Here is a 60948-nt window from a genome sequence, read left to right as displayed (position 1 = left end):
TTAAAATTCTGGGGAGAGGACTAGTTACTGGTATACTCTTAAACTTTCAAATAAGGATTTTGGTTTTGTTCATCTGTAATTTTTTAATATATGTACAAACTTCAAATTCTCATTGTGTAATTTTAACACCTTCCGTTGAAGGTGTAATAATGCCTGTAGCATTTAGTGTTGCTTCAGGGTAAACGAGTGACTCTGGGCTATGGAAATGAATTATTTTTGTGACAGTATCCAAATTTATAAATCTTTTCCTAACAATCTTTGTTGAGATTTTGCATTTAAGAGGGGCAGTGTGATTGAATGTAATAGCAAACTATAATTGTGAGTCTAAAATTATTTCATAATACTTTTATATCTCATTAAAGTGTCCATATTCTCCTATTTTTCATGCCCCTACATACACCTACATATACACATTATATGGTTGTTAAATAAGCCTTTAGGTCTCAGTATTGATGTTCATATTTGTCTTTAAATGCCTACATATGAAGAAATTACTTAGTGTTAAATGCTTGCTTGAATCACAAATATGAGTAAATAAGTTGTTTTCTTCTATATACCTCTTTTAGGTTTTTTCTGGATTTACTCTCCAGTGATTGCATGCTGCAGTACTGCAGTTATGGCGGCTTTCCAGCCTTTCAGGAGTAATCACGTAAAAAGTAAAGCATCTGTCCGAAAAGTAAGTCCATTGGATTAGGTTCCTTTCAGTGGAACTTTAAAATAATGTGGGTTTTGTTGTTGTTTTGTTTTTAGAGTTTTTGTTAGTATTCAGGCTATAACTACAAATGTGAATGTGTACAAAAGTAGTGATATGAAGTCACGATTGCGATGATTTTAGTTCCTAAAACCTTGCACATTTCCTCCCCATTTCTTCACAGATCTTTTCCATCTGCTTTTTTTTTTTCAGTAAGCTATCTTACACACCTTTACCATTACCTTAATGGTATATAAGAAATACTAAATACTCATTTATTCAGCATAATGAATTTGCTTATTATATGTCAGGACTACTAGTGAGAAAATGACAAATTGCTTTTCTTGTGTGTATGGTGCTGTGGATTGAACCCAAGGTGGAGCACGTGGTAGGTAAATTGCTATACCACTGAGCTCACACCCTCTTCCTGCCTTTTAACTTCCTTTGATAAAATGTCTCAGTGCATTAACTAGGCTGGCTTTGAAGTAGCTTTGAATCCCGGACAGGCCTTGAGCTCGTCCTTGCTCCTACATTATCCTCCCAAGTAGCCAGGATTACAAGCCTGTACTAACAGCCTGGGTCATTCGTTCTTCAGTCTCTTCATGTTATTGCTGACCTTGCCTGTGAAGACCATCTTTGAGTTTCATGAAGGTGTTTTCTTTGTTTTTCTATTCTGTTTTGATAACTCTTCTCTTTTGACAATGCGCATAAAGGGAGAAGATAAGCCAGGTGTGGTTGGAGCACACCTTTACTCCCAGCACTCAGGGAGGCAGAGGCAGGTGGGTCTCAGTGAGTTTGAGGCCAGCCTGGTTTACAAAGTGAGTCCAGGTCAGCCAAGGACTACGAGAGAAACCCTGTCTCAAAAAACCAAAAACAACAACAACAACACAAAACCAAAAGAGAGAGATCATTCATCTAAGGTGGATGAGGATGGGTAAAGGCCTTTTAATTAGCAGTTGTCAGCTTTATGACCTTTATGACCTTTATGACTTGTATAATAGTCAATTCCTATGGTGGCAAGTACATTATTTACCCTTACCCATTTATTGTTTTTTTGAATTCCTCTGGACTCACAGGTTTTTGTAATTCTTACAGAGTTTTATTTGTAGTTATTTCTGCCTAGAAACACAATTTGGTCTAAAGTATCATGAGTTTATATTGGTAGTTCAATTTCATATTCATATATTTTCCTTCTCAAGGAATTAGAGTGAAAGCTTCTGTTAATAAAGACAAAACTATAAATATTGGGTGTGTTAAAGTCTGCTGAATAGTTGGGGAAAAAACTCAGATCAATGAGCAGCTCATATTTTCTACTTGGGTTCACCTTCCTATACCCATTCTCTTCTCTGCTTACACCTCCATGGTCCCAAAGTACGATGTGTAAAATGCCCATTGGTCCTTGTTTTATATGCTGGTGTGATTACTGCTTCTAAGAAAACCATTTGTCTGTAACTTCACCTGACATGTAGTCTGATAAATCCCGCCCCTCCCCCCAAATTGTCTCAAGTACAACCTTGAAACTTTATTCCTTATCTAGAGTCTACTCAAAGTTTTTTGCATACTACATTGAGTATTTTGATTATCTCATTTTAGGCCGTTCCAGTGGTCTAGATTCTATTCTTACAACATATCTTTGGAAAAATTGAGCTAGTTATACTGTAGAACATCCGAAGTTGGTTTTCACTATAGTTCTGTTCATCAGGAACACCTCAAAGGTTTTGTTTTCTTCATTGCAGTTTGTCAGGTCAGGAGAAGCGTATTGTCTGTGTCTTGAGGAAGTGGTCAGGGTTGTAACCATCTGCTGTCTCCAATATAAATGCAAAGTACTTTGATTAAGTACTTACTAAGGACTATGTGATGATAGGTTGAGAAATGTGAGTAGACTGTCTTCCAATAGCTTTTTTAACCCAGTAGATTAGGATACATTGGTAATTTTTTTCAAATCAGTAATTATGTTGAGAGTTACAAAGAGAATTTTCTAATGGAATCAGTTTGTTCATATTTGCCAACTGTAATAATAAGAAAAGAAGAGAATCGTATGATTGAATTTAGGGGTTACAGTACATTACCATTTCTGTTTTTTTGATGCCCTGATTATTCTAGATTTAGCCAGTGGAGATTCATGGATAATATAATGACTTCTGTGTTCTTTTGAAATTGCCAATTAGTCTTTGAGCACTCCCTGTGTGCTGGCAGTTAGATGGTACAGCCTCTTTTGTATGGTTCTCTGTCCAGGATCGGGAACCAGACAGTTTTCTGAGGAGCCCTGGTTCTTTTAATTGATGATTGGTATTTAGAAACCCAAATCTGCACATGGGATCTTCTCATTGCTACTTGGGGGTTATTGCTTTTAAGACTCTTCTGTGGAAGAAGTAATATTAGAAATTTAACATTTTATACTTTTTTGCATTTTTAAATATTTTACGTTATGGATTTGCATTAAGTGATTTTTTTTATAGTTAGCAACTTTTTGTTGACGTCATGTAAAATGTGAGGAGATAAATTGAATGGAATATAGTGTCCATGATTTTGTTCAGTGGGTAGAAAAGATAGACATATGAGCACTGTAATCATAATATGCTATAATATAGATCAAATGACCTTTATCCTCAAACGGTACAGGAGAAAATTAGACTAAAGGGTGTAGAAAATCTTCAGTCTTGGTGTGGCTAGGGTTTCTGTAGGGTAGAGTTGTGGAGTTGGGCATCCCCATAGGCTAGAAGAACAGGTCACATAGTAGAAGAGGAATAGGGAGTCAGTGTGAAGTTAGTGCTACCTTTCTGTCTGACTGTAATGCTCACTATTTTCTCAGTCTACTTTGCATTTATGACAACTTCCTTTCCCAGACTTGGAATCTGGTACCTTATTTTCATTATAAAGCTGCTTTTTAGTTACTGTCTTTTCTCTTTGTCTCTTAAAGGAAGAATGATTGATGCTAATGCGCCTTTTTCTAGCTCCTACACCATCTCACTCATTATATGAATTGTTTCTGTTCTGCTAGTTTGTTAATTTTAGTGTAAGGCAGTGGTTCTCTACCTGTGGGTCATGACCCCTTTCGTGGGGGGGGGTCACATATCCAATACCCTGCATATCATAGATTTATATTACAATTCATAACAGTAGCAAAATCACAGTTACAAAGTGCCAATGAAATAATCTTCTGGTTGGGGCCACCACAACGTGAGGAACTATATTAAAGGGTCATGGCATTAGGAAGGTTGAGAACCACTGGTATGAAAAGTAAGTGTAAATAAATCTGGAGCGTAAGGTCTGTATTGTTATCTAGTAACTTGACTTTTCTTCTCAGCTGAATAGAGCTAAGCAAATAGTGTAAAAATATTAGTTGGAGAATGAGTAACTGGAAAACTCAAATGTCTGCAAGCTCTCTTGTCCTAGAATTAAATTGTTTTATGTATTTATTCCTCAGAGCTTCAGTGAAGATGTGTTCCAGTCTGTAAAGTCTTTACTGCAGAGTGAGAAGGAGCTATGCAGTGTATCAGGAGGAGAGTGCTTAAACCAGGATGAACATGCCCACTTAACTGAGGTTTGGCATACGACTTTCTGAACTCTTTTGCAAATAAGCACAGTATATTTTCATGTACCTTTTTAGGACTGCCTGGTCTATTTAAAAAGCTGTACATAATACTAATACAGGTACTTGGAGACAGTTGGTTTTCTTTCAGGGTGTGACCTGGTAGGTTGACTGTACTCCGAGGCAGATCTCATACCCAATAGTATTTGGGTAACACAAATTGGGCATGAGTCTTTTTTTTTTTTTTTAAATAGAAAACACAAAGTTGGGTGGGTAAGAGGTTGGGAGTGAATCTGAGATAAGTTGGGGAAGGTGAATATGATCAAAATACATTGTGTAAAATTCTTTTTTTTTAATTTTTAAAATTTATTATTTATTTATTTACTTACTTACTTTACATTCCTGCTCTTCCTCCCTCTCCCTCATCCCCACTCCCATAGTCCTCAGAAAAGGGGAGCCTCCGTTCCCACCCACTCCAGCTCAAGTCACATCTGGACTGTACCTGTCCTCTTCTCCTGGGGCTTGGCATGGCAGTCCCACCAGGGGGCAGTGATCAAAAAACTGGCATCAGAGTCCATGTCAGAGATAGGCCCCATTCCCCTTACTAGAGGAGCCACATGAAGCCTGAGCTGCCCATTGGCTACATCTGTGTAGGGGGCCTAGGTCCAGTCCATGCATGGTCCTTGGTTGGTGCTTCAGACTCACAGGCCCTTCTGGGCCCTGGTTGGTTGGCTCTGGTGGTCTTGTGGAGCTCCTGTCACCTCCAGGTACTTTTCTCCTTCCTCCCACTTTTCTGTAAGACTTCTGTGCATCACGCAGTGTTTGGCTCTGAGTCTCAGCATCTGTGTCAAACCGCTGCTGCTAGAATGGGCAGCCTTGTCTTGTCCCTGATTTTAGTGGAATTGCTTTGGATTTCTCTCCATTTAGTTTGATGTTGACTATGGACTTGCCGTATATAGCCTTTATTAGGTTTTGGTATAAGCCTAGACCCTGATCTCTGCAAGACTTTCATCATAAAGAGTTGTTGGATTTTGTCATCTAATGAGATGATCATGTGATTTTTTTTCTTTCAAGTTTGTTTATATAGTGAATTACATGGATGGATTTTCATATGTTGAGCCATCTCTGCATCCCTGTGATGAAGCCTCCTTGATCATGGTGAATGATGTTTTTGATGTGTTCTTGGATTCAGCTTGTGAATATTTTATTGAGTATCTGAATCAATGTACATGAGTGAAATTGGTTTGAAATTCTCTTTCTTTGTTGAATGTTTCTGTGGTGTAGGTATCAGGGTGACTGTAGCTCCACAGAATGAGTTTGGCAAAGTTTCTTCTGTTTCTATTTCATGGAATAGTTTGAGGAATATTGGTATTAGCTCTTCTTTGAAAGTCTGATAGAACTCTGCACTAAAACCATTTGTCCCAGGGTTTTTTGGGGGGAGGCTTTTGATGACTGCTATTTCCTTAGGGGATATAGGAATATTTAAACTATTTACCTGATCTTGATTCAGCTTTGGTAAGTGAGCGTTTTCAAGAAAATCATCCATTTCCTTTAGATTTTCCAATTTTGTGGAATACAGGGTGTTGAAGACCTAATTTTTTTTTTTTTGGATTTCTTCAGTGTCTGGTTTTATGTCCTACTTTTCATTTCTGATTTTGTTAATTTGGATACCCTCCCTCTGCCTTTTAATTAGTTTGGCTAAGGGTTTGTCTATCTTGTTGATTTACTCAAAGAACCAGCTCTGGGTTTTGTTGAGTCTCTGTTTCTAATTTGTTGATTTCAGCCCTGAGTTCCTGTCATCTACTCCTCTTTGGTATGCTTGCTTCTTTTTGTTCTAGAGCTTTCAGGTGTGCTGTTAAGTTGCTAGTATTGGATCTCTCCATTTTCTTTATGAAGCGCTTAGTGCTATGAACTTTCCTCTTAGCACTGCTTTCATTGTGTCCCATAGATTTGGATATGTTGTGCCTTAATTTTCATTGAATTCTAGAGAGCCTTTATTTTCTTTCTTTATTTCATCACTGACCCAGTGATCATTGAATAGAGAGTTGTTCAGTTTCCATGAGTTTGTAGGCTTTCTGTTGTTTCTGTTGTTGCTGAGTTCCAGCTTTAATCCATTTTGGTCTGATGAGATACAAGGGGTTATTTCAATCATCTTGTATCTGTTGAGGCTTGTCCTGTGACCGAGTATATGGTCGATTTAGGAGAAGGTTCTTTGAGAAGAAGGTATATTCTTTTGTGTTTGGGTGAAATGTTCTGTAGATATCTGTTAGGTCCATTTGGTTCATGAGGTTTGTTAGTTTCATTATTTCTCTGTTTAGTTTCTGTCTCAGTGATCTGTCCATTGGTAAGAGCAGGTTTGAAGTCTCCCACTATTAATGTGTGGGGTTTGATGTGTGATTTAAGCTTTAGTAATGTTTCTTTGATGAATATGGGTGCCTTTGCATTTGGGGCATAGATGTTCAGGATTGAAACATCATCTTGGTGGATTTTTCCTTTGATGAGTATGATGTGTCCTTCCTCATCTCTTTTGATTAATTTTGGTTGAAAGTCTGTTTTATTAGATACTAGAATGGCTACTCCAGCTTGTTTCTTGGGTCTGTTTGCTTGGAGAACCCTTTTCCAGCCCTTTATCCTGAGGTAATGTCTATCTTTATTGCTGAAGTGTGCTTCTTTTTCGTAGCAGAATGATGGGTCCTGTTTTTGCATCCATTCTGTTAGCCTGTGTCTTTTTATTGGGGAGTTGAGGCCATTGATGTTGAGCAATATTCATGATCATTCGTTGTTAGTGCCTGTTATTTTGATGGTGGTGGTAGTAGAATATTATGTGTGTAAGTTTCCTTTCCTTTGGCTTTGAGGATGTGGGATTTATTTCCTTTGTATTCTTGGGTGTAGTTAGCCTCCTTGGGTTGGAGTTTTCTTTCTAGTATCTTCTGTTGGCTGATTTGTAGATAGGTAGTGTTTAAACTCAGTTTTGTCATGGAATATCTTGTTTTCTCCATCTATGATGATTGAAAGTTTTGCAGGGTATAGTAGTCTGGGCTGACATCTGTGGTGTCTTAAGGCCTGGATATCTGCCCAGGCCTTTCTGGTTTTCATAGTCTCTGTTGAGAAGTCAGGTGTAATTCTGATAGGTTTGCCTTTATATGTGACTTATCCTTTTTCTCTTGCAGCTTTCAATATTCTTCCTTTGTTCTGTACATTTAATGTTTAGATTTTTATGTGATGGGAGGATTTCCTTTTCCAGTCCAATCTATTTGGTGTTCTGTAAGCTTCTTGTATGTTTATAGGCATCTCTTTCTTTAGGTTGGGAAAGTTTTCTCTTATGATTTTGTTGAAAAATTTTCTGGGCCTTGGAGCTGGGAGTCTTTTTCTATTCCTGTTATTATTAGGTTTGGTCATTTCATAGTGTTCCAGTTTTCTTGGATGCTTTGTGCCAGGAACTTTTTAGATTTAACATTTTCTTTGACTGATGTGATTTCTTCAGTCATATCTTCTACACCTGAGAGTCTCTCTTCCATCTCTTACGTTTTGTTGGTGTTGCTGGTGTCTGTGGTTCCTGTTCTCTGCCCTGGTTTCCATCTCCAGGACTGCCTCACGTTGTATTTTCTTTATTGCTTCTGTTTCGATTTTTAGGTCTTGACCAGTTTTAGTCTTTTCTTTCTCCCATTTGCTTGTATTTTCCTGCATTTCTTTATGAGATTTATTTAAGTCTTTTATCTGTTTGAATGTATTTTCCTGTATTTTTTAAGGGGTTTATTTCCCTCCTTTAAGGCCTCTATCATTTTCATAACCTCAGATTTATGCTCGTTTTCTTGCGCGTCAGGTGTGACAGTATCTTCAGGACTTGCTGTGGTAGGATAGCTGGTTTCTGGTGTTGTCATATTGACCCGACCTCTAGCCATCTGGTTGTCTTTGGTGTTAGCAGGCCTGGTGGTCCCACTGCTGACTCACTGCTGTCTGTGTCCTAGGTGGGTCAGGTAGATAGAATCAGTAGTGGAGAGGAATCTAAGCTGGATGTTGCTTGGGCCACACACAGGTCTCCTCAGGGTGGAGGATGATGGGGGTTGGGTTCTGAGTACAGCTCACCTCTGTTGGCTCTCTGCTATCTGCTAGATTTCCTGGCTCTCTGCTGTCTCTGTCCCAGGTGGGTAAGGCAGATAGAGTCAGCAACAGAGAGGGCTCTAAGCTGGATGTTGATTGGGTCACACAAAGGCCTCCTTGGGATGGAGCTGAAATTCTTAAATAATTAATAATATGTTATTTAAAAAGTATCTATTTTAAATAGTAGTAGTATCATTGGCCAACTTTTAATATCAGCCTGTTTATAAGTGCACAGTTGTTACTGGCCTCTCAGTGGGCAGGTAGGAACTTAGTTAGTGGCTGCTACTTTAATATTCAGTTTCTTTTATCCTGAAACATTAAAAAAATGCACTTGTTTTATGTAGTCATTTTTAAGTCCTTTTCTTAACTGTCTCAGTGCTTTGATTTAAAGTATAAAGTGGTAAGTTTATCTTTGGAGTTAAGATACATACATATACACACACATATATAATATGTCACCTATTTCTCTGCAACAGCCTTTGTTTCTCATCTTCATTTGAATTTATTGTTATTAAAAGGAATGATATTTTTAAAGCATCTGTATTCCATTATTACATTTATTTTACAAGTTAAGGATATGATATTGGGGGCTGAGAGTGTACTTTTAAGGTAAAGCCTAGCATGTGCAAAGCCCCAGGTTTAGTACCCCAGCTCAAAAATTGTGACACTAGATTTTCACAGCTTAAAATTGGTGTACATACTTAGCATTGTCATTTTTGAAGCGAGGTTTCTAGTGAACCTTGATTTCTTACTAAGAAGTGGGAGGCTCTGGTCTTTGAGGAACTCGCTCCCTGAAGTCATTCCCTAGAACAAGGAGTGTGCCTTTAGGTGAGGAGTGCTCTGCCAGCCGAGTCTTCCCACTTCTGGACCAGTTAATTGTTATGGAACTTGATTCACATTCTCTGCCTCCCTCTTTGACTTTATGTCAGTTGCTGTGTGTGATAAGTCTCCTGCTCCCATCCTCAGTTTTGTAGCCTGTATCCCCAGTTGTGCACATGCCATTCCTCCAACCTGTTCCTGGGAGATCAAGGTCAACATATTTTCTCTTTTGTGTTTAGCAAGGAAACTTAATAGAAGAGATTTCTGTCCCATTTTATGGTGTGCATATCTGAGTTTTGGGCTTTTTTCTTCCCAGTGTACTTGTTCATTTTAAGCCAAGTATATGAGCATATATATCATACCTGCAGCTTGGCAATGACTGACTTAAAAAGCTTTGTTGTTTTATGTTTTCTTTCAGGCGTATATTATATCCCCTATACTCTAAGGTCCCCACCTTCCACTTTTACACCTCTTCTCTCCTGTTACCCCCTGTTCCTCTAGACCATTTTATTTCTCCTTTTAGTTAATACACAAATACATGCTTTTATGTGATTATATAAAATCTAGGGACTTAAATATCTGTTTGAAAAAAGGAAAGCAGTTAGTCCCTGTGTTTTAGGGAGTTCTGGAAGCTGTATTGCCTGGAAATGTTATGAGGAGACAGGCTTCTACTGGTTAGCAATTTACTAGATGCCTAAAGGTTACCTAACACTCCACTGAATTAGTAGCCATAATTAATTAGAGTAAAGTGCCAGGGTAATTTTAGATTCTGGCTAGCCTCTGAGTCATCAGAAAGGAATCAAAGTGTTTTCAATGTAGTTTTTATATTTTAACCATCCCATTTCTCTGCAGTACTTTAATTGTTGTTATTTAAATATGTTGTATATCTAGACACAGCCCTTATGTGGTAAATACTTTACTTGTTTTTTTCTGAAAGGAAAGAGGCTAGTATGATGATAAAGACATAAATATTTCCTCATGCCATTAGAGAATCCATTGATATATGATTTACATATATATGTATATATACATATATGCGCACATATATATTTCTATATATAGGGAGTAGTATCTCTGTAAGAGTGATGAAGGGAATATTGATAGAATCACAGCTAGTTAGGAAGGAGCCTGGGATCTGCAGGGAAAGTTTCTCTGAGAAGGTGCTGGAACTTGCAGAATGAAGCGGAGCCAGGCCTAGAAGTGTCTGAGGAAAAGAGATTCATTTCAAGGTGACATGGGTGCAGGAGCCTTAAGCAGTCGTGTACAGGGCATGTGCTAGAACTAGAAAGGTGTCCCGAGGGTTTGAATGAAAAGGAGGCTGAAGGCTTCCGCTGATACTCTTGAGAGTGTGAGCAAGTGACCTGGCAATGGACAGATAGTGATAGTGGATGTCAGAGGGCATGACAGTGAGAGTGGGATGAGTAGAGATGCTTAGCTATGCTTCAAGAGTGAAGTTGGGTGAGTTAGCTAGAGGGGATGGGGTAGATGAGGTTCAAGAGCTACAGTGTGGTGGAAACCTTGGCCATTGGCAACACTGCCTGCCCAGTGCACGCAGCACCATGCCTAACTGTGCGTTGTCAACACTCTGAGATAGGACTTTTAAAGAAGTGAGTTAATGGAGATTTTTTTTTCTTTTCTTTTCTTTCCTACCCTCCCCCCTGCCTCCCTTGATTCAGGTCACATTTCTGGGCTTTAATGAAGAAGCAGATGCTGCTCATGTACAGGTGTGGTCAATTTATTGAATTGTCAGACTGTGGGGGACTATTTAAACATTTTGAATACTGAAAAATTTACTTTAGTACTCAAAATTTACACTAATCTTAAGGTATCTTTTAACTTTAAAAAATGCCATTTGAAGCCAGCCATGATGGTACCTGCCTTTATCTCCAGGACGCAGAGGCAAAAGCAGGCTGATCTTTGAGTTCAAGGCCAGCATGCTGCCCGGCTGCTCTGGATAGTGTGTTCCCAGGCCAGCCAGGGCTACATAGTGAGCTCCGGCTCCCGTTCCCCCTAAAACAAGGATGACATTTGAGATCAACTTTTTGAGTGTGATTTGTACATTTTCACTTTCACCATTTTTACTAGGGATTCTTTTGTTGTTATTTCTGAGACAATGTCTTATGTCATTGTTGTGAACTTGAACTTGTAGAAATCCTGCTGCCTCAGTTTCCCAAGTGCTGGGATAACAACTGTATGCTACCATAACTGGCTTGTGTTCATTCTTGCTGGAGAAAACAGGTTTTCGTTTATCTGAAAGCTTTAAACCGCAGGCCATTTTCTTGATTTTGTTCATTCTATTGCATGTAACATTTGTGTATTTTGATGGTTTTCATAATTTCACTTTAATAGTAATGTTCTTGTATCTTAGTGAAGTAGAATTATATATAAAAATCAAATGTATAAAAGTCTCAGTTTTTACACATTTATAAATTTGTGCACAAGTTTATAACCCATTTCATTTAGCTGTTTATAGAAGGATGGTATTTGAGGTTAGGGTCAATGAAGGAAAGCCGAGCAATTGCTGAATTTTTTCCTTGTGGTGGTGGGTCTGCGTTAGCTCTCTCTGCAGAGTATGTCTGCAGACTCTGTATTCCATCTTGATTTTTTTAGTTAGAAGGAAAGAGCTTGGACAAAAGGAGCAGAGAAGGCATGCTCTCCAGAGCAATATACAGGCGTCTAACTGGACTGCAGGGCTAATGCAGGAGGGTCTCCATGAGTTAGAGTTCCAGAACAGCCTGAGCCACAGAGTAAGACTGTCTCGAAAACAAAGCCACAGCGCTGGTCCTCAGGAGCTGCAGACACGACCATGTTTACAGACCTCTCCTCTCTCTGGGCAAAGACTTGAGTGACTCTTGACCTGGAAAAAAAATAGTTACTTAAAAAAAAAAAAAAAAAAAAAAAAAAGCACAAAAAAAGAAAAGTTTCTCTTAACCTTTATAAAATCTTTAGAGGCTTACTGCAATACCTTCAGAAAAGGTGGACTTATATTTTAGAGTTAAAACTTGAGCTCTGAAGAAGGGTGTTCAATAGCTAAGAATTCTATAGGAAAAACTTCAGATTCCAACTAGGGGGAATCTGGGTGACAACTGCTAAAAAAAAATTAAATGCTAATTGTCATAGATGTTTGAGGTGCCCTGGTAAAATTGATTAGGTAGCTCAGTAGCAAATTGCTTGAAAGGCTATAAAACTATACTAAGTAACCCGAGTTTGCTTTATTTGTGAGCAAAAAAAACCCTTGACTATCTGTAGATAGACTGTGTATGTGAGCTGTTATGAAGCAGACAGTTTATTGACCAGTACACTTAGTTTGGATGTGGGCAACAGTGTGGACACCTTGACAGTGTTACTCTGTAGTGTTACTTATTACTGTCATTGTTACTTAAAATTAGGATCTGGCTGCAATTTCACTGGAACTTCCAGACCTTCTGAATTCGCTCCATTTCTGCAGTCTCAGTGAAAATGAAATCATTTGTATGAAGGATATCAGTAAAGCATCAGATGTAAGCGATAGTCCTCTAAAGCAGGTAACCTGTGGATCATTTCAAATCATGTTTCTCAGGCCAGGCTTTTACTGTATTTGCTCAGTAATAGTAAACTTTTAAGTGATTGAAGCTTTTCTTGTTTGAATTCAGTCTTAAGGAAATGCTATTGATGAAAAATCTAACTCATAAAGCATTGCCAGCCTTGAAACAGAATAAATTTGATACTGCCTTATAAAGTAAATTCCCGCCTGTGAACTTCTGTCAGTGGCTTGCAAGCACATTACTAATTTTTTCAGTGAGATGGTCTTGTTCAGACTTTTTTTATCCAGCCAGAGGGACGGCTCCTGCTTCATAGCCACTTCACATTGGTATGTGCTGGAAGCAGCATGTCCTAGAAATGGACTTCCAGTTCACTTTCTGCTTAAAGATTTTCCATGTAAAGTGTTGTTTTCTTAAGACAGTCTTTAGTTCATTACTAAGTATTTTTGTTTTTTGTTTGTTTGTTTATTTTACTAAATATTTTTGATAATGTACCAAAGAAAACTGCTGCTCAGTTTAGGAAGTTAAACATTTACAATTTTATGAGTAGGCTTCTAATTTGGAGACTTGTTCCAGCTGTAAATACTGCTTTGTTCGTTGTGAGGTGTAGTGATTAGAACTGTGCCTTGCTTCCCAGATCATATTGTTCACTCATACAGACTTTCGTTATTTGCCAGGACATTGAGAGTGATTTTTGCTGTTATGCTTGCTTTCTTCTTTTCAAAAACAAATCACTTATCAATGTTTGCATTTAAAAATACAGTATGTGTAAGGAAAACTAATGGCTTGGTTCTTAATCAGAGCTGTTAGCATGATTGTAAGTTTTATACTAAGAAATAGAAGTTAAAAGATAAGGTCAGTTCTTTTGTTGTAGAAGGGAAGGTAACATGCTGGGGGTTGGGAGCTAGAGGAAAATAAAATAGATTCTGGTTGCTTCCCTCAAGTGTTCACAGTGTAATGGGTGAGATTGGTAAATGATTAAATCAGACACGTTACAAACATGTACAGTAATGTAGAAAAAATAATAGCCCAAGAGACTAGATTGATAGTAGGTTCTATAACATTTAAGGAGAATTTGAGGACATGAGAGGAAAAAGATTGGCAAGAAAAAATTAAATTGAGATTTAAATAAAAATATATTTTAGACAACTTCAGGAAATTAAATACTTAAAGGTCATTAAACATTACAGAATGAAAGAACCTTTTGGGATGCATGCATTTCTTGTTGTTGCCCCTCCCCAGGCTTCGCTTCCAGATAATGTTTTATATTTAAATTTAAAACTGATTTTTATCATCTTTTCATCTTTCCCAAGAGTCATCATTCTGGAATGCTTTGTGTCATGAGAGTGTCACCTACATTACCAGGACTCAGAATTGATTTTATCTTTAGTCTCCTAAGTAAATATGCTGCTGGCATAAGACATACCCTGGACACGCACGTGAATCAGAAGCACCACCTTGAGACCACTGATGAAGATGATGATGATGACACAAACCAGTCTGTGTCTTCCATAGAGGATGACTTTGTCACTGCTTTTGAGCAGTTAGAGGAGGAAGAGAGCACAAAGCTATATAATGATGGTGTGTCCCTTTTATTAGACTTCTTTTTCCTAGAAGTAGATTGAAGGTGAAAGTTTGGTTTTTGAAGTTTTAAAGCAGACTTAACAGTTGAAATGTATTTTAAAATTTGATCCAGTTTAAACATTTTAGTAGTTTTTCTTATTAGGAATTAATTTTCTTGTCTATTTAAAGTCATTGTTAGCTATTTAAAATTTTTTCCTATTTATCTTTCTAGATAGTATTGTTCAAGCCTTGCTTATGTTATAACCTAGTATTTAGAACATTGCTGTGTTCAAATGTCCAAACAGTTAGTTGGCAGTCACTACTGATCTTTCTAACATAAATGACAAGGCGCTGTGCTTTCCATAGGTCATGGAGGACACAGGGTAAAATGGGATTATTTTATGAAAAGGTGCATTTGTTCCCAAGTGTTACTGGGGATGAAATTTCTGTTAAATATCGTAGTGTAGGAAACATTTATGATGTAAATATTTTGTGTTTAATGTCAGTGTTTTAAAGCAGTTTTTCTAGAATAATGTAAGACATTTATTCTTTTCCTGTAGAAATAAATATTGCTGCACTAAGGAGCCGGTGTGATGCTGCCTCTCAGACTACTTTGGGTCATCATTTAGAAACCCATGATTTTAAAGTGTTGGTTAGTTACGGAGCACAGAAGTCATTGGCTAAGCCTTCATCTTCAGTAAATGTTCTGGGACGCAAAGAAGCATCTTCTGTGAAAACATCAGTCACAACATCAGTTTCAGAACCCTGGACCCAACGGAGTCTCTATAGGTCACCCAGTGCTTCAGATAAGGGCAGAGGCACACAGGAGACATCCTTCCCTTCTCCTGTCCACTCTTCTGAGTCTGAGTGCTCAAGCCCAAGTCCTGTGATTTTTTTGGATGAAGAGGGATATCAAAAAAGTTTAAAAGCGAAACTTGACCTGCCTGAAATCCCTGTGACAAAAGATGATGTAGAGGATTCAGACTCTGAAGTGAGTGAGTTTTTTGATAGCTTTGATCAGTTTGACGAACTAGAACAAACTCTGGAGACTAATGGTCCGTTTATGAAAGACCCTATCTTAGGGAAGTCATTGCAGAAGACAGGGCACAAACATGAAAAATCTTGTATGAATCCTCAGAAGTTCAAGTTTGAGCGTCCAGCTCTTCCAGCTAATGTTAGAAAGCCAACTCCACGCAAACCCGAGTCTCCATATGGCCACCTATGTGATGCTCCAGATTCCCCTCGTCCAGTGATGGCGTCAGAAGACAGTGCTTTGTTTAGCCCAATTCGAGCCTCTGCTTTCAGTCCTCCTGGGAGCTGTACTCCTGCTGAGTGTTTTTGCCAAACAGATATTGGTGGAGATAGGATTCAGGATCCTATGCATTGTACTTATGAGGATTATGCAAGTAATCTTTCCTGTGAAGTACTAGGCTCAGCTCTTCATGTGCAACGTGCAAATGCTGCATCAGATATTAATAGTATTAAAAGGGGAGAAAGTAATACTGTAGCTTTTAAGCTTGGAGACACTGACCAAAGAAGTAAATGCAAAAAATCTTCAATGATTACAGAGAGCGTGCAGAAGTTTGCAGCAGATCTTGTGGGGAAAAGTTTTGGTAGTGCATTTAAGGACTTACAGAAAGGAGTTTCTTCATGTACTAATGCGTTGTGCCACTTAGCTGTCAAATTGACGTCGTCTGTAGTTCAGATGGCATTTAATGAACTTAGAAAGCAGTGTGCATTTTCACTGAAAGAACGAGCCATTGGTAGCCTGGCTAGTCTTTTGGTGAGTGAAGCCGTATCAAATGCCTTGAACGATTTACAGTGTGTGAAAAAGCAGATGTTTACAAACACGGCTGCTAGGTTTGCAGCGGACCTTGCAGAAGAGCTTGTTTTTGAAGGTATCATGGACGTGTGTCAGTTTCCATGCCCTCCAGCCCCTGCGTCGCCACAGTGTCACTCATTTGACTTTGAAGACAAAGCCGTGAAATCATACGCCAAAGATTTGTCTGAATCTGTAATACAAGAAGCATTCATAGAGCTGTCACAGACTGATGTGACCTTCACAACAAAGGCAGCAGCTACGGTTTCTGTGGGTGATGTCAAGTATGTGAGCACAGAAAGTGTAGTGCCGCCTACACAGACCTTCACATTTTCATCATCCGTTAGTGGTCAAGCAATTATGCTGACAAAACCAGTGCAGGAGCCTAAGAAGGAATACACAGTGCAGCAGGCTTTGTTTTGTACTTCAGGAGTTGTCACCTCAATACCAGTGCCCTTGGCAGGTAGTGCCCTTCTTCCATATCATGCTGCATCTGCTTGGCATCAGCCCCAGTCTCATTCGTCATCTGAGCATAGTAAAGCAGATGGTGGTGCCGCCCAAGAGCACATCAGCACAGAAAGCCCTGAAGAGGAAGTAGATTGTCTCAGAAGTACCTGTCTACCTTCAGAGCTCAGTCCATGTGACCAGAATGACTTCAGACCAACTAACGGCGATACTGACATGCAGAGGCCTTCAAAACTCACCAGCAGCCCTGGGATTATTAGCAACTTTTCTGCAGCAATGGTACATACATTAGTAAATGAAACCTTAGAGTCCATGACATCCTTCAAAGGCACAAAAACTGTTGATATAAATGCAGATTATTTAACCAAAATGATAAAGGGAAAAGCCTGTCCTCTTACCCTTTGTGACCAAGCAGCACTACAGCAGAGCAAAGCTAGCAGTAAGGACATGTTTGCTGAGCAGTTATCAAAGTCTATTATTAAACATTCCCTGGATAAAAGCAAGTCAATGTTTCCAAATATAGATAAGAAGCCAGCTAGTAAGGAACATATGCCTGTTCTTGGAGAAGAATCACAGTTGACCTTGGAGGAATCTCCCAAATTCCCTGACTTTCCAGATCACTCACCTCACTGTTCACTCTTGGCTGGAAAGTATTGTGCTCTGGAATATAAAGATTCTGTGGGTTTGGGGTTTTCTTTAGAGACACTGCCACCTTGTCCAGTGATGACAAGTCAGAAATCTAACTTGAAGGATAAACCAGTGAAAAGGCATAATTTGAATAATACTGTACTTGAATCCTTGTCTTTTGGACAGGAAAGCTTTTTCCGTCACTCACATCCTTTGTCATCTGCAGAACTTACCTATGTTGATGGTTTGCATGTGGAAGATAAACAGAAAATCAGAGACAGAAATGTAATACCTGATACTCCTCCATCAACTCCTTTAGTACCATCCCAGACTAGTTCTGAATGGGATATCAAAAAGTTAACCAAAAAGCTCAAGGGAGAGTTAGCCAAAGAGTTTGCACCTGCGACACCACCTTCCACACCTCACAACTCTGTTGGTAGTTTGTCTGAGAATGGGCACAATGCTATAGAGAAGGAAGAGTTCATGCTGAAACTCATGCGATCTCTTTCAGAGGAAGTTGAAAGCAGTGAAGGTGAAGAGCACCCGGAAGTGGATGTGAAGTCAGAGTACTCAGGGAGGAAAGTTCAGTTTGCAGAAGCATTAGCTACACACATCATTTCTCTTGCAACTGAAGTGGCAGCCTCCCATTTAGATCATGAAATCACTCAAGAATTCAAGGGTCATAACCCTCACTTAAATGTGCAGCGTCAAAGAATACTGCCTGCTTCTTTAGATCATTTGGGTGAAAACATACAGACATGCAGTTTTGCAAGTGATATGGCAGCTGAAGTCATTGCAGAAGCTGAGCAAATCACAAAAGCCGGAAGTTATATGCTTTTCAGGCATGAGAGGAACGTTTGTCATGTTGAAGGTGATCGAGGTAAAGCAGAAGAGAAGTTGGATGTGGAGGGTGTTGCACACCCAAGAGAAGTGGATCCATGTGTTCTTTCATTACCAAGTTGTGTGCCAGCTCTGACATACAAGTATCCCAGCTGTGAAAGTGTGACTGATGAATATGCAGGTCATGTTATCCAAGTACTAAAGCAGCAAGGTGGCGATGGTGACCTAATCATGGATCAGTATGCCAGTAGACTGGCCTATCGGTCTGTCAAGTCAGGAGTGCAAGAAGCAGCTAAGACAGTAAAAATGAAGTGCAGTTCAAAAATGTTCCCTGTGCACAACTCTCATGTGAAAATAAACAAAGAACTGTTGATGTTCTCAAATAAAGAGCATCACCAAGAAGTAGATAAAAGACAAAGAAGAAGAAATGGTGGCCATCTTTTTAAACACCAAATGTGTGAAAGGACACAGGGTCCTTGTAGAAATGAACTCTCTGAACTGTACAGTTTTTCAGCCTCTCTTGCTAGCAGCATAACCAGAGATGTTAAGAAACAGTTGACAGCACCTACAGTTGACTTGCCAAAATCCTCAGCAGATTGTTGTCTTTTTGAAAAATCTGGTTGTGCTGACAAGAATGAGAGTATTACTGAACCAGAATTTTCAAAGTCTTGTCAACTTCTTCAAAATCATGGATATTGCCAGAATACAGGCAGCTTAAGGGGACATAATTGTGGAGAGAATGCTCAAGCCATTGAACAGTATGCTCGAAAAGTAGTGGGGGACACTTTAGAGCTAAGTTTAGGACCCACAGTTTTCCAAGTTTCAGAGGCTGCAACATCAGCAGAAAGGATTAGTTATGCAGAAAAACTGTCACCACCTATAAATGAAGCTTGCAGATACTGTGATCTTAAGGAACTTCATGGTTGCACCAGAAGTCCTGCTCAGCCCCTTTCAAAGCAGGGCCCATGTGCTAGTGGTAAGCCAGGTTCATATTCAAAACTTAGTAGCATCTATCAGAAATCGAAAATTTTTCATCTCGATGTCCCTCAAATTCATGTTAATCTTGATAAGAGGGCAGTGCTTGCAGAGAAGATCGTTGCTGAAGCTATTGAAAAAGCAGAGAGAGAATTGAGCAATACCAGCTTAGCAGCTGATAGTGGAATTGGCCCAGATGGCCTTAGCTTTGCTGAAAGCCTTACCACAGAAATCATGACAACAGCTATGACAAATGCTCGGCATGCTGTTAGCAGGTAGGTTTCAGATTTTCTGTGGGGTCTTGTGGTAAAGTGAAAAGTTGACTTTGTCCTGTATGTCTTAGGTTCATAAAAAAGTCTGTTTTCATCCTAACTTAACAGAAAGATTCTCTGTTGCATTTGTGTACTGCTTATTGTCCTGTGCATGGTTTTCATGTGAAATTTCATGGTTTTCATGTCCCTTTTGAGGGACATTATCTTTCATTTACAGGTGAATTCTATTAAAGAATTGAGACTGGTATATTTACTACTTGGAGATTAAAGTCTCTCCAATGGTTAAAACAGCCTTCTCCATGTTACTTTGGACTTTAAAAAAATTCTTTCTCCCCTATCAGAACAGTTTCATAAGAGGAAACTAGATGGAAGTTCCTAAGCCTTCATTTTCAGGACTTAGCAAACAATTTTGCCATTCATTCTTCAGAGTATTTGTTTTCTTCCTTAGACCTGGCCAGTGATGTACTGAGAGGCCGTCCTCATTTTTACCCAGGCGGGCATTGGCAGACTCTCTCTTTGGTGCTTGTGTTCCCATGTCTCCTTAGCAGTCGTTCAGAGTCCACTCAGCTGTATATAGTTCTGTTTCACACTTTGTAAAGTTAAAGTGATTTGAGGTTGAAGAATGACTGATTCAAATAGATTATTCACTAAGCTGTTGAGTGAATTGTTTCACTAATGTTCCTTTTTTCATAAATGTTTGATTAATGGAAGTAATCATAATAGAATATATAGTAGAATGTCACAAACCCATAATGCTCACCAGGGTGCCATCTGAATGTTAAATAGAAAAGCATATGATAGTGGAATTTTACAACAATAGTGTTTCTAGACTTCATTTTCAATCTATGAGCCCAGTTGCCTAGCAGTTATTACAGACTCTCCTTTTAACTTCCTCCTATGAGTCATTTTCTTAAAAAAAAAAAAAAGTGGTAGGTAACAGGAAAAAGTGTTAAATAAAATAAAGTTGTGGTGTAAGATGGCTGTGTTTGTAATGCCCGACTTAACTGAGTTGTTACATCTTAAATACAAAGTGTGAAGTGCCTAAAGAGTGGGGTGGGCAGTTCAGGCCTTATTTTAGCTTTTAGGGACATAAAAGAAACTGAAACAGGCAAAAAAAAAAAAAAAAAAAAAAAAAAAACAGCTAAATGAGCTGACGAAGGACAACAGTGGGCATGATAATGTGGACAGGCAAAAGCCCATGAGGCCTCAACCGTACACAGAGAACTACAGGCGACCAAAGAATGCTGAGAGTGGGAGATAAAGACTTCCCTGGCTAAGAGTGTACCAATTGGTTATGCAGTACCAGCGGTCAGTCAAGAGACATACATAGACTAAACAGGTCCTGTTTTTGTACTTAGGAATATATATGTCTGTACATACACGTACACACACATACCACAACAATTAAAGAAAAAAGCGGTCATGAATTTGAGAGAGAGCACGAAGGGCATATATGGGAGGAGTTGGAAGGAGAAAGGGGAAGGAGAAATGATGTAATTATATTTTAAAAAATAAATGTTGTGTGTTATTAGCAGACGTGAACAGGAGCTGTTGGGGCTGGCTTGCGGGTTTGAATGGGTAGGAGAGAAAGAGTGCTAATAGAATAACATCACAACCAAGAGCCGAAAGTGAAGATAGAACAAGTGGAGTCTGGGGTACTGCGTTCCAGGTAGAGGGGCGGGATTGCATGTGTGTGCTGCTGTACAGTGATTTGAGGGAAAGTAGGTGAGAAAGTAGACACTGGGAGGGACCAGCTTATACATACACGATTGCTTTGAAGCCAGTGGAAAGTTTTGATCTGAAAACTTACGGTTTTTTCTCTTCATGCTTCAAGTATCACTGTTTAGAACTGTGTTGAATAGCTACAGCTGGAGATACTAGTATAGTTCCTCTAAATGAACTTTTTTTTTTTACCATATCATAAAAATATGAATGTCCCTTTGTTTTTTGCTTTTTTTTTGTTTGTTTGCTTGTTGTATTTTGTTTGTTTTGTTTTTGATTTTTCGAGACAAGGTTTCTCTGCGTAGCCTTGGCTGTCCTACACTTGCTTTGTAGACCAGGCCGGTCTCAAACTCACATTGACCTGGGATTAAAGGCATGTGCCACCACATCTGGCTTAAAATTTTTTAATGTAGCCTTGGCTGGCCTAGAGCTATGTAGACCAGGCAGGCCTTGAACTCACAGAGACTCCTTGTCTCTGTTTCCCAAGTGCAGGGACATCGCTCTCTCTGAGAAAGATTATAATTCATGTTCTGAAGGGATTTGTCTAGTGTGAATATAGGATTGGTTGACAAAATTAGAATTTCTAAGAGCCAGCAGGAGGCTAAATGAAGGTACTATTTTTACAGGGAAGATGCACTTAGAACTTGTAGGGAGGTGCACTTCTGCTCAGTGTCCTGTTGAAAGTGCGAACAGCGTTACACAGATTGTAGATCAACGATGTGCGAGGATGTCTCTCGAGTGGCAGGTCTGGTCCTGCTGTGCTGTCCTTCAGTCTTGTTATTTGCAGATGCAGCACAATGTTCAGGGTGTGGCTGGGAATGTAATTTCTTAGTGTCATCTTTATCATCTTATTTTCTCATCAGAATTTGTGATGTCTCAATTATTTTTAAGAAATTATTACCATGTGCTCTTTTCTTAGTTCAAAAGAAATAGAAGATTTTCAGTCAACAGAGTCCTTTGGCAGCCAACAGATGAATCTCAGTGTTGGTGAGGACAGCACGGGTAGCTGGTCCAACTTAAGTTTTGAGGAAGACCATCAAGATGAAAGCAGCAGTTTTCATCATCTCAGTGAAAGGTAATAATGATTTTATAGTTAGCTATGTGATACGGGTCTTTAGACTTAAGAAAAGTAAACAATCGATTTATAGTAGTATTAAAAAATCTCAATTTGGAAATCTGTTTATACATCCAACATTATTTTACTGTTCACAATGTAGCTTTTTTTGTTTGTTTTCACTTTGATTGTTTGTGAGGGAGTGACTCTTCTGATACAGCCGAGGCTGGTCTTGAAGTTCTTCAAGTTTCTCCTTCAAGCTCCCCGGGGCTGGATTATAGGCTTGTTGGTTGTATTGCTGTGGCTGCCTTCTAAATGGTTTTGATTCATAATAAATACAATAGGGAGCAGAGATAATGTTCCTTGGGTATGCTGAAAGCTGACTTGAAAAAAATATTGTAATACTATATTTTGTTTACATTTGAAGCTTCCGTGGATGTTCTAGGAGTGTAATTTATCACTTTAAAAAGCATACTTTTTTCATTAGTAGGTGAGAAAAAAGATAGGTATCTAAAAAGGCATCAAGATGGCCCTATAGTTTTCTTGATAGAAGCTAAAATAAATAGTATCTTTAGGGAACAGGAAGAGACTTCTGTAAGTAACAAAATAGTGAGCATTTATGTACCTACTTAGATTGAAAACACAAACGTTCAGTTTGTGATAAAATAGAGTTTTGTATACCTAAATTTACTTCACATGTAAATTTTCTCAGTTAACTTTATTCGTTACAGTCATCTTTGAAATACTTTATTATGACTACTTGTTTCTTACATTCTTACCTCTACCTAAAGGCATTCCTGGCTAGCTATGAATTGTCATGAAGTATTTGTTTATATTAACTGATAATTGGAATAATAAATAACAGCCATAGTTGGACCCTAGGGAGGGAGATGCTCTCAGAATACTTCCACCAGGAGGTATGTATGGAAAGGACCGTCGATGGTTCCTGTTGACCTGACCCCTTGGAATGTGCTTGCCACGAGAGGGAAGGAAGAGTGAAGTTGGAGGAGAGGATGAGGTGGCAAAGGAAACAGATAGCTTCTGGAGCACACCACCCTAGCCAGGGCTCAGAGGGTTTGTTCTGTTCTCGGATGCACATTTCCTTTCCTTTCCTTCTTCTTTTTTTTTTTTTTTTAATTCTGTATTTCTTATGCCATGGGAAACACCAAAATCTTTTACAATTTGGATGCAAAAAATAGTCTTTAAAATGTAGAGCAAGATCACAAACATGATTCTCCCTATCTGGAATACTGTATTAACGCTAAAGTTGTTTTTTTCCCCCCTTCTCTTTTTTAAGAAAAAGAAGCTTCTAAGATCTTAGCAAAGGTGCCATTGCTGCCTAGGACAGTTAAACTGAGGAGAAGCTAGTGATCTTAAGAGGATTTGTAGAAGGGAGAGAATGGGAAGATACAAGTGAGGGGATAACAATTGGGGTGTAATCTGAATAAATTATTTAAAAAATAAATAAAAAATAAAAAATCCTGCAGAAGTGGGAAAAAGGAAGAGGGTTTGTTGAAAGTGGAGTAACTAGAGAGGGCTGACTGATCTGTTGTGACGGGGAGTGTTTACCTGGGCTCTAGCCTTCATTTCTGCCTGTAGCATTAGTTTATTGGTGGTATGGATGACTCAGGGACAAGGCTGAGATGACAGCCCCATAGCAGAACCAGTACCAAATCAGGCTGAGGCCAATATAATAAACAAATACATTTAGGCTCAGAAATTAATTCTGTGAACTCAGGTAGGGAGCACACATTTGGCTTGAGAGCGTTTTGTCAGGAAAAGATGTGTGTTTCACTCGTTCACTGTCAGTGTGAATGCTGCAGCACCTATAAGATTTGGACACAAGGCAGCTCTGGGTTGATAGTGTGCTTGCTCAATGCAGGTTTCCAGAGCCTCACTCCAGGCATTGATTCATCAGGCCAGGCAGGGTATCCGTAAGCACCTTAGTGATTCCAGTGCGAGCATTTGGACACATCTGAGAGAGGTAGCTTTACAAGTTACATCTTGTGGTGACCTTTGCTACTCTTCTTTCAGGTACAGAGATCATCTGGGCAATAAGCACCTTGAACTTTCATTTTTAAACCGGAAGTTCAGTAAAGAGATTTTAAAATGGGTTTATAGGAAGTATATGTAATTAATTGATGACAAAGAAAGCTGGCCTGTGCATGTGAATTTCTTATTTTGAATAGTTTCTGACATTTCTGAAGCTATATATTAGAGGCACGTGTGATGTTTTGTGTCTGAGACCCCTGGAGGCTGAAGCAAGTTCAAGGCCTGCCTAGGCAGTTTAGCAGGACCTGCCCCTACAGCCAACCACCAGCCTTCCCTCCCCCCTCCAAAGTAACTTAGACTTGGGAAGTTGGAGCCCAGTGGTTAAGCTCTTGTCTGCATGTGGAAGGTTTAGATTCACTTCCCAGCACATCACACACACAAAATTATAAATACGTGAGAGAGGCGGCCAGACTTAGACAGCTCTTGAGATGATTTTTTATCAGAATATATAATAGTCTTGATAGGAATCAAAGCCATAAAAAGGAATCTTAGTATTTAACTAGCACAGCCTTGAGAGTACACCTGCTCTGGAAATAGGCTACGGAAAGAAAAAAAAAAGTGGAGCTGACACAGTGGTTTAGAAATAGAATAGGAAATCCATTGAGTAAAGAAAATAGGCTTTATTTTACTTTATGTTGGCCCACGGTAGGAATGATCATACTTGGAGATTTCCTTGTGTGGTTCTGGTATAATCACCAAACAAACAACCCCTTATATTTTGGAAGAGTGCTGCTAAGGTGAAATGTCACGTAGTCTTAGAGGTAGCTATATCACTTAGAGGTAGATAGATATTCTATAAATAACTGACTTCAAATCTGAACTACTTAAACAGGAGCAAGATGGGGTTAGAAAGTTTTATGCATTTTATTCTTTATGTTACTTCTTGTGTTCATTTAACACTTAAATGATGGATTTTTTTTGTTGTTGTTGTTTGTTTGGTTTTTGTTTTTTGAGACAGGGTTTCTCTGTGTAGCCTTAGCTGTCCTGGACTCACTTTGTAGACCAGGCTGGCCTTGAACTCGCAGCAACCCGCTTGCCTCTGCTTCCCTAGTGCTGGAATTAAAGGCGTGCGCACCCACGCCCATCCTAAATGATGGATTTTTATGCTAATTAGATTGTAAAAATCATTGTTAATAGAATATGGGCAAGGATTTTAATTTTATATTTTTCATTCTTTAGAAAATCATTTTCTTAATGTAGATAGGATTTGAGATCATTAATTCTCTTATTTTTGTTTACAGTTGTCTATCTGTTCTGTACCTCTGAATTTTTTTGTGTTTTAGTTTGTCTCATGACAGACTGATGGTAAAACTCTGGCTGTCTTTGTGGTTTTATAGTAGAATTATATTTGTTTGAAGATATCTCAAAAAGACCACTTAGTTTTACTTCAATGCATTGCAATTTGTGAAAGCTTGATACTGTTAAAGTGAAAATGGATAAGTAATTTATTTGGGAATGTTTAAAAACTACTTAGAACTTTAGGTAATTGTGACTTTGGTTACCTTGACAACATTTACTGAATCACAAGAAGTGAGTTTATGTTAAAGAGCCAAAATTTAGGTTAGTATAGATGATAACTTAGAACTGACTTGCCAAGAATGAGAAGTAAAGCTGCTTATCACTGCAAACTAATGTGCTTACTAATTATTTTAATAATTAGGAATGATTAGAATTTTTAAGTTGCATGTTAAAAATTTTAATCTGAAATGTAGCCTATATTTTTTTTTAATACTGTTGCTTCTTTTTTTTTTTTTTTTCAAACAATGCTTTGCTGCAGTTGTAGATAGAGTTGCCTTCTTCTTTTGGCTAGGTAATGTAAGAAATTGGAACTGTGTGTGGCTTTGGTAACTATCCAGCCAGACGAATATATGCTTTGCTTATTCTGACTTTCTTTTGAGGAAAATATGTGCTATTTGCCACCTGCTTAGTATGTGTAATGTAAAATAAAGTAAAGATAATTGCCATAATGATGTAACGAGGGCTTTAAATTAAAAGACAAGGTCTGTTTAAGACAGTTTCCCCCACTTCTCATTGTTTTGTACTGTTCAGAAATTCCAGAAGACCTCAACTTAGGTCTTTCTTCCTTTTTAAATATTATCCAAATTGAGTAATAGGAAATTGTATTACCTTTTTTGTTCTTGTTTTGTGTAAATTACATGTTAAGGTTTGCCATGAGATATTTTATCATGCAGTCATTTTCCGTCCTAAAAGTTCTGTTGTCTTAATCTGAAAAATAAGTGTAAATTTAGAATAGCTCCATGACATTTTGAGACAAAGAAAAGAGTTCCTCGTCTCCAGCCCTGTTCATTACCCTTTCTGGAACAGCAGTGACAGCCTCTCGTCCCTCTGTGAATGCTCCGCTCCACTCCACTGTGGCAGCCTTAGGACCGAAGCTGTCCCAAGGATTCACAGGTGGTCTTCACTATTCATTTGCTAGTTCAGCTCTGTTCTTTTCTCCCTCCAGCAGTAATGGTAACAGCAGTAGCTGGAGCAGTCTTGGTTTAGAAGGAGATTTGTGTGAGGACAATTTATCCTTTCCAACATCAGAAAGGTTGGTCCAGTTTAGACACTTAAAAACTGATGAGTCTTTCACCACTAATGCATGATGTCATTATTCTTAAAAGAGCCAATATGTATCAACCTGCTTTTCTCCTGAATTTTGAGATGATTCTGTTCGATACATTTACATCTAATGAAAATTTCAACTAGCTAATATATGACTGACATCTAATTGCAAAATGTGTTACTGTTTGCATGGGTTGCTCTGCTTGCTAATTTTCATTCTACCAATGATTTCATTAAAAAGAGCTTGCTTCCTACAGGATTTCTGTTGGTTTTGTTTTGTTTTGTTTTCCTATATGGTTTAATTTCATATATAATAAAAGTATAGGAAAATTGATTTAAAACATTAAATGGCATTAGTTGAAGCAGTACTACTTCATTTTCATGACATTCTATGATACTCAGATAGTGTATTACTTAAAACCAAATTAGAATATTTCACCTTCATTTGAAGTTACTTGGCTTTAAATGTCATGATAAGGTAGGGCTTCTGTAGGCATCATGTGAACTTCAGATTTTAACATGAAATAATGTGAGAAGCAAAGCTTCCTTTGATTGTCATTTCCTCCTTTCTAAATGTCACATGTCATATTGTAGTATTTCATTCCTACTACTTTTCTTAGAAGTGGTTTTAATCCATTACTAATTAAGCTCTTTTTTTTTTTTTTAAATTACTTCTGCTGTTTTCTTTGAAAAGTGATGGAGCAGATGATAGAGATGACGAGCAGGAGGATGGTGTGGAAGGTTAGTCACAGTTTGCTTCTCTAAGCCTTTGTGTGCGTCTCTCTGGTTTGTATTTATGCCTCTTACACAGAAGCTCTGTTTTTTTGGTATGAAACATCATATGAAACCCTGTCTCAAAAACAAAAAGTTTGAGGGAGAAGTTTAGGATATATTTTTTTTTTAAATGTAAGTCTAAAATCCTTCTCATGTTACAACATTAACTTATTGTAATTACAATGAATTATTTATTACTCTCTGGTAGTTACTCTTTGTGGCTATGACAAAATTCTTGCAAAAAAAGGAACGAGTGTCATGTAGGAAGGGCATGACCATGGGAACTGGTGGCTGGAGGCAGGAAACGAGCAGGAGCAGGTGAGCTGCAGTTCTCAGGGACCCACCCCTAGTGACCTACCTCTGTCAGCTCCAAGTAGTAATGATTTCATAGTGATCCAAAACTTAGTTAGAGACCAGGAGCTCACTCAAACTGAAACTCTCATATTTTCCTTCAAATTGGCAACTTAAAGAATGGGGCCTGGAGAAATGGCTCAGTGGTCAAGAGTGCCGCCTGCTCTTCCAAAGGTCCTGAGTTCAATTCCCAGCAACCACATGGTGGCTCACAACCATCTGTAATGTGATATGGCGCCCTCTTCTGGCTTGCAGGAGTACATGCAAGCAGAACACTGTATACATAATAATAAATAAATAATTAAAAAAAAAAGAATTGGTATTTTTGTCAAACTTACATGAGCCAAAGAGTACACATGGAAGGGTGCTTTAAATATCTCCAGTTTCCTCTTCCACTTCTTCCTAAATCTGTACTCATACATACATACATTTAAAGGAAATAGTCTTCCTTCAGTGAACTGTTGTTTCTATGCTAACCTTAGATATCATTGGCTGCAGAGTTTTGAACATAGCTTGTGAGCTTAATTCATATATAGGAATATCCATAGATAGTCCCTAGAGCCTAGAGACTTCATTCATGTCAAGCCTAAGTTTTCATTGTACTCAGATAGTTTTTGAATGTCTTCCTCAGGCTTGTGTTTTTGTTTTTTTGAGACAGGGTTTCTCTGTGTAGCCTTGGATGTCCCGGACTTGCTTTGTAGTCCAGACTGGCCTTGAACTCACAGAGATCCTCCTGCCTCTGCCTCCCAAGTGCTGGGGTTAAAGGCGTATGCCACCACCGCCCGGCTCAGACCTTACATTTTTTAAAAGTATGAAAAGATACTTTTCATAAAACAGCACATTTAAATTAAAAATACTGTTTAATATAATTATTTTTGAACTAGTGAAATTTTGTTGTTTCTTTAGAAGTAGGAAATCTGAGGACTAGAGATGCCCCAGTGTGTTCCATGTTGGGAGTTCAGCCCTGCACCATCGTGCCAAAAATGTAGGCACACTGAGACACTGAGAATTTCTTGAGATATATAAGGAATTTGCAGCCAATATATCCACAGTGTTCTTGTTCAGGGAAGTTACATAATAGTTCTTAAGTTAAAATTTTCAGATTTAAGATTATTATTTAAAATTTTTAAATTATATTTATTTGTTTTGTATATGAGCATGTGTGTGCATAGGTGTAAACACAGGAATGCCACTAGTCATGTATTTCACATAAAGTCAGTTTTCTTTTTCTACCTTGTGGGACCAGATATTTGAGCTCAGGTCTTCAAACTTGGCAGCAAGTGCCTTCACTAGCTGAGCCATTCCACTAACCCAGATTATTCTATATATTTTAAAAGATTTTATTTTATGCAAGTGGATATTTTGCCTACATCTCTCTGTGCAGTACCCCAGAAGGTCAGAAGATGGCACAAGATCCCCCTGGAACTGGGTTTACAGATAATGAAGAGCTGCCATGTGGGTGCTGGCTGAATCTGGCTCCTCTGCAAGAGAAGCCAGTACTCTTAACTACTAAATCATCTCTCCAGTTCTTACTATAATTTTTAGAGTTAGTGAATGATAGTCTAGGTAGTTTGCTTTATTTTTGTTCATTAATGTGTTGGCCTTTTTTCCTTAGACTTATTTATTTATTATACAGTGTTTATTTGTGTACACCTGCACGCCAGAAGAGGGCACCACATCTCATTATAGGTGGTTGTGAGCTACCAAGTGGTTCCTGGGAATTGAACTCATAGCCTTTGGAAGAACAGTGCTTTAAACCTCTGAGCCATCTCTCCAGCCCTAATGTGTTGGCCTTTAAAAGTCAAAACTTCTCCCTAATAACACTCATGGACATGATTATTCCACAGGCTGTCCGTGTACACATGCATGCTGTGGGTCTTTAATATCCTAGTTGTTACTTACCTAACTCTATTGAGGAATGATTAAGAGAAGAGATATAAGTTAATATACATAAAACAATTCATTTTAAAAAGTTTATTAGTAGGCCTTAGAATTTTTTCTGTTAATATGTAGAAACCAGGAGGTTAATTATATGCAAATATATCATTCCTCAGCTCTTAGAATGATCCTCATTTCGCATATATGAAGTTGTAATGAACTTTTAAATTTGTTCCATTAGAGATTGGTTTAGATTTATGAAAGCCTCAAAATTAGGTAATTCCTACGGCAACAAATACCTACTTTTTAAACTATTCTTCTTTCTCTTTTATTTACTTATTCTTTGGTTAGGTGGCGTCAGCCCTAACCTCTGTTGATGTTTCCCATCAGGCCAGGAAGCTAGCAGGCCCTACCCAAGGAAACCCTAGCAGCAGAGAAGCATTAAGTGATCCAGCTTCCAACTCCAGGCACTCTGCAGGGTTTACAAGACCCTGTCTTATTCCATAGTGTATCAGATGTCCTTTCAAACAAACAAACAGACATATACAAACCATTTACTACATTAATTTTTTATGTTTAGCATACAAAGCGATTGGATTTCATGTATTGTTTTCTGAATAGATATCATTATATGTTCCTCTTACTTATCCTCATGTCCCATTGCCCCTCATTCCTCACGCTTCCTTCCTGCTGGTTCTCCTTGCCACATAGTCTTCCCTTCTGTTCATGTCACATGACTGCCATTACCCTCGCTTCTCTTCTACTTTCATGACCTGCACAAATACATGCGTGTGTGTATGTATACACATGTAATTTTAAATGTAGATTCTGCATATGAAAGAGAACATACATCCGACCTACTTTTGATTGAGACTTATTGGCACAAAAGGGAGAAAAAAGATAAATTCCTGAGAATAACATAGATCAAAATTTTTACACGAAGAATAGAGGGCCAACACAAATTCTAAAAATTATTAATAGTGGTCTAGAGTACCTTGTATACTATAACAGAAAAATATCCATCAGCAACAGAGAAATCCAGCAGCATTTCCATTATTAGTACATCCTGGGTCGAGGACTGTCTGTGTGCCCTAGATACTTCTTGTACTTAGTCATCCCTGCGCGGGAGTATTGAGCACGATGCTGGTACATAGGACATTGGTTGCATCATCCAGCTAAGATACCTCCTTTGTATTGAAAGCATCATTCTCATTAACAAGAAAACAAACTTGAGAGAAGTGCCAATTCACTCCACACAGTACTTTACATTTGTGCCATCAGTAAGTGATCAAAGTTATTTGTTTTAGTATTATTTTGTCCTTAAGAAGTGCTTTCGTTCACATTATAATATAGTTAAGGAAAGCATTCACTGGACTCTTGAATTAAAACCAGAGTTTTGAGAACTGATTTGATTAATTTCACTTTATATTGTTCATATTTACTACTAGATTTACAGCAAAATGGAAAGACTCTGCGAATTATGAACATTGACATGGAGCCTGGCGCAGTAGATCCCCAACTAAGGGTTATTCTTCAGTGGCTAATCGCCTCTGAGGCTGAAGTTGCAGAACTGTATTTTCAGGACTTTGCAAAGACGGAGTTTTTTATATTAGTAAGTACCTCCCTTCCAGAGTGGGTATGGAGGAGCATTGGCACTGTGTTGGCAAAATGCTTGTTGAATGCAGAATATTAATCCATAGGCATGGAGTCTCGCAGTTGGGTTCAAATGTAGTTCTGCCTGCCACTTTGCAGTAGGTGTGGCCTTAGGCAGATGCATCAGTGAATGCCTCAGTTCCCTGAGTTGCATGTGGGGTTAGAGGATAGAGTTTACCTTGCAGGTTTGTGAGGATTAATCAATACTGTCAAAAGCCAGTGGCTGGTCTAATGCCCTAACCCTAGAAGGTAGATGTCAGCACTAATCAGCTAATGAAGTCTTAAGAAAAGCCCAGCTATTCTAGCTCCCTGATTCTTACTAGGACCTAATTATTAGGTCTGTCCAGTCTTTGTGCAAATGAAAGGCTGCTCTAATGAAAAAACAATATAAGTTTAGATAAGATACTTTCCTTAGATATGGTTTTAGTGTGTACCAAGCACTGTGTTAGTTGGGGTTTTCAGTTTATAGTTTTGAGTGTGTTCTCCCCTGGTTTTCCTTATGAAAACTTATATTAACCTTACAGTAGGATATAAAACAATCCAGTTAATAACCAATATAGATTATCAAAAAAGACAGGAAAGGAAGGCCCAAGTTGCTCTTCTTCTTTTCTGGTTCAGAATGTATGACAGTGTTGTCGGAAGATGTCTGTGACGGAAGTGAATACTCCCTGACACTGACTTTTACTTGGATTGGGGTTCATTAGCTTGAGGCTTGAAGGAAGAGAAAATGGCCTGGGAAGAGGTGCTCAAGAAAATAATTATCAGTGGAAATATGGGTGGGGAATGGTTAGAACTGAGGCCTGAGGTAGGCTTTGGCTTCATGGAGTTGACAGGAGGTGGCCAGAGCAGGAGGCCTTGCCGTCATGTATCCTCACCCAGGTGTCTTTGCCTGACTGAGTCAAGTACAATGCTCATTTGTGGATGGCAAGGCTTTATTATGTTTATGGCTCATTTTAACTAGATGGCTGATTTTAAATAATGACACTTAAGAGACTGTGTCTAGCTGGGACTCTACAAGGCTACTGGGGATAAAACAGTTAAGAGACCAGTACAGATCATGTTTGCTGGTAATGAGAATAATAGAAATACTTTCTCTTTCAGGATCATATATTTAATTCTTACATTTTCACTATTAGGTAGAAGAAACAGTATTACCTTGAGGATAAATGGAAGATGATATACAATTGTATGTTAAGAAGATGTAAACATACTTTTATAAGTAACAAAAGAGAAACTAGATTAAAGACTTGTATTGGAAGACACTGTCAACAAAGTGAAAAGACAGTCCACATGTGGGAGGAAATACTTGCCGTTGTGTATCTGTAGAATTCTTAGACCTAGCACATAGAAAGAACTCCTTCATCCTAAAAATAAAAAGGCCATATTCTAATTTTAAAATGGACTAAGAGTGATTACTGCATATATTTGGAAGAGGAAAACATAAAAGGGTATTCAACCTCACTACCTATTAGGAAAGTGCAAATCAAAATCCCTGCATGCTTCACCCTCAGCAGGGGAACTATCAAGTGAGTAATAGCAAGTGTGGGAGGACGTGGGGACACTGCACCCTGCATACAGGTCTTAGTGAGACTCTGGTAAAGCTGTGAAAACATCTGACAGTTCCCCAAAATGTTGAGTACAATGTTACCATGTTACCCAGTATTCCCCTGCTCGGTATACACTTGAGGGACATGAACACATATGTCTACACAAAACCCAGTGCAGGCATGTCCGTGGCAACATTATTCAGTGGTAGGTACAGAGTAGGATGTGTTAGCCTTGGTGGAACAGGCCTATAATTCCAGCACCCTGGAAGAGAGGCAGGATTACGGTATGTTTGAGGCCACTCTGGTCTAAATAGTTCTGGCAAGTCAAGGATGCATAGCAAGACCCTGTCTCAAACAAACAAACTAGCACAAAGCAAAAAGTGAGAAGTCTTCATCTGTCCATCAGCTAATGAATAGAGAACAAGATTTGTTGGTTAGTAGAAAGTAGTAAGGCACTGAGCCTTGCTTTACCATAGTAAAACCTCAAGATAACTATGCTAAGACAAAGACTGCACACGGAGTTCACATTCCATTTCTTTAAAATGTCCCCAAATAGGCAACTCTATAAGGCCCCAAGTAGAGGAGTGGTTTATCTGAATGTACTAGGGAGGACGGAGAGGGGCTTCTGATGCAGAGGGCTTTCCCCTAGTGTAAGGAGAGAGCATCCAGTATTGACTGCATGGAGCTTGTCTTCACTTCAGTGATAGACTAAAACCCATGGGATATCTCAAAACTGTTTAAAGAAAAGAACATTTACAGTAAAAATAGTTTTTCAGAATTTATTGTATGGTCTCTTACAAATTAAAAATTCTTTCAGAGTTGAGACATGATAGTAAGGCCCGTTCTGTTTTGCTGTCTAAACCTCTATTTACTCTTTTGCTTGCTTTTTCATTGAAGCATTACATTTCTTAACTTAGAAAGCCATGTTTCCGTTAAGGCTGGAGTGTTTTCCAGAATACAAACCACATTATATGTTGTGGAAAGAAAATCCACAACCTTTTATTAAGCTTGACATTGTTGTTATTATGTTCCTAATTGAGGGTGTGGCAGATGTATTTTGTTAGGTGAAGAACTTCCTGTAGACAGTTAGACTGCACTCCCACACACTGTCCACTGCCAAGGTTTGTGCTGTTTCTAGAATCCTGAAGTGTCATTCTATGGAGGTATATTTATAAAGTGCAAGAAAGGAAAATGTTTAATTTGTGTAAAGGGCTGGTGGTTGGGGGCAGATCTCATAACTGGGAAAGAATATTTCATTATAAACAGCAGGATTCCTGGTTTTGTCTGAAGATAAAAATGAAAACTTTGTTGCTACAAAATTTTTTCTGTTAATACGTGTTAATGTTTCTGTCATCCTTCTTTCTTAGCTTTCAAAGCAATTACAGGAGAAAGGCTGGAAGGTGGGAGATGTCCTGCAGGCTGTGTTTAAATACTACGAAGTGATGGAAAAAACTTCAAGTGAGGAAAGATGCAAGTCGCTCTTTGATTGGCTTTTGGAAAATGCGTAGAACAGACTCCAGACCAGTATATTTTATTGTTTGCTCTAGGAAGTAAAGAAACTGATGACTTATGTTTAGGATAAAATTCAAATATAGGATATTAACATTTTAATTGGATTACAAGGAAATTAAGAAGCTTTTTAAATGCATTCTGCCATCACACTGTATATAGTTGATACTTTTGTAATCTTTGTCAGAATATCCTCTTTCCTTGTCCTTCTGTACATGTGTTGTGTTCTGTAAAGGAGGGTCTCACCCTGAGGTTGGGACATTGTCCACAGCGTTTGTTTGGATCCATATAGTGCTGCTGCAAATAGGCTGAGGCTGCTAGCCTGGCCCATGTGATCACTTTGTTCCTTTCAAAACAGTTGGTGCCTGATGAAAACTCACCTGACATAATGAAAGAAAATGGAGGCTGATATTTTATTGTTTATTTATTTCTAATAACTTTGTAATCTTTGTATATTGTTCTTTAAAATCAATTTTATTTCCATAGTTCACCTATTGGTACTTTTAGATTTCCTCAGACATTTAATTTCTTAGCATACTCATTAGTGATTTAGGTTTCTGTGTCCACCATAAGTGAACTTTCCTAGCCTTCCATCAAATGATGTTATTGCTAATGCTGCCAGTTGTTCTGGAATGAGAAATAAAAGGTGTGTGTGTGTCAGAGGGAAAGGTGTGGTGTGAGAGAGAATGTGTGTACAAGAATAAAATTTGACCTTGTGACTAGTTTATTCTCTTTCATTTTAGTGTTTTCTTAGTTAGAAACCAACTGTTAACATTAAATAAAATATCTAAATATTGTGCAGTAAGATTTTCGTTCTTTTGATTTATTCCATAAATGAAATTCAGGTTGTAAAATACATTGATATTAAAAAAAATATAGAAATGTATTCAGAGGAGCCTAATAATGATTTTCAGTGTTGGATTTTTGAAGCAGAACTCCTCACTTCACCAAGAATAATTCTTTTAGCACTGTGGTTCTCCCGCTTCCTACTGCTGTGACCCCAACCAGAACATTATTTTGTTGCTACTTCCTAACTGTGATTTTTGATACTTTTATGAATTATAATGTAAATATCAGCATTTTCTGATGGTCTTAGGTGACCTCTGTGGAGGGGTTGTTCACCCCTCAAAGAGAGTGGCCTACAGGTTGAGAATCGCTATTTTCACACAGCAGGTACCCCCTCTCCCAAAAAATTGTATGTGGACTTCTAGATTGTATTGTAAAGTTCCCTCTCATCATCTTTTTGGCCTTTACCTTCACTACTGTGGTTTCAGAGACTGCAGGTTGCTCAGAGTGAGATGAACCAGGCTGCAGATGTTGGCTTCTTCCACTTTAGGGTAAATCTTTCTTCTTCTTCTTCTTCTTCTTCTTCTTCTTCTTCTTCTTCTTCTTCTTCTTCTTCTTCTTCTTCTCTTCTTCTTCTTCTCTTCTTCTTCTTCTTCTTCTTCTCTCTCTCTTCTCTCTCCTCCTCCTCCTCCTCCTCCTCCTCCTCCTCCTCCTTCTTCTTCTTCTTCCTCTTCTTCTTCTCTTCCTTCTCCACCTCCTCCTCCTCCTCCTTCTTCTTTTCGTAGGGCTGTTGATTTTGCCCCATTATATTTTCTTTTTTTCTCCCAAGCTCTGTCTTTTCTCGAAGCTGCAATGAATAGAAGGCATAGCACCTACCAGGTACTTACATTAATTTGAATTAGTAGCTATGGTGGAGAACTGTATTTTCATAGACATGTCACATTTGCTTTGACTCCAGAAAAATTTAAGTATTTTGAAATTATAAACTCTAGTTTTTTTCAATTTAACATCGAGACACATAGGACCAGGTTTAAACAAACATTTTCCTAAAGTTTGTTCAAGTATGTTTCAGAGTGGGAAATGTAGAGAATTATACCCGTGTGTGCCCCCTGCAGTTCTAAGCTTACACTACATGTGTACAGGGAACTATCACACTGCACATATGTAATTTGCATGTGTGTTGGTTAGATTAACAGTAAAACTGAGTTCTAAATTTCTTGCTCTAAGGTGTGTTTCTGTTAATGGTGTAATCATTTGAGGCAAGCTTTCCCTGTGCTCTTGTTCCCTTTGCATTTTGGTGATGCTGTGCAGTGCTCACTGTTCTTTGTTTAACTGCTACCTAGTAACAGGACAGTCGCAGCCATTGTCCTGAATTGGAACAGTAATAGTAGAGCTTACATCTGTGTCATTTCTGTGCAGGAACATGGAGAACAATAAGAAGTATTGGCAGGTGAGCAGAAGTATGGGTTAAGTTTCCATACAGAGTGTTTGCATGTAGAACAGTGCCATGGGCCAGGTGCAGAGTAAAGTAGGCTGCTTTAAAGCACGCCATCTGTTTGCGTGTTCAGCCTTTGAGCACCTCTGTTGAGGCTAGCTCCACCTTATTACAGATCACTTGACATATTTATAGTAGGACATCCTAATGAAATGCATTTTACTCAAAATTGTTAAAGTTGGCATGTACAATGAGCTGATTCTTGATTAGCCAATTGTAAAGGCATTCTGTGATCAGAGAGAGACCAACCTTGAGAGACCTCTGTTGAGAAGCCTCTGGAATGGTCTCATGCCAAAATAAAACCGTTTTCATGTCCATGTTTCTGTTTCCCTAAGCTAAACTTAAATGACATTTGTGTTTTATGTGTTGTTATTATTGATTTTGGAAATTGTTTCCACACACACACACACCACACACACACACACACACAAGAAATTGCAGTTGAGATGGGCTGGTTCCTTAGGATGTGCAGCAAACGTTACAACGGCCTTTGGTGAACATGTAGTTTCTTTGTACTTTGAGAAATGCTTCTTTTATCCCTGAATATACTTAATGTGAATTAATTCAGTTCATACTACTATAATTCTGCTTAATGAAGGATTTATATTGCTGGTAGGAAGCTCCGTGTATTAAGTGCACTGTGTAGGAAGTAAAGACGGTTGACCCATTTGAGAGCTGGCGGCTCCGCCTGGTGATGTGCGTTCTCCATCACCGTCACCGAGTGCAGAGCAGTGTGGCCGCCTGCCGCCCCGTCAGTTGCGCTACTCTTCATCTACTCTCACCAATCTCCAGCCAGGGTATTATTTTGTGATTTTTTCAAAGAAGTCTTTACACAGTTTAAACATGTTGGGTCTACATGGGTAAGGAAAATGCTTTCCATTTAAAATTCTTTCTGCCAGTCACTAGCACACAAAAAGTAGAGCGTCTCTGGGAATTGGAGGGACCGTACTCAGTTCAAGCCCTGTAGGCAGTGCTGGCTTACTGTGTGCCTGCTCTGCACACGCAGGCGCGGTGCTGGTCACTCCTGCCACGTTATTTATTTATTTTGACCATCTGTACATTCCTTTCATGTTAGTGCTGTAGTTCTTCAGGCTCTTATTTCAATTTGTTGTACTGTTTGAATATTATTTATGCCAGGTTTATATGTTGCTGGATTTGCTGCCTTTGGCTACTTATGCTGTATTTAAAGTAATCTGCATTTTTGTTTGGTTAATGAATATTTAGTAGAAGCAACTTTCAATAACTGTGGCCATTATTTTGATTTGCTGAGTTAGTGCATTAAGGTCTTATACTGTGTAATAGTAATTCCTCTTTTTGCTCTTGAGTAATTTAACATTCATTTGCCAAAATAGGAACTTCAAGATGCACTAAAATTTTGTTTTACCCGTGGCTCAAAAATGTTTTGTAATACTTTGCAATTAATTGTTCTTTTCTCTTTACTCTTGTTCATGCCTGTGACCTTTCCTCTCCCAACTAAGAATTATTCAATAAATTTAAGAAATGTCTCAAGCCATGGCTTTTACTCTATAGCATCCTGTTGATTCTGTGCTGAACTGAAACAGGTGTTTACTGCTGCTGTGTGTAGAAGACACTAAGGAGCTACATGCTTATTTCATGGCTTTTGAGGACAAGAGAAGTTAGAGATAGTTTTGGTTGAACACTGGATTCTATTTATTTCAAAGGTACCTTTAATGAGTGCTGAAGGTGTCTTAGACACTAGGCCGCTCATTTTGGATTTAATGCGAAGTTGAAGGCAGTTACCTCAAACATTAGCATGAATCTGAAATTCTTCTCTGGTTTCAGCATTCTTTGGTAATATGTAGAGACAATACCCTTTATACGTCAGGTACAGGAGAAAATAAATGGTTTTAATATTAGTGAGCAACTCCACAGTTGCATCAATTTGCAACAGAAAAATGGAGAAAAAATTCATTGGTACATGTGGAGGTATGGTTTAAATTTACAGTGGAGTTTTATTAGTAGACTTGAAATATTTTTCTTTTATTTTTAGAAATATTGGGTATGGAGAAAAAATGAGCTAAAAGTACAGTTGTTAATTCGCTTCCATGTCACCCTTACAGCTTTCTTCATTATCAATACCACACTGTGGAGTGAGCCATACTACCATCTATGAACCTTCGCACTGTTAACTGCTCAAAGCCCATGACTTAAGGTTTACTCTTGGTATTGTACATCCTATGAGTTTGGACATGTATACAGTGCATGATTGAAGAGCTCATTAATGCTTCAAAAAGCTTGGAAATAATAGCAGACATGTAAGCCTTGGGTGTTAAGTACATTATCATCATTAAAAAAGACAATTTAAATGCTGACACAACTAAAGAAGATTCCAGGAAGAGAATGGCCTAAAGAATAAGACATAGCTTGAGTGATTCAGGTCAAGGGATCACTTGTGATTTGTTTCTTAGTATAGAATTGAGGCTGAGGCGAGGGCTTGAGGCATCCTCACAGTTTTGTGAGTGTGAAAGAGTGTGTGTACGGGTAAGAGTACTGTGTGATGACCTGTGCTGTGCAAAGGGTAAGAGTGATGGCTAAAAGCTTACAGCACTGCGCAAGCAGTGAAGAGCAGGCATGGCATTGTTTTCTTTCTTTTTTTTGTAATTTTGCAGTTGTCACGCACTTATTTCACTCCTGTTCTATAGGCCAAGGATGAAAATAACGCAGAGAGGAATGAGTGACAAACGTTTGAGAGGGAATTCAAGGCCCAGTGAGATGCCTCAGCAGGGTGGAAGTGTTTATGGAGTAAGGCCTGAAGACTTGAGTTTAGTCCCCAGAAACCACTTAAAGATGAAAGTAGAGAACTGATCCTCAAAGTTGTCATATACGTGTGTGTGTGTGTGTGTGTGTGTGTGTGTGTGTGTGTGTGTGTGTACATTTTAACTAAAGAACACTAATATAAATTTTAAAGAATAAAATGAAAAAGACACTTAAGCCCCAGGTTTGGCTTTTAGTACTTTCCTCTGTACCCCCACCTTTAAATAAATACCAAAATGGACTTCTTCTTTTGCAGTAAGTGGTTAAGAATTGGGGGTGGGGGGCTTACATGTCACAGCATTCATGTTGAAATCAAAGGAAGTTTGTGGGTATTCTCTTCTACCTTGTGGGTTTTGGGAATCAAGCTGAGGTCATCAGGCTTGTCAGCAAGTACCTGTGCTCACTGAGCCAGCTTCTGAGTTCTGACATGTTTGGCTTGATCTAAGATCATTTAAAGTAACTACTAACAGGGAAATGGTGCTTTGGATTTAAATGTGCTTTGGAGTATCAGCTTAATTTGAATGCTCAGGAACACTGATTGGATTATTGGTGGCAATGATATCATCGCTATCATCATCATCATCATCATCATCATCATCATCATCATCATCATCATCAAGGGCAGCAGCCAGCAGGAGATGAATAGTGATTGCCTCTTGTCCCAGGCCAGTTCTCATTACTTCTGGAAAGTCATACTCTGTCTTGTTCCTGTTTTGGGGCCTCTGTGCATGGAGATACTGGTGGGGTTTTGTTTTTTTTGTTTTGTGTTTCGTGTGTGTGTGTGTGTGGGGGGGTTTGTTTTGTTTTTTTCAAAGACAGGAACTCTCATGGATAACCTAGGCTGGTCTCCTAAATAGACATTTTTTTTTTCTCTCCTGAGGATTTCTGAGGAAATCCTGAGTCTGACGTCATTAGTGATTTCCAGGCCAGCCTGGGCTACCTGGGCTATGTAGCAAGATCCCATCTTAATAAGTCCAAACAATTTAAGTTTAGAAAAGAGACTATATTTACAGGAAAGGGTAAAGTCATGGTTTCTGTTTAATCTTTGGTAGTGAATAAAGGCAGAGAAAACGTACCTCAGAGTTCAAACGCTAGCTTCCATGTGGGCCTGTAGTCTCAATTGACCCTAAATGGATGGTTTAAAATAGTCAAGGCAAGGAGTTGCTTTAACATGTAAGTCTTCATGCCTGTCAAAGGCAAAACAAAACAAAAAACAAAACAAACAAAAACCCCACCAACGTAAAGAGCTCATCTTCATTCCAGACTTCAGTTAATTTTAAATCCAAACCATAGAAAGACAAAAAATGAGAAATAAATTTTTTGTTTGTTTTAAGGGGAAAAACCCTGTAAAACCATGAGTGAAAGTGATAGAATTGGCACCAGTCTGGCATTAGAATACAAGCAGATGTGCTTGAAAATTTTAAGACAGGATCTCAGTGGTAGAGGTGGTGCAAGCCTTTAATTCCAGCACTTGAGGCAGAGGGAAGTGGGTCTCTGGGTTTGAGGCCAGCCTGGCCAACAAAGTGAGTCCAGACAGGGCTACGCACATGGAAAGCCTGTCTCAAACACAGTAGACACACACACACACACACACACACACACACACACACACACACACACACACACACACACAGAGAGAGAGAGAGAGAGAGAGAGAGACACCAGTATGAGTAGAGAGCTGCTTTACCTCTACAAGGTGGCCAGAATAACAGCATAGATAATACTGAGTGTTGCCACAGAGATGAAGACCTGGGCCCATAGATGCTGCTGCTGCTGCTGCTGCTGACAGGGATTCAGAATAGTGCAACCACTTAAAAAATTCTTTGGCAGTTCAAATTCCATGTAGAATTGGGAACTCAAGCACTTTCTTATGGATATGCCCATGAGAAGTGAATTGTCTGCATAAAAACATATAAATATATAGCATTATTCCTAATAGCTCCAGAGTACAACCAGTTGATGAATGCATAAACAGAATGTGGTTTATTTGTGTAATATCATTTAACGTTTAAAAAAATGAAGTGGAGGTATGTGCTACATTGTGATTGAGCCTTGACAGTATGTTAATTATAAGAAGCATGACAGGAAAATTTGTGTGTGTGTGTGTGTAACAAATTACAGTGGACTGCAGACTTTAGTGCTAGGGAAGAAAGCAATGAGGAGTGACTGGTGCTTCGGGTTTCATTGGGTGTGATGAAATAATTCTAGAATTAGATTTGATAGTGTTATCCAATTCTTTGAATATACTAAAATCCATTGAATTGAGTATTTTTAGACAATGAATTTTATCACATAGGTGATGCCTCAAAATCTTAGATGGAAAGGGTAAATAGTTTTTAAAAGCAAGAGAGTCTTTTAAATGTAAGATAAAATCATTGCGACAGCATTTGGAGCTGACAGCAGGTTAGCTATAACTAAGAGAGTGAGTTGGAAAAAAATTATACAGAATACTTTTCAGGAAGTCAATGATGAGGTGGATATATAAGAGGAAGTAATATAAGTTTGTTAAAGGGGAAGTGTCAGATATGTCTAGTAGGTTCAGAAAAAGAAAAAAAATGTCCTAAATATGGAAAAGATTGCTGGAAAAATTCCAGAAATAACCATGCATAGACTTAACCTAAAAATCTCAAAACCTCTATTCTAGGGATGCATGCATGGGCATGTTTTTACTTTTCTGGATTATTCAGTGAGCAAGCTAAATTTTCTAAGGTGGTTAGTAAAAGAATAGAAGTTGTATTAAAAATTAGTAGAGGAAAATATAAATGAAGTAAAAAAAAAAAATCTAGACGTGTCAGTGTAAAACCTCAAAACAGGTCAAAGTGCTGAGAATAGGAAGACTGCTGGATGCCAGTCCTAACTAGGTCCTCTGTACCAACCGCACAAGGCTCGGGAGCAGTGCAAGAGGAGCAGGAAGAGTAAGCCCGAGCACGGAGAGATGCTGTGAACTTCTGGACATGGTGTGGCCACTGCACTCATGAACTCACAGCAGCTGTGGTTGCTGCACAAGAGGAAGGCAATTCCAGAGTGGATGAGGGAAGAGCTCTTGAGGCTCCACCCCAAACTAACAAGCTATTGGCAAGCAGTGGCGGATGGGGTGGGTGAATCCATTTTCTCAAGGAGCATTTGCCCATGTTCATGTAGCCAGCATGATTAGAGTCCATAGGTTATAAAAAATAATCAAGACATGAAGTTGGGAGGGGGCAGTGTTGGGGAACTGGGAGAGCACAAGAGGTATTAGCAATGTATATAATCAAGATAAATGTTGTATTTATGTATTAAATTGCCAAAGAATTATTAAAAATCTAAGAATATAAAGAAACAACCTACCCCTCAAAAGTAATCAAAGAAAATGGTAGATCTATGTCTCAAATTCCTTGTTCCCCACGCTTGTTCCAGGGAGTCTTACTCAAAAAGCTTCCTGCACAACATCTGGGTCATTTTAGAAAAATGCAGTTTATGAGAATAAAAATTAGGCAAACTACTTTGCAAGATCAGTGAGAATGACTTAGTTGGACATGGGTTTTCCCCATGACACACAATACTGTTATGTATAAACTCCAGAGAAAAATGACTGTGCATATATACCAATAAGTGTGTGTGTATAAACATTTGTAGTATAATTGTTCTCAACAGGAAAATGTAGGGTATTTATCAACAGACCTGAAGTTCTGGTATTCAGTTGTCCTCCCCTTGCACCTGAAGAGAGTTCTGCATTGAAGGATTCAGCCAACTGGGGATCTGTGATACTTGTGGAAAAGCTCATCTGCAGCTAGCTGTTCAGACTTCTAGAAGAGATTTAAAGTGTGTAGGAGTGCATAGGTTATTTGCAAATGTGACACTTAGAAAAAGGATTTACATATCCTATGATGCTGGTGTCCATGGGGCAACCTAGAGTCAAACAGATAAGAGATGACTGTATTCATCCAGTAGAATTTAAAATAGCAGAAAAGGTGATACATCTATATGTATCAATCTGGAAGCATCATAAAAACATAGTAACAAAAACACATCACAGAAAGGTACAAAAAACATTTAGATAAGGACCAAACCTGAAAAAAACCAAACATGATGATAAACAGGGAAAGAGATGCACAGAACTTTTGATAGTCATGTGAGTATATACATACCTACTGATATCTTACTGTACAAATGTTGGAGAAGATTAATACAGAATCTAGGATAACTTCCTGCAGAAGAGAGGGAAGGGAGAGACGTGCAGTGCAGGTGTCTAAAGCACCAGTGAACTATGAAGGGTGTGTCCTAGACACATATTTTTCTTTAAATTATATTTTAAAAACTATCATATTTTAAATGGATGTTCACTAATTTTTGAGGACTTCATATGTACAATGTATTTTGATCCATACTCAAACCACATTCGCTCACTTCCTCCTGGATCTGCATGCCACCTTTTCCTCTCCCAACTTAAAAAAAAAAAAAATAAATAACCCACCAGGTCCAATTTGTGCTTGTCATAAATGCATAGCTGTGAGGGCATCCGGTGTTGTGTGGTCGGTCAATCTACCGGAGACCCTAGCCTTACAGAAACTGTGCTTTGTCTTAGCAGCCATCGGCTGCCATGAGCTCCCCTGATGTGTGCTGGAATGGTGATTGGCTTGTCTTATGACGCTGACTGCAGCTTCCACGAGCTTGTGGATGCAGTGGTCTTGTCATATTCAGAAGACACTTTTTCACCCTGATCTGTGGCTCTTAGAACTTTCCCATCCCGTCTTCATTATGTTCTCTGAGTTTGGGGAGTAGAGAATGTTATAGCAGATGACCAAGTGTTCTGTAGATGTGTATTCTTTGCAGTTTGATCACCTCTGAGCTGCTTTATTAACTGCTGCCCACTAAAGAAGCTGATGAGGACCAAGATCCACACTAGTCTGTGGACACAGAGGTGTGCATTTAGAGGATGTCTTATGTAGGGTTTTCATTACTGTGATAAAGCACCATGACCAAAAAACTAGCTGAGGAGTAAAGGCTTATTTACATTATACTCCCACGGCACTGTTAGTCATCAAAGGACGTCAGGACAGGAACTCAAACAGGGCAGGATCCTGGAGGCAGAAGCTGATGCAGAGGCTATGGCGGGGTGCTGCTTACTGGCTTGCTCCCCATGCTTCTCAGTCACCTTTCTTAGAGAACCCAGAACCACCAGCCCAGGCATGGCACCACCTACCATGGGCTGGGCCCTCTCCCATCAGTCACTAAGAAACTGCCCTATAGACTTGCCTATAGCCTGATCTTATGGAAGTAATTTTTTGTTTATTTGCTTTATTTTTGTTTTTTGAGACAGGGTTTCTCTGTGTAGGCTTGGCTGTCTTGGACTCACTTTGTAGACCAGGCTGGCCTCAAACTCACATCGATTCGCCTGCCTATGGAAGTAATTTTTAAATTGAGATTCCCTCCACTTAGATGTTGACATAAAATGAGCTGGCACAGGGATGATCATGGGAGGAGGGTTTCAGCTTGGGTGGGGTGGGTGGTATCCTTATGTATGTAGAAGGCAAAGCTGCACCCTGGCCATTGCGATCTCGGGACATGAGTAGCAGTGCTGGTTGATAGCCTGGGGGTTAGCTTGTAAGACTCAGAACTGAGAGGTTGGAGCTCTGGGTAGCCAGCCACAGTGGCATTTTGGCAGTCTGCTCTCAACAGTGGTTCCCACCCGCCTCCAGCCAGGCTGGACTGGTCACAGAGCTACAGGGCTGGCTGCTGTGGGGACACACTGCCTTCCCACAAGTACCCTGCAGCTTGCCCTTCATGGTTCACTCAAGGTAGCACTTGGGATGGGAGTACATACTTTTTCAGCGTAGTAAGAGTAAGCCTTTGGAATACAGCAAGCTGCGTGCCCCAGCCGGGATGCTAGCGGTGCTTCTGAAGCTGCAGTGTCACCATGCGCCTCAAGGTGGTACAGCAGCACAGCCCATGCCTAAAAAACACCAGCGCTCCCTAAGTACAGCAAGCCTGATTGGAGCCTTCCTTAGCCTCCCACATTTCTTGTTTCAAATGGGCTGGTTCCCAACTTAGTTTGTATTTTTTAAAGTCTTTTCTTGCTGGTCTATTTCCATCCCCGGTCAGAATTGAGGTGCCAGAATAAAAAGACTTAAATTACTAAAAAGGAAATTCTTCCCTGCCCAAGTTCAACTTCAACTTCAGGGTAGAGCTGCCTGTGCCCTGTAGTCACCAAGCCTGACCTGAGCCGCACCCACGTAGTGTGGACCAGGCATACGGCAGAGGGGATGTCATAGCAGCCTTGTGGATGGTCAGGTGAGCTCAGACACAGGGCACCCTGCCTGCTGCACCCCAGCATCCCTCCTCTCCGAAGAGGGCACACTGGGCGTCACAGCCTACTGCTCCTTCTCGTGTTGGTTTTGGTTTTATGACTCTGCTTTTGAAGGGAGCCAAAGCTGGATCTCAGGTGGCAGTTTGCGTTCTTACCTCCAGCAATGGAGCACCGAAAGGTACACCTCTGTGTGTGGACTAACCTGTAATTGCCTCATAGCGTTTCAGTCCTTACTTGCGTTATGCTCTGGCCCATACGACACTGATCTTTTTTTTTTTTTTTTTTTTCTGACAGATTTTTAAAAAACTACACTTCATTTTGGCCCCTGTACGATTATTTCTTTGAATTAGTAGAATTGTCCTATGAAAGATGGTACACTCCTAGTGTGCTTCTACTGTGATAAAAGGATTAAAAAAATAAATCAATAATAAAGGAACCTCCTTGGTATTGCCTTCCATCCTAATTCTTCTTACTATGTGCTTGTAAATGTATTAAATGATATCTACTGAGATCTAGAAGGTATTGTGATATTGTTTGACTGGCAATAGCATGCTGGAGGGAAGCAACTATACTGGATTATAGTTAAAACTTTGTGAAAGTCACTGTTACTTAAAGGAGGGAGGAGCCTTTGCCCTCCCTAGCCAAGCCAAAAATAGCAGGGCGGTACCTATCCATGTATCCCCAGGGGTTCCTCAACCTCAAATTCTTGGTTTTATCTCTTATATTTTTTATTTAAAAATTTATTGCGTGTGTGCAAGTGTGTGTATGAACCTGTGTACCACGACATGTATGTGGAGGTCACAGGACAACTTCCAGTAATCATTCTTCCCTTCTCCCACGTGGGACTTGGGGATTGAAGTCAGGTCATCTGGCTTGGTGGCAAACACCTTTCCCCACTGAGCCATTTCACCAGCCATTTCACGTTATACTGCAGATAAAACAAGACAGAACGTTACTTGTAGTTAGTTGGCAAAATAATGCTTGCCTCTAATATGTCCAGATACATATCCTTGAAATCTTTGAATCTGTTACCTGACGTGGTCAAGAGAGATCTGTCTGCTGTCTGTCTGTCTATCTATCTATTTTTGGTTTTTCCAGGGCAAGGTTTTTCTGTGTAGCCATGGATGACCTGGAACTCACTTTATAGACCAGGCTAGCCTCAAAGTCAGAGGCTCTGCTTCCTGAGTGCTGTGATTAAAGGCATGCACGATGACACCCGGCTTTCGCTTCTCTTTTATTCTTGAGACAGAGTGCCGTGTAGCCCAGTTGGCCTCCAGCTGACTCTGTAGATGAGTGTGGCCTTGAACTCCTCCTACTCCTGCTTCCAGATGTCATGAAGTTAAGGAGCACTGATTCAGCAGGTGCAGTTGCCTTTGGTAACTGGAGCAAGGGGGAAAATGGATTCTTGGAGTGTCTGGAAAGGGAGGCCACCCTGAGAACACAACAAGACGTGTGCTAGGTGTCTGGCCTCCAAAACTGCAGGAGAATGGGAGCTGCTTAGTAAGGTGTCAAGATTATATACGTTTCCAGGATAGCTGGTCCAATATGGTAGCAACTAGCCACATGAGATTGGTGACTGCCTGAAATGTCACTAGTCCAAGCAGACAAATGCTGTATCAAGTGCAGATAGATTTCAAGGCTTTAGTGTGAAAAAGTTTTTTTTGAAAAAAACTAATAATTTATTGATATTGATCACATGTTGAAATGACACTGTCTTGAATTGGTGGCTAAGATGAAATAAAACAAATTAATTGTGTTCCATAAAGAAACACATTTGAAAATGCAACCTCTAAGTACTTAAAGTGCAGCCATGGACTTGCACTCCTAGCCCACAGGCTCCTATTGGGCAGAGCCGCGATGCCGAGTCCCTGAGGGGTAAGGAGCAGCTGTCCTCATGACTGGGTGTTCACTTACAGGGTTCAGATCCAGGTGGTTCCTTAGAGGAAAGCCAGATTTCCTGTGTGCTCCTGTCTTGGAGCACAGGAGAAGTCGTTCCATCCTTCACAGCCCAATGTCCTCACAGGCTTAGAAACTGTTAATAGAGTGTGTGTTATTAATGCTGCCGATCCTAGGAAGTCCTTTGACAAGACAAACGCAGGCAAATTCATCTGGACACAGTTGCCCCGAAGGATCTAGAAACCATGGTCTAGTGGAAAATGGGATGCAACAAATGAGTTGCTTCCTTTTTGAGCAGCATTCGTTGGCCTATCTTTCCCTTCCAGGTTGGGGTCCTTTACCATTTCCAGCAACGAAAAATGTCAAAAAGAAAAAATGAGAAGGTAGACTTGTAGTCACAGCACAAATACCAAGTGACATCCGTATATGGCCTCTAACCTTATGTCTGTGACAGTTTCCCAGAGGGTGCAAAGAAAACTGTCTCAACCTCAGAATGAGGAGGCTAACTTTGTCCTTGAAATTTTGATTATCCGATTTGCTCCACAATCAATTTAGGACCCCTTAATCCCATTATCCCAGCTGCTAATATTTACATATAGTGTAGCTGAGAACTGTGGCGGGTAGTTAGTGACTCTACTTAGAAATATTTTTAAATACCAGAAACAATTCGCTTCAGTAATGAACTATCTTTGCACAGAGTTTGGGAATGTTATCAGTTGGTTCATGACAGCCCTGACATTGATGTGTGGAATCTGTGATGGTTCTGTGGGTCTCCTAGGTCCAAAATATACTATTTGAACTGTGTCCACCATAGTGATATATGGCTAAATGTTATTTTCTTCCTGCCTCCTCCTGTATGAGGTCACTGCTTAACTCAAATGAACTTTGTGCCATTAAAAATGGGGAAGTGCAGTTTGTTTCATTGCCATTTGAATCTGCTTTGAGGTATTGTGGACGGAAATATCCTGGTTACTGGGTTGGGATGATTCATGGAGTGGAACAGTCTGGAACCAAACTTTATCTTGTCTTCATCTTTATTTTGTTTGCTATATGGAAACTAACCATTTGAGGTTGGCAATATGGATTTTTGGCTGAATTTCTTCAATATTTTTTTCTATGTTTCTTCACCTCAGACCAAAAGAAATCTCCAAACATAGGCTGCTTTCCAGTTGCAAACCTGCTCACGACCCCTCTAACAGGCTGCTAGCCTCTTTGAAATTACAGTAAATGCTCTCTGGGGCTGCATCAGGCTGCACAGTCACTGTTTGGGGTCAAAAGCAAAGTGTTACAATATAAACCCAGAAATAAGAAAGAGAATTAAGGATGAAAACATTGCCAGTGGACACACACACACACACACACACACACACACACACACACACACACACACACACACACAAAGGCTGAGCTCATTACTTTGGTTCCCAGGTTAAGGCACAGTATGGAGGAACCAATGAGAAAATGCTAGTGACCTAATTATTTTTTTAATTTTTTATTAAATATTTTTTACATATGCATTTGTATTATTACACATATATACAATAAACTACCTACAGCAAGAAGAACCACAAAACAATTGGGAATTACATATATGTTACATCCATACTGTTTTGGTTATTTGTATTTGGCAGCCTTAGAAAAAACATCTTTTCTATCTTGGTGAGTCTAAAATTCTGTATGTAAATCAATATCTACCATATCTCATCTCTATCAACTATCTAAAACATTTATCTAGATCAAAAATATCTTAACCCCTAAACAACTAAGCTTAATTGCAAAACTAACTACCTGGTCTTTAACCCCATCAGAGACTTGAGAAGGAATAGAATTGATTACCTGAGTAATACAGGGAGTATAGATTAGCAGCTTCCCAAATGAGAAGATGACAGAGACAATTTGCTGCCTGAACAGTCACCCAAAACTCTTTATAACATTGGAGCATCATCTTCAGCCTTCTGGCCCAATCTATCTGACAGACATATTTGTGAGGCAGGAGCTATTGAGGACCTGTTTACCCTGTTTTGGCAGAGTTTGGTCCTTCGACTCTGCCTGCAACCAAGCTTGCCCATTTTTTGGCAGAATTTTGTCTGTGGTAGAAATGAGGACATTTTGTCCAGTGGCTTGTTTGCCACATTTGAAACCATTTCCATAAGAAGGTTTTTGATGCTCATTATCTTCTTTGATGTAGGCTGGGTGTTGACATGACTTAACCTGTCTCATTGTAAAGCTATCTTTGAAATAATAAAAACATCTTTAAATGCCATATTCTGTATGTCTCTGAGGTTTTTGAAGACCTCATCTAATTATCCTACCTTGTCTTTCTATAGAATCATATCTATCTGTTACACCTAGGATGTAGATTCTTGTGATGAAAATAGACTAGTAATTGATATGACCATGATTTAATGAACTAACAATTAACTTATATAACTTACTTATCCTAAAAGGCTTGATTATTTTTTTAATTAAATTAATGGTTTTTATTTTATTTTAGTTTTTGAGACATTATCTCACTCTGTAGCCTAGACTTTCCTGGAACTCACTATGTAGCCCAAGTTGACCTTAAATTCAGGGCAATCCTCCTGCTTCAGCCTCCTCCATACTGGGATAGCAGGCATGTGCCACAATGCCTAGTGATAGTCTAGGTTTGAAGACACCAACGTCTTTGTGTTTAGAGCCTGAGCTCAGAGCGTGACCTTTGACAGATAGTATGGGCTCCTGCGGTAATTTGAAGGGGGATGTCCTTCATGGTCTCAAACATTTAAATATTTGGTCCCTAGCTGGCGAAGCTGTTTGGGTATATTTAGGAGGTGTTGCCTTGCTGGAGGAAATATGTCACTGGGGGTGGGCTTTGAGGTTGCAAAGCCTCGCACCATTCCCAGGGATGCTCTCTGGTGCTTCATGCTGCTGGGTCAGGATGGGAGGGCTCACTCTGCTTGATGTTCCAGCTACCAGGCCTGCTGGCTACTGTTCCTCCCCTGTGTGATGTGATGGACTCTTATCCCTCTGGAGCCATGAGCCCAATTGAACTCTTCTATAAATTGCCTTGTCTGACATGTTTTATCATCAACGCAGCAGAAAAATAATTAATATAGCTCATTTGATTAAACAGGCATGTATTGCACTCTCACCCCCACCGGTGTGGTGTGTACATGTAGATACGGGTGTCACAGAGGGCGTCAGGGGTCAACTTTGTGGAGTCACTTCTTTCTTTCTACCCTGGAGTTGGTTTGAGGGGTTGAACTTTGGTCATCAGCCTTGTGCAGTGAGGGCTGTATCCTCCAAGCCATGTCAATGGCCATGTAACAGTTTTATACATTCCTTCTTGTACTGGCTAGCTTTAGGTCAACTTGACACAAGCTAGAATCATCAGAGAGGAGGGCTCCTCAGTTGAGAAAATGTCTCCATAAGACTCAGATGTAAGGCATGTCTTAACCAGTGATCAGTGATGAAGGGCCCAGCCCACTGTGGGTGGTGCCATCCCTAGGCTGGTGGTCCTGGGTTCTATATGAAAGCAGGCTGCACAAGCCATGAAGAACAAGCCATTAGGCAGCAACCCCTCCAATGGCCTCTGCATCAGCTCCTGCCTCCAGGTTCCTGCTTTGTCTGAGGTCCTGCCCTCACTGTTTTGACAATGAACTATTATATGAAATGGTGAATGAAATAAACCCTTCCTCCCCAAAGTTTCTCTGGCCATGGTGTTTCATCACAGAGAATAGAAACCCTAAGTAAGACAATCTTCTTCAAGTAAACTCTTTTACTAGTCTTACAAGACTCCTATTTACCATTGAAGACTGTCTCATTAGCTCAAATTGTATTTTGATTGATCAGATATAAAGTAAACTTCTTAAGGCTTTTGAGAACCCCTCTAGATGGAAGCACGTCTGTCCTCTGTGACATCAAGCTTTGAGGTCTGCATGTTGCCTCCTTCTGTTGCTCCTTTTCTGGCGAGCGAATAGCTTTTGTGCCTGCAGCATGGTGTTCAGTTTGAAGGTTGCTGGAAAGCAATGCCATTCATTCTTTTTTAAAATTTTTCTTTGCAGGCTTGCAGAGCTGGAGGGTCACGGGGCAGGCTGTAGCCATCAATAGTGTTTAGAGTTTATTCTCTGGGGGGCGTGAGTCCATGTGGGCATTGTTGAGGGAGGAGGAAATGTGGCCTGTGCTGAATAGCCATGAGATGATACAACCGTGTTTTCAGAGTGGCTCAGGCCAGAACTTATTGCTCAAGGAAGGAAAAGGAAGTCAGCTTTGTCTTTGGAGCTCCTGGCACTCGGGATAGAGGGAACTGGATAGACTTCCCGTTGGCCAATTTCTTTTACAGTCGGACAAGTACATCTTGGATTGTAGCCATTTTAAAGACTATATACAGTGGGGGATTCCAAGATGGCACCGACCAATAAGCCACGTATCTGATCTACTCCAAGGAGACCAGGGACATAAGTGGAGCCACAGATTGCTAGACCTTGAGAACTGTAGGTGAGTGGGGCCTCAAAGGCCTCAGACCAAACAGGGGCCTACCCCCCTGGGACAAGCAACATCCTGGAGGTGCTAAACGTACTCCCCAAACTCTGGAACAGAACCCACATGCAACCTGCAGCCGGCATATAAAGCTGTTTGGGGAGGGGATTTTCCAGAGTCCCCAGCCAGAAGAGTCTCAGTGAAAAGGGTGAATCTGCCCTAGGATTCCTTCTTCCACACCATCCCAAACTGCGGAGCTCACCCGCCTAGGCCAAGTGGAAACATAGGTGGCAGGACCCAACAGAGACAGCTAAAGTGGGACTGCAGCTTGCTGGCCATCTGGGGCCCAACCTAACTCCGATCACAGAGGACTAAGTCTGCAAACAGCAGCAGTGAGAAATCAGCTTGGACTGCTTCCACAGGCCTATCAGGAGACGTGGGTCTTGCCTAGAGAGATACCGGAGCATCATAGCCCTGCGGGAAGACCTGGTTCCGCGGGCGACCACCAGAGCTCTGCAACCCTATTGTTCCCAGCCGTCCAGCCGCCCAGCCTCAAGGCACTGGCCCTGCACTCCCAGAATGAGAGAGCCTAGCGGGGCACCTGGCCCGAACAAGGCAGGCACTCTTACATTATGAGACGTGGGTGAGTCATGTTTGCAGTGTCTAATTGCTGACCTAGAGCGTTAGTGATGCATCATAGCCTGGCGGGAAGATCTGGTTCTGCGGGCGACCACCAGAGCTCTGCAACCCTATTGTGCCCAGCCACCCAGCCGCAAGGCACTGGCCCTGCACTCCCTGAACGAGAGAGCGTAGCTGGGGCTCCTGGCCCGAGCAAGGCAGGCACTCTCACATTATTGGGAGACGAGACGTGGATGGGTCGTGTTTGCAGTGTCTAATTACTGACCTAGAGCGTTAGCGGAGCATCATAGCCCGGCAGGAAGACCTGGTTCCATGGGTGACCGCCAGAGCTCTGCAACCCTATTGTTCCCAGCCACCCAGCTGCCCAGCCACAAGGCACTGGCCCTGCAAGGCAGGCACTCTCACGAGAGCAGGAGACGAAACGTGGGTCTTGCTTGCAGTGTCTAATAGCTGACTTAGAGCGATCTTGGTCCCTCCAGGCATATAGTTCTGGGAGAGGCTGGACACCTCTACAGGGTATAGAGACAGAGCTAAAACACAGCTACACCCCCAGAAGATCTGATCTACCTGGGGTCTTGACTACAAAGCCACAGGAAGGACAGGCAGCTGAGATCAACCTACACAACCAGAACATTTGTGTGCGGACCTTATTCTAGGTCCCAAAACTGCTGATCTGAATTATATCAGTAAAGTCCAAACAGAAATCTACTTTGGTTGACTAAGCCTGGAGCCCACGGTGCAGAGGAAAGTCACCAGGAGTGAAACCGGATCACCTGCCTGTTCCACAGAAATACTCCCTGATCCCCACAGGGAAGAGCACCCGACCTATAATCAGCCATCAATTAACCACTCTCAACCAGCGAAGGTCACTACAAAATACCTTCCAACATCAGAGCCATCAAAATGACAAGAGGACAGCGAAAGAACACTATCAAAAACCAAAACAGTTTGGCATCTCCAGATCCCAGCATTCCCAATGAAAACAACCTGGAGAACCTAACAGCAATGGATAGGCAAGAAAATGACCTCAAGTCCTTAGTAAAGAAGATGATAATGGAAGAAACAAATAAAATCTGTTAACAAATGCAGGAGGAGGCAAACAAGAGGACTGAAGAGTTAAAAGAGTCATATAAAGAGGCACTTGAAAAATTTCAGAAAAATATAAATAACCAGATGAAGGAAATCATTAAAACAGTTCAAGATATGAAGATAAAAATGGAAGCTATGATACAGGAACACACAGAAGAAAAACGTGATCAAGAGGCATCAGAGAAGAAAGCAAGCATCTCAGAGGTGGCCTTATCTAACAGATTGCAAGAAATGGAAGAACGAATATCAGGACTTGAAGATACAATTGCAGAACTGGAAACAACCATCAAGTGAAATGCTAAATCTGAAAAGTTCCTGACACAGAACACTCAAGAAATAAAAGACAACATGAAAAGACGAAACTTGAGAATAATAGGGATTGAAGAAGGCAACCGACTCCACAGCCCAGAAAATATCTTTAATAGAATAATAGAAGAAAATTTCCCCAATTTGAAGGAGATGCATATGAGCATACAAGAGGCCTACAGAACACCAAATAGAATAGACCTGAAAAGATATCTTCCCGCCACATAATAATCACAACACAAAATATACAGAACAAGGAAAAAATATTAAAAGTCACAAGAGAAAAAGACCGAGTAACATATGAAGGCAAACCTATCAGAATTACTCCTGACTTCTCAGCAGAGACCATGAAAGCCAGAAGGGCCTGGACAGAGGTTCTGCAAACCCTAAGAGAACACAGATACCAGACTACTATATCCAGCAAGAGAACACAAGACTACTATATCCAGCAAAATTATCAATAACCATTGATGGAGAAGACAAGATATTCCATGACAAAAACAAATTCAAAGAGTACCTAGCCACAAATCTGGCTTTACAGAAGTTACTAGAAGGAAAACTCCACCCCAACTGGTCAAACTACAACCAAAACTACATAGGAAATAGGTAACTATACCATTGCAAAATCACAACCTCACAAAATCTCTACTGTTACAAATACCAAAAATGAAGGGACTTACCAATCACTGGTCATTAATATCTCTCAATGTCAATGGTCTCAATTCTCCAATAAAAAGAATTGGAGTGGATGCATAAACATGACCCAACATTCTTCTGCATTCAAGAAACACATCTCAACCACAAGGACAGACATTGCCTCAGAGTAAAAGGTTGGGGAAAAATATTCCCAGCAAATGGTCACAAGAAACAAGCTGGGGTAGCCGTTCTAATATCTAATAAAATAGACTTTCAACCAAAATTAATCAAATGAGATGAGGATGGACACTTCGTACTCGCCAAAGGTAAAGTCAACCAAGAAGACATCACGATTTTGAACATCTATGCTCCTAATACAAGGGCTCCCACATTTGTAAAAGAGTTATTAACAAAGCTTGCCCCACTCATCGATACCCACACATTAATAGTGGGAGACTTCAACACCCCACTTTCACTCAAGGATAGGTCTTTGATTCAAAAACTAAGCCGGGAAATGACCTCATTAACCAATGTCATGAATCAAATGGATCTAACAAATATCTACAGAACTTTCCACCCAAACGCAAAGGATTATACCTTTTTCTCAGCACCCCATGGAACTTTCTCTAAAATTGATCACATAGTTGGTCACGAAGCAAACCTCAACAGATACAAGAAGATTGAAATAATACCTTGTATCTTACCAGATCACCATGGTCTAAGGCTGGACTTCAACAACAACAGAAATAACAAAAAGCATACTAACACGTGGAAACTAAACAACTTTCTACTTAATGACACATGGATCACGGAAGAAATAAAGGAAGAAATAAAAGACTTCCTGAAATTCAATGAAAATGATGGAACAACATACCCAAATTTGTGGGACACATTGAAAGCAGTGCTAAGAGGAGAATTCATAGCACTAAGTGCCTTTAAAAACAAAATGGAATCATCCCACATAAACAACTTAACAACACATCTGGAAGCTCTAGAAAAAAAGAAGCAAAAACACCCAAGAGGAGTAGACGCCTAGAAATAATCAAACTCAGGGCTGAAATCAATAAATTAGAAACAAAGAGAACAATCCAAAGAATCAACAAAACCAAGAGCTGGTTCTTGGAGAAAATTAACAAGATAGACAAACCGTTAGCCAATCTAACTAAAAGACAGAGAAACACTATCCAAATTAACAAAATCAGAAATGAAAAGGGAGACATAACAACAGACACCGAAGAAATACAAAGAATCGTAAGAACCTACTTTAAAGGCATTTATGCCACAAAATTTGAAAATCTAAGGGAAATGGACAAATTTCTCGACCTATTCCATTTGCCAAAATTGAACCAAGACCAGATAAACAAATTAAATAGCCCTATTTCGCCTATAGAAATAGAAGCAACCATTGATAGTCTCCCAACCAAAAAAAGCCCAGGGCCAGATGGTTTCAGCGCAGAATTCTACCAGTCCTTCAAAGAGGAGCTAATACCGATATTATTCAAGCTATTCCGAAAGATAGAAACAGACGAATATTACCAAATTCCTTCTATGAGGCCACAGTCACATTGATACCTAAACCCCACAAAGACCCAACAACAACAAAAAAAAAGAGAATTTCAGACTAATTTCTCTTATGAACATTGATGCAAAAATACTCAACAAAATACTCGTAAAGCAAATACAACAGCATATCAAAGACATCATTCACCATGACCAGGTAGGATTCATTCCAGGCATGCAGGGATGGTTTAACATATGGAAATCCATTAATGCAATCCACCATATAAACAAACTGAAAGAGAAAAACCACATGATCATCTCTTTAGATGCAGAAAAAGCATTTGACAAAATCCAACACCCATTTATGTTTAAAGTGCTGGAGAGATCGGGAATACAAGGCACTTATCTAAGCATAATAAAGGCTATATACAGCAAACCAACAGCCAACATTAAATTAAATGGAGAGATACTCAAGGAAATCCCTCTAAAATAGGGAAGCAGACAAGGCTGCCCTCTGTCCCCATGTCTCTTCAATATAGTTCTTGAAGTTCTAGCCAGAGCAATGAGACATCAAAAGGAGATCAAGGGGATCCAAATGGGAAAGGAAGAAGTCAAATTATCCCTATTTGCAGATGATATGATAGTGTACATAAGTGACCCCCAAAATTCCACCAGAGAACTCCTACAGCTGATAAACACTTTCAGCAAATTGGCAGGATACAAAATAAACTCAAAAAAGTCAGTAGCTTTCCTGTATACAAATGATAAACAGGCAGAGGAAGAAATTAGGAAAACTACTCCCTTCACAATAGCCACAAACAATATAAAATATCTAGGAGTAACTCTAACCAAGCAAGTGAAGGACTTATTCGAAAAAACTTTTAAACCTCTGAAGAAAGAGATTGAAGATGACATCAGAAGATGGAGGGATTTACCTTGTTCGTGGATCGGGAGAATCAACATAGTAAAAATGGCCATCTTATCAAAATCAATTTACAGATTCAATGCAATACCTATCAAAATACCTACAAAATATTTTGAAGATATTGAAAGATCAATTCTCAAATTCATATGGAGAAATAAAAAACCCAGAATAGCAAAAACAATCCTCTACAATAAAAGATCCTCCGGAGGAATCTCCATACCTGATCTCAAGCTGTACTACAGAGCAACAGTAATTAAAACAGCATGGTACTGGCAAAGCAATAGGCTGGTGGATCAATGGAATTGAATCGAAGACCCGGAGATGAATCCACAGACATATGCTCACTTGATTTTTGACAAAGAAGCCAAATCTATTCAATGGAAAAAATAATAGCATCTTCAACAAATGGTGCTGGTCTAACTGGATGTCTACATGTAGAAAAATGCAATTAGACCCTTATTTGTCACCATGCACAAAACTCAAGTCCAAGTGGATTAAAGACCTCAACTTAAAACCAGAGACATTAATTCAGTTAGAGGAAAAAGTGGGGAAGAGCCTGGGACACATAGGCACAGGAAACAACTTCCTGAACAGTACACCAACAGCCCAGGCCTTAATGTCAACAATTAATAAATGGGACCTAATGAGGCTGAGAAGCTTCTGTAAGGCAGGAGACACTGTCAGTAGAACAAAGCGACAGCCTACAGACTGGGAAAAGATCTTCACCAACCCTTCTGACAAAGGTTTAATATCCAAAATATATAAAGAACTCAAGAAATTAAACACCACAAAACCAAACAACCCAATTGCGAAATGGGGCTTGAAACTTAACAGAGAATTCTCAACAGAGGAATATCAAATGGCCGAGAAACACTTAAAGAAATGCTCGTCCTTGTTAGTCATCAGAGAAATGCAAATCAAAACGACACTGAGATTCCATCTTATACCCATCAGAATGGCTAAGATCAAAAACTCAAATGACACCACATGTTGGCGAGGATGTGGAGAGAGAGAGAGGAACACTACTTCATTGCTGGTGGGAATGCAAACTAGTACAACCACTTTGGAAAGCTATCTGGCACTTTCTCAGAAAAATGGGAATAGGGCTTCCTCAAGACCCAGCTATCCCACTCCTTGGAATATACCCAGAAAATGCCCTACCACACAACAGGGACTTATGGTCAACCATGTTCATAGCTGCTTCATATATAATAGCCAGAACATGGAAACAGCCTAAGTGTCCCTCAGTAGAAGAATGGACTAAGAAACTGTGGTACATTTACATTATGGAATACTACTCAGCTATTAAAAACAAGGAATTCCCGAAATTTGTGGACAAATGGATTGATCTAGAAATTATCATAATGAGTGAGTTCACCCAGAAGCAAAAAGAGACAAATGGTATATACTCACTTATATCAAAACACTAGTCCAAGGGATACGTACCATGAAAAACTTTACTTACTAAGAAAGTAGGTCAGAGGAGAGGACATCCTATTGAGACCTTAGGCAAGAGTAGCATGGAAGAAAGGGGAAATAGTAGGACCCACAGGGCCCTGGAAACCTACAAGAAGAAATTTATGACAGGCAGATCTGGGTCCTGGAGTCCTCCTCAAACTAAGGCACCAGCCAAGGAGAATATAGGCAGTAAACTTCGAACCCCTACCAAGACCTAGCTGACGAACATGATATTCTCCACCGTTGAGTGGAGAGTGAGATCTGACTCTCACACGAACTCTGGTGCCCCTTTTCTGACCATGTCCCCTGGATGGGGAGGCCTGGCGGCACTCAGAGGGATAGCAAGTTACCAAGAGGAGACTCGATATTCTAAGAGCATATATAGGGGGAGGAGGTCTCCCTCAATCACAGACATAGGGGAGAAGGGGGGAAGTGGGAGGGAGGGAGGAATGGGAGGAAACAGGGGAAGGGCTAACAATAGAGATGTAATGTGAATAAATTAATAAAAAAAGAAAAAAAAAAAAAGACTACACACGCAGCCCACAGTGGGACACCTTGCTTAGCTCTGTCTCCCCGGAGGATTCTTGAGTCCCATACAAGACATTCTGAGTTACAGCCTTGGGGGGCGGTTGGTGATCTGGAATTCTGCATTTACTTCAGTGAACTTTTAATTCCAGAGAACCTTTAGGTTTTCGGAGAAGTTTCAAAGAGAACACAGGACATCCCTATATGCCCCACATGCAGTTTTTTTCACTAGAGGGATACGGTATGGACCATACTACATTGCTTTTGTATGGCTGTGAAACACATTTAAGGAGGAAAGATTTATTTCAGCTCATGGCTTCAGGAGATTTTAGTCAATTGGTTGAGAGAGCATCTTTGCCAGCTATACTCTCCCACCAGTCTTCAACTTTATTTTAACTCCATACATAAAAGCACAAGCATTGTATGTATGTATGTATGTATGTATATATATGTATGTTTTAATACACGTATAGATTGTGCAAAATTTCAGTCAGGCTATCTATAGCTGCATCCTCAAACGTCTATCTTTTTTATGATTAAAACATTCAAAGTCCTTCCTTCTGGCTTTTGGAAATGCAGTGTGCAATTGTTATCTGTACCGTACTGAAACACACTGCAGCTTTTCACTCCTGTTCACTTGGTAAAGCTTAACTCCAGACTCTGCCAGTCACCATTTTACTCTCAAATGTGGGAACTTATCTTAGATTTCACACATGAGCGAGATTGTGTGGTATTTGTCTTTCTGTATCTGGCTTCTTTCTTTTCTTTTTTTGTGATCTTTTCTTTTTTTTAAAAATATTTTATTTATTTATTTATTTATTTTACATCTCAATTGTTATCCCATCCCTTGTATCCTCCCATTCCTCCCTCCCTCTTTCCCCCTATTCCCCTCCCCTATGACTGTGACTGAGGGGGAATTCCTCCCTCTGTATATGCTCATAGGGTATCAAGTCTCTTCTTGGTAGCCTGCTATCCTTCCTCTGAGTGCCATCAGGCCTCTCCATCAAGGGGACATGGTCAAATATGGGGCACCAGAGTTCGTGTGAAAGTCAGTCCCTACTCCCCACTCAACTGTGACGAATGTCCTGTCCATTGGCCAGGAAAGTGGGTCAGAGGGGAGGACATCCTATTGGGACTTTAGGTGAGAGAAGCATGGGAGAATGGGGAAATAGAACGATCCAGAGAGTCCTAGAAACCTACAAGAAGAACACTATGATGGGTAGTTCTGGGCCCAGGGGTCCTGCTCAAACTATGGCACCAGCCAAGGACTATAAGTGCAGTAAACTTCGAACCCCGACCCAGATCTAGCTTATTTATTTTAACGTGGTGATCTGCCGTTCCATGCCTGTCACAGTAAGTGACAGGATTTTTTTTCTTTTTGGTTTATGCTACTCTTTTGTGTGCATGAACGTGACTTTCTTTATTCATTCATCATTAGGTGGTCATTTAGGTTGTTTGCACGTCTCAGCTCTTGCTGATGGTGCCCCATGATGCACAAGCACAGCTGTCTCTTCAGCATACAGATCTCTTGTGCTTGGAGTATATATGCAGTAGTGGGGTTCCTGGATCATACAATGTTGTATACAAAAGCATACAACTTGTAACTTTTTGAGGTGCTTAATGAGCTTGAGTCCCACCCACAATGTGGAATGGGCACCTTCTCTCTCTAGCCTCCAGCAGTGGGTCTCACTGTGGGTTTTTGTTTATGACTTCTTGATGATTCGTGATGCTGAACATGTTGTCATGCCGTTTTGTATGTTTTCTTTTTGAAAAATGTCCAGTTAAGACTCACCTGTTGCTGATTGAGATTTTTGAGGTCTTTATTTCTCTTCTCTTCTTTTTTC

At 39.8% G+C, this 60948-nt stretch overlaps 1 protein-coding gene across 1 annotated transcript; it reads left to right on the top strand.

Annotated features, from left to right (window-relative positions):
- Positions 1–554: 554 nt before the first annotated feature.
- Akap11 (A-kinase anchoring protein 11) lies at positions 555–34329 on the top strand. The gene is made up of 11 exons (XM_051160607.1): positions 555–676; positions 4119–4235; positions 10820–10867; positions 12533–12667; positions 13978–14245; positions 14788–19228; positions 21867–22022; positions 26518–26604; positions 27313–27359; positions 31070–31284; positions 34189–34329. Exons 1-11 carry the CDS (start codon positions 617–619, stop codon positions 34327–34329), a joined length of 5715 nt encoding a protein of 1904 aa, XP_051016564.1. The 5' UTR covers positions 555–616.
- The last annotated feature ends 26619 nt before the right edge of the window (positions 34330–60948 follow it).

The sequence above is a fragment of the Acomys russatus genome, chromosome 18 (assembly GCF_903995435.1).
Source record: "Acomys russatus chromosome 18, mAcoRus1.1, whole genome shotgun sequence".
Taxonomy (NCBI): Eukaryota; Metazoa; Chordata; class Mammalia; order Rodentia; family Muridae; genus Acomys; species Acomys russatus.
The sequence above is the reverse complement of the archived record's forward strand: the minus strand, read 5'-3'. Positions and strand labels throughout refer to the sequence as shown.

Excerpts from the sequence above, each read along its gene's own strand:
- Akap11 (XM_051160607.1), top strand. The coding sequence starts at position 617 with ATGGCGGCTTTCCAGCCTTTCAGGAGTAATCACGTAAAAAGTAAAGCA. Across the intron at positions 4,236-10,819 it reads AACATGCCCACTTAACTGAG|GTCACATTTCTGGGCTTTAA; the intron begins GTTTGGCATACG and ends CCCTTGATTCAG. Across the intron at positions 10,868-12,532 it reads CAGATGCTGCTCATGTACAG|GATCTGGCTGCAATTTCACT; the intron begins GTGTGGTCAATT and ends ACTTAAAATTAG.